Consider the following 68,772-nt stretch of genomic DNA (forward strand, 5'->3'; position numbering starts at 1 on the left):
CAGAAGATTTTTTGCTAAACACCACTCAAAGTGTAAATATGTTCTCAATTCTTGACACTCACTCACGCATAACTGGCAAAAGGATTTAGTCGTGCCACCATCTTTATTTTGTTGGGGAGCTGGCGCTCCCTTAGTGTGTGATTGCAGCCCAAGGACACTCTGTTGTGTAAAAACCTCACCTGACATTTATTCCAGCAACGAACCACGTTGTAGTTGAATGCCACCCAAAAATCAAATGTAAATATGCAGGTGTAATAGCCACCACCTACTTACTCACCACAGTCGTAGTCAGGCACCACCAAAACCACCATCACCACCACCCAATATAGAGCTATTTACTTCCTATTAGACTAAATCACAAACAACGAATAAAGCCAATCAACTACCTATTATGTAATTAGCTTGACACCACTACCGCTAACGTCAGCCTCCTCGATTGCCACGATGATAGCAGCCAGTACTGCGGGAGCGGGGCTGGCCAGCTTGATGAGTGCCACACCACCTCCGGCAGCCAGCGAGCAGGAAGTCAATGCCCAACCAGTCAAAACGAAGGCTGCCAAGCGGCAGGAAAAGCTGGCCGCGGAGAGGGTAAGGCAACAGAAGCTGATACAAAAACTGTTGGAGGAAAAGCGGCCGGGCACCACGGAGTGGGAAAAATATGCGGATATGTTGGCCCTTTTTCGAAAATACAATCCCCATGATGCTTTTCGACGCGGTGGCACTCTAACAAAATTCAATGGCCATGGCACAGCGCCCATACGAGAAAATCCTCTGCATGGCATGGGTGGAGGGGATGATGACAGCAGTGACACCACCTCCGTGTGGGGTCGCAAAAGTCCCACGCGACGTTCAAGTGCACGTCTCGCTGGTCGTTTGCGTCCCACCTCAGCCAGTCAGCGCACAGTTATGGGCAACACGGCCAGAAGGAGCAGCAACTCCATAAGCAGCGGCCGAAAATTCGACTACAATCCCCACCGTTCGAGGGTCAGCGAACGCGGTGGCTCTAGCAGTGTAAGTTCTGGTCACAATCTATCCTATCTTCCCACAAGCAAAGCAAGTGCTTACCGTCTATCGCCCTCCTCTGGCACCCCTATGCCCACGTATGCACAAGAGAGTGTTAAATCTCCCCCAGAAATGAGATCACAACACTCGCTAGGTACAAATTCTTTCCAGCGTGCATTAGAACCTCTGTGGTGGCAACAGCAGACACATCTACCTCAATTGGGGCAGCAACAAGGCAAAGCGGGCCACCATACACCATTCTCACCGTCACGCGGTGGCAGTAGTATGCCATTTGCTGCAAAGTCTGCTCCCTTTTCACCATACTCTGCACTAACTCGTGATTCTTCTGCTAACTCTTTATCTAGTCAAGCCATGTACCCCGGACGCGTACGTTTGTATAAGTCCTCATTGGATTTGAGATTGCCAGCGTTGTTGAGCCCGCTGCGACAACCACACTCCCATCATCATCATCATCATCATAATCACCATCACCATCTTGTAAGACAACACCCACCGGTGCGAAACACCTCGTCTTTCCTGGCCACCCCACGTACCTCGCAGCCATTTAGCATAACGAAATCTTATACGGATCTCTACTTTAGTAGCACCAACAACAATAAGGAGAACGAAACATCCATTGCCCGGGATTTGAGTCCATTTTCGCCGCATCGTCATGCCCGGGACAAGAGTCCGTATAGAATACGCGATCGTTGTGAATATTGTCCCAGAAAATATGTGACCTAATCAGGGGTGTCTGAATAAAGGAATCTTGTGTGCTTCATTAAGTTTAGAGGTGGGGTTGTTTTATTTGAAAAAGAACCGACATCATATTGGGTAAGTTTTGTGCAGGGGAATGTTCGTAGGGGAGTTTTAAGTGGTATCACCGAGGTGCTAAATTCGGCTTTGGCAACCAAAGCCCTGCACAAAACCATTCATTGGTGACTGTTTTTGCTGAACTCATGAACACTACTACTGAACTGATCACACAGATCGTCTGCCCTGCAAGCATTTTTGATCGCCAAACAATCTTCCGCGAATCTTCTTGAAGAAGGTTATGATTACGCGGACGAGCTTGTCCAAAAGTTGTAAACGATTCTTCCGTCGTGAGGAGTTGTGTCTTCAAGAGGAATCTTCTGGAAGAGTGTCCCGCGAATCTTCCATATGAGTTGCTAAAGAGTAAGTCAGAAGAGTTTTGGATGATCTTAGAATCGCGCAAAAACCATTAATGCTGTGCGCCAACTGATACTGCAAGATCGTCATGTGACCTATCTTGAGACTGAGATAACCTTAGGCATTGGTGGGACTAGCATACATATATAAAAGGCAACCCTCGTATAAGGCACCAGCTCTTGCTCAAATACTGAGTGCCTATGATGCTCGATATGACCAGGCGAGTTATTGGCGCCTTTAACCTAAGACCACCCTGTTCTCGCGGCAATCAGACCGGTACGAGCTTGCTCCCCTACATGGGCTTGACAAGGATCGCCAACTCCACATGAAAATGTGGCTACAACAACAACAACCATAGGTTCATAGAACATGTTGCCTTGGCACAGATGGGGCGATGAGAAGACAGTTCTATATCTCTGACCCCTAGAGCTATATAAGAGACTTAAGGCGATGGTAGAGTGAATAAAAAATTGGAGCAGGACATACCATCTCGAAATAATTGAGAGGTCCATATTATACCTGGTTGGGCTGGAAGAGGTAAGGGATCGGTTACCAATGACGACACTTGAGGTCAAGTGCGAGACAGTGTTGTCAGCGGCACAGTCATAGATTGACGGAACTCTGATATTGGCATCTGGTAGCTCATGCTATATGGATTTATAAAAGCTAAAGGACAGAGTGGGCCTGGGCGTCTTGTATTCAGGACTCAGTGACTGACTTTTGTTTCCGGCTGCCTGACCAAATCGAGGCAGGCGGGAATCTTAGCGATAACGGAATGCTTGAGATGGCACGGTCTTAATGCGAATATCGTTACGGCTAGTAAAGCCGATTACTGGCTTAGGGGTATGTCCATAGTGGCCTTAACCTAACCTAACCTACGGCTAGTAAATAGGCCTTGACGTCTATTACAATTAAGTCGGCAAGGCCATGGGGCGGTCTTGGAGTGTTAAAAGGAGATTAACGCCTTCTCTGTGGATGTCGCGATCGTTTGGGCCATAGCAAAGTAAGGGGGAACGAGAGAGCAGATGACTTTGCTGTAAGGGCCAGAAACTGCTAGCAGTGTAAACGCAAATATGAGGCCAGTCATTGTAGATGGCATGCCGAGCAAATTGCTGCTATCGGTACATAGGACGGGGGCTCTTAGGGTTATAGCATCCTATTGAACAGTGAAGGAGCCCACAGCCCTAGCATTAACTGGAATAGAATACAGTCCATGAAGCGGGCCAGCCTCTACACCGTGAGGTGCACCCACAGAAGGGAGAGAAGACATTTCAAACGGACTATACATTTACCATGCGATTGGAGGCTTTCGAGAGATGGCAATGGCCATCTAATATACCTATGGTCAGAGAAGCTGTGGACATCTAAAACTTCCCGGTCCCATATTAGATCTTCCGATACAAAGGTAACATCTGGTATCTCCTGCCTATTTCTGGTAATAAAGGTCGGTTCTTTTCCTTTATTACAAATCGTCCGATTGCAACTTATAAGCAGCTCACCCCTTTCGTTTGTATCCGAACTTCCCCATATCTGGTGGTGTGCATTAGCATCACTTCCAACAATGAGGCTCTTTTTCCCTGCAGAAGCGACTTCCACCGAACAATTTAAGGCTTGAATTATGTGCCATATATAGGGAAGCCAGCTAGTAATGGGGCTTTTTAATTTCAAGGCTGGTGACTACTGAATTCTCAATGCTTAGCGACGAAAGAAGAAAAACATTTAGACTACTCTTTGCAAGAATACAGGCTTCCATTCCCCGTACCCTTGAGGAGTTCAAATCCAAGAATACTTAGTCCTCCTGAATAAAAACCATATTAAATCAGCCTGTCTTCAGAAGGATCTTTAGTGCCGCCGAAGCGGCCTTACAATGGTGGGGATTTATCAGTAGAAACCGGATCATAGTCAAGATTCAGAATTTCCACCACTGTTGCGTTAGCCTCGCCTTCTGAGTCCGCCAGCAGTTCATGCTCACAAGGTTCTTTCGATCTTGTTACGATGAACTTCCGTACGCATGCAGGGGCAGTTGAGAAAGCAGTAGACCCACTCTTCTTCAGGACACTGGACACTTGGGGCGTGGACGATTCCTCCTTAGATGCTGCACTAGCTGCTGCTGTAGGAGTACCTTTTGAGTTCTCTCCTTTCCTAGACAAGTGTTCAGCAACATCTGCTGAGTTATCTCCTGATTCCTTAACCCTACCGCCTCTATAGACCTTCAGCTTAAACATGTTGAATCCATTGAACACAACTCCATCCGTCTTGTAAATGTCTGAGAGTCAGCCGGAGTTTAATACACATACTGCATGTCTCCAGTCGCCATCAGCCTCATCCCGTCTTCCAATCTTCTGAAAGATTGAGATTACAGTTCCTTAGTCTCCCAAGTATGAATTCTGAGGGCATCCTTGGTATCCAAGCGTGTGCCATTGGTCGAGAAGGAATATCTTTCTTCTGGACTAAATCCAGTGCTGCTGCCAGATCTCGCCAATCTTCTTTAGGACGCAACGCTACATCTCAATTGAGCGTTGATCCCCGAAGGCAATTAGTTTGTATCAGCTCCGATGCTAACCTGCATCGTCGCAGACTGGAGGACGCCCAGGTTATTCCGCAAGGATATTGGAGTATACAGATTACACTCCATTGACTATCCCACTCCAATTGTTCCTAGGTATGCAGCCCTGTTCTTCTCCCTTGTCGCCAATAACGATCACCAAGCTGTTCTTAGCGAAAATGCTAAAGGTCCTTGGACCCATCTTACCATTGTTTGCCGCAATCACCGCAGATGTTGGGTCTTTGGAGTCCATTGTAAGCCTACCCCGGGGCTCTAGATCTGCCGCTCCATTGGAAACAAACGCAGAACATCAACCGCCTAATGGGTAACACTATCGTAGCTATTCTTGAGTGATTTAAATAATTTCTCCAAAAATAGCTACCTATAACGAGATGCAGAAAATGCTTGCGGAGCGAAATAAAAATACATCCGCTCCACTCGAAGGTTTTAAACAAGAACCTCTGATAATCTTATTGAATTTATTTCTTGAGGCGTGTGTAATACACATCCCAATAAACATCCGTGATCTGTTATAAAGCCTGTGAACCTCTTACCATGCAAATAAGTTGATAAATGCGATCCAGGATGGAGGTATACTCGTATATGTAAGATTCGGCCCGGCACGCTTTTACTTTTGCGGAAGTTACGTTCCTTTTCTCCCTACACCTCTCCTTCACCTGGCTCCTTTGCTAGAGATACCAGAGTTGCTCTTTATGGCGCATTGTTGGCTTCAGTAGCATGTCGACACTCTTGGTCGTACCATGGATTTCTTGGGGAGGGAGGCTTGTGGTACCCAAGTACGGATTTCGCGGCATTTTCCATAGAGTGGAAATCATCCTCAAGCTGTTGGATCAGTGGAGTGAAATATACCGTTGCCATATTTTGTGTTTGTTATGGTACTCATCGACCTCTCATCGAAAGCCAGAAACTTCCTCGTCCTCCTCCGGTCGATGAGAGGCCGGAGCGCCTTTACAGTCCGTCAACCATTCACCGAGCCCCATTTCGCCAACGACGCCGCGCTGGCCATCTGCTCTATTGTGTTCAGTAGCTCGGTGGCCCGGTCCGCCCGGCGCAGACGAACCCCTCCTGACGCACTCGAACCCATGTCAGCGTCACATCTTGGACCCGGGGCTTATCCAGGGGCTCCAAACAATCCGCCACGCATCTCGACCTCAACATCCCTGATCCCAAGGCCTTGAGCGCCACATAAGGCCTGAGTTTTTTACAGCAATGGCACAGACCTCTGCCTGAAAGACCGTACACTCGTCCGGCAGTCTCAGAGACATACTGATATTGAGTGCATCAGAGTAGATCCCCAAACTAGTCCCTGACGTCATCTTGGAGCCATCGGTGTAGATCGAGGTCTCACTCTCCTCAATAACAACATCCGCTTTCCATTCATCCCACCAGGAAAAAGAATCGTAAATGCCCTCACTCCAGTCGGCAATGGTGCCAGGTAGTCGGAGATCCTCCTCAGTCTATCCTCCGCATCCAAAACACCCAGAATCGAACTGTGGCCGCAACCGTCCTCCTTGAGCATGTAGAGCGCCCTCCCGAATATAGGCCTCAATGGGCTGCATATCCAGCATCGCTTCCAGGCCTGCCTGCCTGTGACCCCGACGCAGGCCCGTCTCTGGACCTTCTCCAACTACCTCGTACGTGTGCTGTGACTCACTTCTTCCGTTGGTATCAGTGCATCCCCAGAGACTGTGGATTGGCGGGCCCGGACTGTGTCCATAGAGGGGTTGTGCACTTCGTAATGTAGGTACATGAAGGACAGGACTAGCAATTGTTTGCAGGGTCTCTCCAAGGCTATTGGCGGGCCCGGACTGTATCCGTAGAGGGGTCGTCCACATCGTAATGTAGGTACATGAAGGACAAGACTAGTAATGGTTTGTGGCGTCTTTCCAAGGCCACTACCGTTAGGTCTTCATCGCTGAAATGAGAAATCAGAGTAAGTTTCAAATCCCTACTGGCTACGATACAATTTCTAATCGTACCTTAAGCTGGGGGGAGTTGAGAGATGAGATCAGAATTCGTGATATGAGTCCACGTAGCTTGTTACCTCGCTACCACGGTTCCTGAACGAGAGCCACATTAGTGCCATTTCTCCCCATAGCTATCAGCAGCTCATTCATGGCTGCCTCTAAGTGGTGTCGGTTTATCTGCCCTAACTTCAGGCAGCCCATGACCATTCTTATTTGATTTAAGCCAAACTTGATCTCTCCCAGCGAGGACTTCAGGGGTGACAAGGATTCTGAACCAATCCTGATCGTGAGATTCTTGCCATTAACTTTATCCCTCTTTCGTCCCCGGAGGAGAGCTGGACAATTGCAACAGCTCTCCGCTAGAAGATTATTATTCTGCCCTTTAAGCATGACTGAGTATGTCTTCTTCCTCCCATGTGGGAGGGGGAATCCGGAATCGTCTAGCCGGGAAACTGATCAATCTTCACCAACTCTATCTTCATGCCAGACCAAAGAGGGTTAAGGATGAAAACCCAAAGCTTTCTTACTACCGCATCTGATAACCTTGACGCCCTTCTGCCACTCGGTGCCATTGAAAACCTCGAGAGACTCATCCTCGCCTTTCCCAAAGGTTTCCGTTGGAGCTCGGTAACATCTTCTCTTCGACTAACAACCCTCTCTCAGTGGATAGTCCGCCTACAGGATTGCTCCGGTCGAGGACAGCCGCTGGTGACAAATGGGTCAATTTCTTGGCTTTTTTGCCATCAGGCGCCTGCGCATCGCTGCCGCTTATTCCCTGGATTGGGCTTGTCATTTGAGTGACGATCCCTTGCCTGGAGGACACTCTCCTTACCACCCTTCCTGGCTCTAGCGGCAGGATCAATGAATGGCCTCGGCTTAACAGTTTTGCCCTTTACTGGGCCTGGTGTTATGCACGCGGTGCTTCCACTGGCGATCTCGTTCGTGTCTGTAGTGTATGTGACATTTCCAGTTTCGGTATCGTCCGATGTAGCAGAGGGCCGCATGCGTTATAGGACAATAGTGCTTACCATAGACTCGTACTTCCTGACGTGGAACCTATGCTTGCGCATCAAACGCTTTTCATGGATCGTCAAAGTGGATGGCTCTAGACAGATCTTCCTCAGATACCGTAACGAGCGTTTGTAGCTTTCTTCGTGTTTCTGCCCGTCCCCCTCCTGTACTTTGCGATGTACCCACCGCTCCACCAGGAGTTGAGGTTCCAGCTGCTGTCTGAGTCTGAGGAAACCATCTGAACGTCCTCTTCATAAGTCTCATAAAGCTGGATCGCTCCAGCTCCCGAGAGTCCATCGCAGGGGCCAAGTCAATGTTTTTATTGTCGGATCAGTATATTTTGTGTAGAGTTTAGGTATGGCGTCTGTTGTGTGTAAGATGAGGTTCTGCAGATATTGTGTCCCTGCCAAAACTACTGGTTCGGGTGGATACACGTTACTGGACCGTTGACCACCTGCAGAGTTACTCTTCGTAATGTTGTGACTCATGCTCATGTATTTTTGGGATAAGCTTTAGTTAAGGTCGACTCCGAAGTCATTGCATTCACCTAGGAAACCATGTCGCCCTAGGGCATTATGATTTCCCAGGTGAATGCACCGACCCTAGATTCAGCCCTTAAGCCCCCGCAACTAAAACCTTGCCTAATCTTAGCTTTAAGTACCCCGTAATATATTCCAACCCTTACATTGACCGTCAACACATAGTTCCACGCTGGTTGTTAGACAAAAATGTGCCTTGGGCAAAGGGGTTTAGAAATTGTTGTGTCATATATGTGTTAGATAAAGATAAATCACTAAAGTTTCTTAACGCTTTAAATAGATGTCGTATTGCAAAATATATTTATATTTATTCAAGACAAATATTTGTGGTTACACTCTGCATTGTATTGTAGATTATTTGCGTCTATTTGCTGCAGCAACAGCCATCGCACAGTGTTGTCAACCGAAAAAATCTTGGAAATAATTCTAGAACTTTTCAACGAATAGAACTTTACACGAAACTAAACATAGTCAATGTTGAGGAGTTTTCCAATAAGTATATTGAAGACCCTAATTGGCTGATCCATAGGGCTTGAAAGTTGAATTTATTCCATACTCCATTAAACAAACGTTGAGGGGAGCGGACGTGCTTTCATTTCGCTTTTCGAAGGAAAAAAAACCCGTATCTCGGAATAGGTACCTATTGAGAAAAATTTTAAAGCCTTTCAGGAATATTCTCAAAATGGACTCCAAAGACCCCAAAGTTGCGGTGGTGGCATCAGACTGTAGCATGTTGTCCTCCTCTGCTATAGGTGCGGGTGCCTTGGCACCTGGAGTCGAGAGTAATGCTTCAAGCGCACAACCAGTCGTCAGACTAACAAATGAGGAATAAACCAGGGGCTCCCCAGCTTTTAGGTAAAGGTGGTGTTTCCGATTCAGACAGCGACAGGGTCAACGTCATCACAGCCGAATTGAGAAATGAGGACAGCGGGATGATGGTAGAAGTGTTCGATGGCTTTGCAAAGCTCATAAGCAGACCAAGAAAGCGATCTGGTGCACGACGAAGGTGGCAGAGGATTATGTACCGGCAGCGCAATCAGGTGAAATCGCGGTATGCTGGAAGCGATCCGGTGCTGGAAGCGGTCCGGTGCTGGAAGCGATCCGGTGCTGGAAGCGATCCGGTGCTGAAAGCATCCAGTGCTGGAAGCGGTCCGGTGCTGGAAGCGTTCCGGTGCTGGAAGCGATCCGGTGCTGAAAGCATCCAGTGCTGGAAGCGATCCGGTGCTGGAAGCGATCCGGTGCTGAAAGCATCCGGTGCTGGAAGCGATCCGGTGCTGGAAGCGGTCCGGTGCTGGAAGCGATCCGGTGCTTGAAGCGATCCGGTGCTGAAAGCATCCAGCGGGATGATGGTAGAAATGTTCGATGGCTTTGCAAAACTCATAAGCAGACCAAGAAAGCGATCTGGTGCACGACGAAGGTGGCAGAGGAGTATGTACCGGCAGCGCAATCAGGTGAAATCGCGGTATGCTGGAAGCGATCCGGTGCTGGAAGCGGTCCGGTGCTGTAAGCGATCCGGTGCTTGAAGCGATCCGGTGCTGAAAGCATCCAGTGCTGGAAGCGGTCCGGTGCTGGAAGCGTTCCGGTGCTGGAAGCGATCCGGTGCTGAAAGCATGCAGTGCTGGAAGCGATCCGGTGCTGGAAGCGATCCGGTGCTGGAAGCGATCCGGTGCTGAAAGCATCCAGTGCTGGAAGCGATCCGGTGCTGGAAGCGATCCGGTGCTGGAAGCAATCCGGTGCTGGAAGCATCCGGTGCTGGAAGCGGTCCGGTGCTGGAAGCGATCCGGTGCTGGAAGCGATCCGGTGCTGGAAGCATCCAGTGCTGAAAGCATCCGGTGCTGGAAGCGATCCGGTGTTGGAAGCGATCCGGTGCTGAAAGCATCCAGTGCTGGAAGCGATCCGGTGCTGGAAGCGATACGGTGCTGGAAGCGATCCGGTGCTGGAAGCGATGCGGTGCTCGATGCGCTTTCGCCCGACAGCGCAATTGGGCGAAAGTGCAGTATGCTGAAAGAGATAAAACTGTCATTCCAGACACTTCTATGGAAGCTGGAAAGAGCTTTAGATCTCCCGAAGAGCATAACACTGCCAACACGCTGAAGAAGAAAAAGAGCTACCCGCTTTCATGTACTTTGGGGAGACCAAGCCTGCATCCCCCGGTATCCTGGAAGTAATCCTTCCAGTATGCTGGAAGTGATCCGGTCCTGGAAGCGATCCGATGCTGGAAGCGATCCGATGCTGGAAGCATCCGGTGCTCTATGCCCTTTCGCCCAACAGCGCAATCGGGCGAAAGCGCAGTATAAAACTGTCATTCCAGACACTTCTAGGGAAGCTGGAAAGAGCATCAAATCTCCCGAAGAGCATAACACTGCCAAGACGCTAAAGAAGAAAAAGAGCTCCCCGCTTTCAAGTACTCTGGGAAAACCAAGCCTGCACCTCTCGGCAATGGAGACTGCAGGCAGTGTCCTACGAAGGTAGACAAAGTCGGAACAGCTACTAAAGAAGCGCGCACGGCCCCTGCGTTTTCATGGAGGAATGTGAATTCCAAAAGCACGCCATAGCCATCATGGAAGGGAAAGATGGTCGGTGAGAAAGGTAAGGAGCCGCCCACTTACGCCAGAGTGGCAAGGAAGCACAACAGAGATGAGATGACTTATGCAGTAGGATTCCACCAGATCGTTGGTCCCAGGTGAGTTATTTGGTAAACGATCGGGTTATCGAACATGCATTGAACTCTGAAGAGGGTCCACCCATACGAATTATGAGCTGTGAGCATAGAGGGGGCATCTTAACGCTGCTGGTTAATGATATCGTCAAAAAGCTCGTTGGAAGTATCTGCCAAGGGCAAAACGCTCGACCTTGTGAGAAAGATGGACATCCGACAGCTCACAAAGGCGATGGTCTTCATCAAGGATGTGGCGGCGAAATTAAGACGGAACGCATGATGGAAGTCTTAAAGAAGCAAAACCCAGATTTGGCCGTGGAGAAATGGGAGGTTTTCCACAGAGAGGAGAAGGAGAAAGCTCTCATTGTGGTGGGCATTGATCAAGTCTTCGTGACAAGTTCTGCTAAGAATAAAGGCATGGCGTACTAGGGGGCAATGGCCGTCTTTTTCAAGATTGGGATGGGCCAGATTATTATCTGCACCCTCCCTTCAACCTAACCTAATCCCTCTGCTTAGATAGAAGCCAACACCATGTTGGCTTCTTCTGAAATGTCAATCGTTTGGCGTACTGGCAAATAGAGTAGGGTCAGTTTATAGACCGATTTGGATCGTACTTGACAAAGTTGTTGGAAGTCATAACAGAACACTACATGCAAAGTTTCAGCCAAATCGAAAAAAATTGCTCCTTGTAGGGGCTCAAGAAGTCAAATCGGGAGATCGGTTTATATGGGAGCTATATCATGTTATAGACCGATTTGGACCGTACTTGACACAGTTGTTGGAAGTCATAACTAAAACCCACATAGAAAATTTCAGCCAAATCGGACAAAAATTACGGTTTCCAGGGGCTTGAGAAGTCAAATCGGGACATCGGTTTATATGGAAGTTATATCTAAATCTCAACCGATATGATCCATTTGTAATCCCCAATGACCTACATCAATACTTAGCGTCTGTGCAAAATTTCAAGCGGCTAGCTTTACGCATTTGACCGCTATCGTGATTTCGACAGACGGACGGGCATGGCTAGATCGACTCAGAGCGTCGAAACGGTCAAGAATTTTTATACTTTATGGGGTCTTAGACGAATATTTCGAGGTGTTACAAACGGAAAGACCAGATGAGTATACCCCTATCCTATGGCGGTCTGTTCCGTATAGAATCAAAAAACGGCTGAACCAATTTTCATGAAAGTTTCACAAAAGGTAGAGTTTGAGCCCCCGGTGAAAAGAGGATATTAAATTTTTTTATAATCCAAGGGGGGCGGACCCTCCCCCTCACCTCTATATTTAAAAACGCCTGATTTCGGAGATGGCTGCACAGATTTAAACAAAATTTTGTACGTCACCTTATAGTACCCCAAAAACAAGAAATTATAGAATTTTGGTGTCATATAACCTAGGGGGACGCCCCACCCTAAAACCCATCCAAGCGGACATGTTTGCCGATTGGGACAATATGGGTATCAAACGAAAGGTATTTAAGAGTAGAGTAAAACTTGATAAAAAATATTTGATACCAAGTGGCGTGGGGAGGCCCCACCCTCAAAGAAACATACCAAAAATTACATATATACCGATTGGGGCAATATGAATATCAAATGAAAGGTAATTGGAAGTAGAGTACGAATCTGAATAAGAATTTGTTGCAGTTTATGTGAGCCTTCTCAGTACGCTCCTGAATGTGACACTTCCAATTAAGCTTCCCACCCAAGATCACTCCTAAGTATTTGACCTTGTCAGATATCGAAATCGTTTTATTGAGGAAACGTGGCGCGTCTGGCATATTTTTGTCTTCTTTGGGTTAACATTGAGACCCCTGGATCTAGCCCAGTCATATGGCGTATGCAAGACCCTTTCAGACCTTCTGCTTAGCTGGTTGGGATAGCAGAAGGGTTCAAATCCCTCCTCAGTCAGCATCCGTATAAGGTTATTTATGGTAGTCACCTAAAGGTCTATCTTTTAAAAAATGAAAAAAAAAAAAAAAAATAAAAATGCGTTAAAAATGGGTACCAAACCACCTTTCGTCAGAATTCGGTGAAAAATGCATACATTATGCCCCATAGCAGCTATATCGAAGTATGTTCCCATTTGGACCAAATACTAATGAGTACAAGTCACTGTATCAAATTTCAGGGAAATCGGATTATGCGCCTTTTATGGGGCCAAGACTTTAGATAGAGATATCGGTCTATGGGGCATCTATATCCGAATCTGGACCAATCTGGGCGAAATCGGACAATAAATGCGCCTTTTATGGCCCCAAAACCTTAAATCGAGAGATCGGTCTATATGGCAGCTATATGCAAGATCGATCTGGGCCAAATTGAAGAAATATGTCGAAGGTCCAAACTCAACTCACTGTCCCAAATTTCGGCGACATCGGACAATAAATGCGCCTTTTATGGGCTCAAAACCTTAAATCGAGAGATCGGTCTATATGGCAGCTATATCAAAATCTGGACCGATCTGGGCCAAATTGAAGAAATATGTCGAAGGTCCAAACTCAAATCACTGTTCCAAATTTCGGCGACATCGGACAATAAATTCGCCTTTTATGGGCGATTTTTTTTCCAAAATTTGTCGATTTCGCAACACTGTGCATCGTTCATGGTTCGAGGCCACAACTTGAAAGCTATCCAATGTTTTTCTTTTTTTTCCTTGGAAATTCCCCTTTACAGAGTGTAATTTTTATCTCTTGAGATGGATATGATGCTACGATAATGAAAAAAGCTTAACTAAAGCGCTTATAAATCGAAATACCTCCAGGCCAAATTAGTCATTGAGAGAGACATTTGCTTGCTTGCGAAAGAGAAGACATCAAACGTTCGTTGGTTTTTGCTTTTCATCAGAAGCGAAGCGATAAACAAACAAGACGGGTGTAAAATGTGAATTATCCTTATAATGGATTCGTGCCAGAGACTAATCCAAAACCACGATATATTGGCAAATATTTTTCAATATCTTAGCCTGGAAGCTCAGGTCGACTGTGCGGCCATCTGTGAATCATTTGAAGCGGCCATAAGCCAAAGGCTGTGGAGTAGGCAACATTGCCATTTGGCCATTCATAAGACGCCCTACATCACCATAGTCACCAATTCGCAAAGAGAACATGAAAAGTGCCCTGGCGAGGGCAGGATGCTGAGAGTTTGCGAGTATAAATCCTCGTTGCCCTACCACAAGAGCAAAAGGTTCAGGGCGCAGGTGGCCCCCTATGTTCGCAATTTGGCCCTGCATTCCGAGTACTACAGCTTTGATAAGAATTTGGGAGTGGCTTTTCAAAACATTGAAAATTTCCAGCACTTGCGTCATTTGTCCTTTCATCAGGCGGTGGTTACGGACCAGCAGCTGCAGTCAATAGGCCAACACTGTGTGCATATACAGAAATTGGAGCTCATTGAATGCACTTGCGATGAATTGGAATCTCTGATACCTGGCTATAATTTGGATATAAGTAGCTTAACCAGTTTCCGTCAACTACAACACTTGGTGGTGCAAAGTGAGGCCCTCGAGAGTTTGCCGCAAATGGGGTGTGATGTGCTGCACGAGATGATATCGAATCTGCCTTTAAGTGCTGTAATTCTGGAAAACATTAAAATCTTTGATAATGGTGACGATGTGGTGGCAAATGTGAACGGTGCCCATGTGGAAATTCTAAATGTGGGCAATATCTCGCAGGAATATTGGCCGAATTTCAGGCACCATCTTAGAGACTTCCGCAACCTCAAGGATCTAACCATCAATGTTTTAAACTGTAACACTCTGGTGGACTCATGGGTGTTTGAGACTCTGGCCAGCCACTGTTGCCAACTACAAAAATTATCTCTGGAAAATTGCGATCTCTGCATTGAGGATTTTGGTGTGATCAAAACACTGCAGCATTTGTCACTGCTGAGTTGTGGTGGTCTCACCGCCGAAAATCTTCAACAGGCACTCTCGGGTCTGCCCCTGAGGTCCTTGTCTTTAATAAAGACCCGCATTTTTGGTACAGTTATACCCTGCCTGGTGTCACCTTATCTGGAGCAGATCAACATCGATTCCATACACTGCGAAAAGTTTTCGGATGTCTTTGAGAATGCCCTCAACAGCATGGACAATTTGCATACCATAAACTGGTATAATGGCAACATCAGATCAGATTGGATTGTGCGTCAGTGTCCGAATTTGCGAAAGCTTTACGTGCCCAACCCCCACTTGCTGCGTCATTGTATTCTGCGAGTGGCATGCCTAACACAACTGTCGTTTTCGTCATGCCAAAAATTCACCTGGTACTTCCTCATAGTTCTCATCAAAAGTCTGCCACTGCAGCGGCTTAATATCTGTTCCAACGATGTGATTTGCGATGACGAAAACACACCTCAAGATGCTGCCGATGTGGAAACCACTTTGCAACGCATCGTCTTACCCTATCGAATTTATGTGGCTGCTGAGAATTTCTGGATGGATCTGCTCTGTGTCAATCCAGGTCTCAAGTTAATCTTCTATGGTGATAGCGGTGATTTGCTTAATCGCAATTGTTTCCACAAATTATTGACCTTTCCCCATGTCCGGCATAGATTGAAAAATATGAGAATGTGCGGATTTTCTGTAGGTAAGATTGAGACAATTTTTCTTTAGCTTTGTTGATATGAAGTTTTTATTATACCCTCCACCATAGGTAAGGGGGTATACCTAATTCGTCATCAAAATATTGATCTCTGGACCCGATCGCGACGATCGATCTAGTCGATCTAGCCATGTCCGTCCGACCTACCGTCTGTCGAAATCACGATAGCGGTTGAACGCGTAAAGCTAACCGTTTGCAATTTTGCACAGATACTTGCTATTGAGGTAGGTCATTCGAGATTGCAAATGGGCCATAACGGTTCAGATTTGGACATAGCCCCCATATAAACCGATCCCTCGATTTGACTTCTTTAGCTCCTTCCATCCGATTTGGCTACAAATTTGCACCTAGCCTTATGACTTCCAACAACTGTGCCAAGAACGGTCCAAATCGGTCTATAACCTGATATAGCTCCCATATAAACCGATCTTCCGATTTGACTCCTGGAGCCCTTACAACCATCAATTTATGTCCGATTTGGCTGAAATTTTGCATGTAGTGTTCCGTTATGACTTCCAACAACTGTGTGGTTCAAATCGGTCTATAATCTGATATAGCTCTCGTATCAACCAAGTCAATCTAGCCATGTCCGTTCCTCCGGCCGTCTGTCGAAAGCACGCTAACGTTCGAAGGAGCAAAGCTAGCCGCTTGAAATTTTGCACAAATACTTGTTATTAGTGTAGGTCGGTTGGAATTGTAAAATGGGCCATATTGGCCCATGTTTTGATGTAGCTGCCACATCCATCGATCTTGGATCTTGACTTATTGAGCCACCAGAGAGCTCAATTCTTATCGCCAAATCGGATACGAATTGCGCCATTTTGTGGCTCAAGAAGTCAAGATCCATGATCGGTTTTGGTGTTTTGTTATGGTTACCAACAATTGTGCTAAGTATGGTTGACATCGTTCTATAACCTGATATAGCTGTCATATAAACAGATCTGGGGTCTTGACTTCTTGAGCCTCTAGAGGGCGCAATTCTTATCCGATTTGACTGACATTTCGCATGCCGTGTTTCATTATGACTTCCAACAACTGTGCTATGTATGGTTGAAATCGGTTCATAACCATATGTAACTGTCATATAAACAGATCTGGGGTCTTGACTTCTTGAGCCTCTAGAGGGCGCAATTCTGTTCCGATTTGACTGAAATTTTGCATGGCGTGTTTCAGTATGACTTCCAACAACTATGGTATGTATGGTTAAAATCGGTCCATGTTTTGATTTAACTGCCATATAAACCGATCTTGAATCTTGACTTCTTGAGCCACTAGGGGGCGCAATTCATATTCGATTTGGCTAGCATTTTGCATGACGTGTTTAATTATGATTCTTAACAACTGTATCAAATATGGTTTAAATCGGTCCATAACCTGATTAAGCTGACGTATAAATCGATCTAGGATCTTGACTTCTTGAGCCTCTAGAGGGCGCAATTGTTATATTATAAATTTTTTACAACAGCTTCTCCCACCGTAGGATAGGGGGTATATACATTTAGTCATTCCATTTGCAACACATCGAAATATCTATTTCCGATCCTACAAAGTAAAGGGTGATTTTTTTGAGGTTAGGATTTTCATGCATTAGTATTTGACAGATCACGTGGGATTTCAGACATGGTGTCAAAGAGAAAGATGCTCAGTATGCTTTGACATTTCATCATGAATAGACTTACTAACGAGCAACGCTTGCAAATCATTGAATTTTATTACCAAAATCAGTGTTCGGTTCGAAATGTGTTCATTCACCGTAACGTTGCGTCCAACAGCATCTTTGAAAAAATACGGTCCAATGATTCCACCAGCGTACAAACCACACCAAACAGTGCATTTTTCGGGATGCATGGGCAGTTCTTGAACGGCTTCTGGTTGCTCTTCACTCCAAATGCGGCAATTTTGCTTATTTACGTAGCCATTCAACCAGAAATGAGCCTCATCGCTGGACAAAATTTGTCAAAATTTGAACACATTTCGAACCGAACACTGATTTTGGTAATAAAATTCAATGATTTGCAAGCGTTGCTCGTTAGTAAGTCTATTCATGATGAAATGTCAAAGCATACTGAGCATCTTTCTCTTTGACACCATGTCTGAAATCCCACGTGATCTGTCAAATACTAATGCATGAAAATCCTAACCTCAAAAAAATCACCCTTTATATATGTTGCGGATCGTCATAAAATTCTAAGACGATTTAACGATGTCCGTGTGTCTGTCCGTCCGTCTGTTGTAATCATTCTACAGCCTTCAAAAATTGGGATATTGAGATGAAATTTGGCACAGATACCTCTTTTTGATGCACGCTGGTTAAGTTCTTGAACGGGCCAAGTCGGATCATATTTGGATATAGCTGCTATATAGACCGATCTGCCCCTTTATCGGCAGATAAATGCTCTTAAATGCTTTATTTTTTATCCGATTTCGCTGAAATTTGAAACAGTGAGTAGTTTAGGGCTTCACGACATCTGACTCAAATATGGTTCAGATCGGACTATATTTAGATACAGCTGCCATATAGACCGGTCTCCAGATAAAGGGTCTAAAGCCCATAAAAGCTTTATTTTATAACCGATTTCGTTGAAATTTGAAACATTGAGTAGTTTTACGCCTCCCAACATAGTACCCAAATATGGTTCAGATTAGACTATATTTAGATATAGCGGCCATATAGACCGATCTGCCGATAAAGGGTCTGAAGCCCATAAAAGCTTTATTTACTAACCGAATTCGTTGAAATTTGAAACAGTGGGTTATCTTAAGCCTCCCAATATCTGACCTAAATATGGATCAAATCGGATTTTATTTAGATATAGCCGCCATATAGACCGATCTGCCGATAAAGGGTCTGAAGCCAATAAAAGCTTTATTTATTACCCGAATTCCCTGAAATTTTAAACAGTGGGCTATGTTAAGCCTCCCGATATCTGACCTAAATATGGATCAAATCGGATTTTATTTAGATATAGCTGCCGATCTTTCGATAAAGCGTCTAAAGCCCATAAAAGCTTTATTTTATAACCGATTTCGCTGAAATTTGAAACAGTGAGTAATTTTAAGCCTCCCAACATAGTACCCAAATATGGTTCAGATTAGACTATATTTAGATATAACGGCCATATAGACCGATCTGCCGATAAAGGGTCTGAAGCCCATAAAAGCTTTTACTACCCGAATTCGCTGAAATTTGAAACAGTGGGTTATCTTAAGCCTCCCAATATCTGACCTAAATATGTATCAAATCGGATTTTATTTAGATATAGCTGCCATATAGACCGATCTCCAGATAAAGGGTCTAAAGCCCATAAAAGCTTTATTTTATAACCGATTTCGCTGAAATTTGAAACAATGAGTAGTTTTACGCCTCCCAATAACGGACCCAAATATGGTTCAGATCTATATTTCGATATAGCTGCCATATAGACCGATCTACCGATAAAGGGTCTGAAGCCTATAAAAGCTCTATTTATTACCCGAATTCGCTGAAATTTGAGATATTGGGTTATCTTAAGCCTCCCGACATCTGATCTAAATATGGATCAAATCGGATTTTATTTCGATATAGCTGCCATATAGACCGATCTTCCGATAAAGCGTCTAAAGCCCATAAAAGCTTTATTTTTTAACCGATTTCGCTGAAATTTGAAACATTGAATAGTTTTACGGCTCCCAATATAAGACCCAAATATGGTTCAGATCGCACCATATATAGATATAGCTGCCATATAGACCGATCTGCCGATAAAGGGTCTGAAGCCCATAAAAGCTCTATTTATTACCCGATTTCGCTGAAATTTAAAACAGCGGATCATTTTTGGTCTCCCGACACCCGTCCCGAATATGGTTCAGATCGGACTATATTTAGATATAGCTACCATATAGACCGATCTGCCGATAAAGGGTCTGAAGCCCATAAAAGCTCTATTTATTACCCGATTTCGCTGAAATTCAAAACAGTGGATCATTTTTGGTCTCCCGACACCCGTCCCAAATATGGTTCAGATCGGACTATATTTAGATATAGCTACCATATAGACCGATCTGCCGATAAAGGGTCTGAAACCCAAAAAAGCTTTATTTATTACCCGATTTAGCTGAAATTCAAAACAGTGGATCATTTTTGGTCTCCCGACACCCGTCCCAAATATGGTTTAGATCGGACTATATTTAGATATAGCTACCATATTGACCGATCTGCCGATAAAGGGTCTGCAGGCTCTAAAAGCTCTATTTATTACCCGATTTCACTGAAATTTGAAGCAGTGAGTAGTTTTACGCCTTCCGACACGAGTCTCAAATATGGTTCGGATGACTATATTTAGATATAGCTGTCAAAATTCAAAATCAAAGTCAAAATTCAACAGTGACTTATCTTTATTAGACCACTCAATGTCCATGCTGAATTTGGGTGCATAAGTTATCAAATTTTCACCCGATTGTGATGAAAGGGGGTTTACGTATATACACGATGTGGCGGGTATCCTGTGGACTATACTCGGATTCAAGCCCCATTTTGAGCCTACGGCCCGTCCTCATAGTGCCCAACATTTGTGAGTCTTCTCAGTACACTCTTGAAAGTGTCACTTCCAATTAAGTTTTCTATCCAAGATCAGCCCTAAGTATTTGACCTTGTCAGATATCGAAATCGTTTTATTGGGGAAACGTGGCGCATCAAATTAGCCCACCTTTGTCTTCCTCGTGAACAGACATATTTCGGTCTTCGAAGGATAAACATTGAGACCTCTTCTCTGGGTTAACATATGCCATATGCAAGACCCTTTCGGCCCTTCTGCATAGCTCGTTCGGATCCTTACCCCTTAGAAGTATTATAACATCGTTTGCGTAGTAGGCGGGTTCAAATCCCTCCATAGTCAGCATCCGTAATTGATTTTTAATGTCGGTCACCCAAAGAAGTGTCAATAAAATGCCCCCCTGTGGCGTGCCCTTTGCCACTTTCTCCCTTATGTTTTTGTCACGGGACCTGCAATTTTACACCTGGTATTGCTTTATCCAGGCTCTATGGATCTGGTCCACCCGGCAGAGGTCTAAGGATTGGATCATTGTGTCGGTCCTCACATTATTAAACGTCCCCTCGATGACAATTGGTAATTATTTCACATTGAAGTAACACCCAAAACATTGGGATTTATTTCATCTTTTATTTGGGCGTTATTTCCAAAAATTTTGGGGTTTTTTCCCAATTTTGATTTGGGGTTTTTTCTCATTCGTGTTGGGTGTTATTTCATTGGGGGTTATTTAATTTCTGATTTGGGTTTTATTTCATTGTTGGTTATTTCGTATTCCCGAGAACGACATCTCGATACTGGGTGTTGAAAATTGGAGAAGAATCACAGAAGACCAAGAGGTTTGGACATCTATTCGACGTTCGGCTAGAGGAATAAATATTCTGCAATGGCCAATTAAAGTAGGTTAGGTTAGGCTTAAGTGGCAGTCTGCCATCAGACTCACTTAGACGTTTTCGTCCATTGTGATACCACAGGAACAGAAGAAGGAAGACGCCTTTTAGTGTCTACAGTCGCCTTAAAAAGCCTAATAACTTGCGAATGCTCATATCCGCAAAATCAGACAGGTTCTCAAAGAAATGAGAACTTAAAGTGAAACTCCTTCTGACTGCCAGAACGGAACACACACACCGAGGGTGTTCTATAGTCTCTTCTTCTTCAATGTCCCTACAGCTTCTGCAAAAGCCATTACTGGCAACCTTCAGTCTGTCAGCACGTTTTCCGATTAAACAGTGACCTGTCATGACTGAGACGCAATGGCTAAAATGAATGTACCAGCCAATGACAGCAAGGCAGTAGACCTCTTCAAGTCTTGAATCGGCCACATAGTTTTGGAATGTTCACAGTCCCCTCTTTGTGACCATCTATCATTCGTTGTCCATCGGGCCTGGTCCTGAAAACTTACCTTACATGTTGGTAAAGGCATACCCACAGATTCCAGCTTCCCTGGAATGTGTTGGGCAGATCTTGTCTCGCAACCTCGTTCGCTTTACAATTTCCTTGGATATTTCTGTGGCCCGGCACCCAGAACAGGTGAATTTTGAACTGTGACAGTCGAAAGCGGTTTTTGTGTTCAGATATACGTTCTCGAGGGATTTAATGGCTGCCTTGCTGTCTGAGAAGATATTGTATGGTAGAAAAGCTCGCTTTGTTTTCGGCGACACTAAAAGACCAACTCCATTTATTCGGTGGATTTAATTGTCTGAAAAAATGAAGTGGTAGCCACCTAGAAGATCCATAGTTCCGGATTTTGTCCATCGTACTTCACTTAAACCGAGGATATCTAGATTGTAGTTTGGCATCTCTTTCTGGACTTGGTATAGTCTCGATGCCTCTGAGAGAGTTCTGACGTTCCATGTTTCAATCAATCCATAAGTGGGATTGTCTTCATATTTTCGACCTACACAAGCGTTTACGGTTAGGCCAATCGAAATCGTAGCAAATGAAGGTGCACCGAAGCGGACTTAGTTCAGCTGCTATCATAGAAATTTTCTGTACATGTCTTAAACATTCCTAATAAAACATTTTGTATTTTCTCTTTTTCAGAAATTGCCGATTTGCAGCACAGGTTTGAGGACACTCTTCAGCAGTTAAACACAAAAACTAGTCATTTTAGGTCAAGAAACTGTAAATTTACCGTCGAATTATAAATAAGAATGAAAAACTTTACGTTTGCCATAGTTTTTTTTATTAATATATGCCCATAATCTCTCTAGTCATGCACATTTTCAATATATTTGTACCCTACATCACAACTTTCTATTCAGCCAGGCTGAATTGAATTTTATTAATATATGCCCATAATCTCTCTAGTCATGAACATTTTCAATATATTTGTACCCTACATCACAACTTTCTATTCAGCCAGGCTGAATTGAAGTTTTCCATAGGAAAACTCTATTCAGCCAGGCTGAATTGAAGTTTTCCATAGGAAAACTCTATTCAGCCAGGCTGAATTTAAGTTTTCCCATGGAAAACTCTATTCAGCCAGGCTGAATTTAAGTTTTCCCATGGAAAACTCTATTCAGCCAGGCTGAATTTAAGTTTTCCCATGGAAAACTCTATTCAGCCAGGCTGAATTTAAGTTTTCCCATGGAAAACTCTATTCAGCCAGGCTGAATTTAAGTTTTCCCATGGAAAACTCTATTCAGCCAGGCTGAATTTAAGTTTTCCCATGGAAAACTTTATCAGCCAGGCTGAATTTAAGTTTTCCCATGGAAAACTCTATTCAGCCAGGCTGAATTGAATTGAAGTTTTCCCATGGAAAACTCTATTCAGCCAGGCTGAATTGAAATGAAGTTTTCCCATGGAAAACTCTATTCAGCCAGGCTCAATTGAAGTTTTCCCATGGAAAACTCTATTCAGCCAGGCTGAATTGAAGTTTTCCCATGGAAAACTCTATTCAGCCAGGCTGAATTGAAGTTTTCCCATGGAAAACTCTATTCAGCCAGGCTGAATTGATGTTTTCCCATGGAAAACTCTATTCAGCCAGGCTGAATTGATGTTTTCCCATGGAAAACTCTATTCAGCCAGGCTGAATTGATGTTTTCCCATGGAAAACTCTATTCAGCCAGGCTGAATTGATGTTTTCCCATGGAAAACTCTATTCAGCCAGGCTGAATTGATGTTTTCCCATGGAAAACTCTTTTCAGCCAGGCTGAATTGATGTTTTCCCATGGAAAACTCTATTCAGCCAGGCTGAATTGAAGTTTTCCCATGGAAAACTCTATTCAGCCAGGCTGAATTGAAGTTTTCCCATGGAAAACTCTATTCAGCCAGGCTGAATTGAAGTTTTCCCATGGAAAACTCTATTCAGCCAGGCTGAATTGATGTTTTCTTATGGAAAACTCTATTCAGCCAGGCTGAATTGATGTTTTCTTATGGAAAACTCTATTCAGCCAGGCTGAATTGATGTTTTCCCATGGAAAAATTTTTTCAGCCAGGCTGAATTGAAGTTTTCCCATGGAAAACTCTATTCAGCCAGCCATGTTGTTGTGTGAGCTGTGAGGATATGTTATTACTCTTTCTTGGCTGAAACATTCATTGCTACTTTGATGGTTGTTTTTTATATGCAGTGGTCTATATTTAGCCTATATTGTGGTAAGATCTCTTAAGCTTCTCAAAAGCTTCAAGCAAATATTCTCCGAGTGTTTGATAAGTGTTGGCCACAAAAACCACCTAAGTATTATTGGCACACTGTAGCATATTTTGTTGAATAACTGCATGGTTAAATCACTTTAATTCGAATAGCGTGGTGTAAAGATCTACATCGATGATGAGTAAGGCTAATAAAGAATCTACTGATGCCGTAAATAACAGATTTTCTGTACTCAACTCAACAATAAGCATGGATGTTTATCAAAAATTGCTGCGAAATAGTCGAATATTGGAAAAGATCTTGGGTTATCTTAGTCTGGAGGAGCAATTGGAGTGCTTACGTGTCTGCAATGAATTTCATGCGGTTATAACAAAAGTGTTGTGGAGGAAATATTGTCAAGATTTGAATATTTACAAAACGCCATATGTTAGCCTCATCACCGATACCAGGCAAGTTGAGAATGTCTGGCCAGCTGCCGGTGCTGCTCAGCTGAAGGAGATGTCGGAGCCCAAAACCTGTCTGACCTTTGAGCAATGTAATACCTTTCTAATGCAAATTGGTGCTAAGGTACGCCATTTGGGTGTGTTCTCGGAGTATGCTAACTTTGAACGCAAATTGGGTGTAGCCTTTCGCTACATACAAGTTTTCCAAAATCTACGAGTGCTAAGTTATCATCGCATAGTAGTATCTGACAATCAGTTGGCGCTAATGGCCCGCCATTGTAGAAAATTGCAAAAACTGAAGTTCATCGAGTGTACTTGTGGAGCGTTAAAGACCTTGGTGCCGGGCCGAAATTTTAATGCAAGCCATTTCATCAAAATGCCGCAATTGCGGGAGCTCATGCTGCAGTGCAAATTGACTTCACCTTTGGTTGAGGTGGAAAGCCATGTGCTGCATGAAATGCTTTCCAAACTGAAGCTGAGATCTTTGATAATGAAGAATTTCAAAGTGGTAGATGGAGGCCAGGATACGGTGCGCATTGGCAATGGCGAAAGTTTGGAAGTTTTTAATGCTGGCATTATTTCGCTGGGATTCTGGCCTGATTTCAAGCATCACCTGAAAGATTTTGGTAATCTGCGAAAGCTAACCATCAATGTTAGGAACTGTTATACTTTGGTTAACTCTTCGGTTTTGGAATTGCTGACCACCAGTTGCCGCAAGTTGCGCAACTTATCGCTGGAGAACTGTGATCTGTATATAGAGGACTTTGGCATTGTCAGCTCGCTGGAGCATTTGACACTTTTATCCTGTGGTGGCTTCACCGCTGCTAATCTGCAACAGGTATTGCAGGATCTTCCCCTGCGTTCATTGTCATTGACCAATACCCGTGTCTTGGGCACCATAACAAGGGCTCGCATATCGCCTGCATTGAATGTTCTGCTGGTGGATACCATATATTTTCGCCCCATTTCGGAGGTGTTTCAGCTCAATCCAAACACCATTACCAGCCTGCACACCATTAAATGGGCCAATGGAGACATAAAGGACTCTTGGCTGCTTGACAAATGCCCACAGCTGAAAAAACTGCACATACCCAATCCCTATTTGATTCGCCACAATCTATTGAAGATGACATCCTTAGAGGAATTGTCTTTTACCTCATGCAAAGGATGCTCTTGGTGTTTCCTGCTGCTGCTGATAAAGAACCTCAAGCTAAGGCGCCTTCATGCACAGACCTCGGAGGGCATAGATGAGCAGAAAGAGGTGCCACAAAATGCCTGCGAGGTGAAAACTTCGTTGAAGGAAATTCTGATGCCCTTTCACATGTTCAGGGCAGCTCAGGATTTCTGGTTGGATTTGTTAAGCCTAAATCGTCAAATGCGACTTATCTTCTTTGGCGACTATGATGATATGATAAACATTAATTTTTTACGGGATTTCGTAAGATCCCCATATGTCTGCAATAACCTCAAACAGATGCGCATATGTGGTCTGGTCATGGGTAAGACACGAATGCAACGCAAGAACTCTTTACCATGTTTATTATTTTTCTCTCCCCTTCCTTTTTTAGATACCGATTATATGCGAAATTATTTCGCCTGTACTCTACAGGAGCTTGGTACAAATCTCAGCCACTATAGAGTAGCCAATTTAAAGATAACTATTGAAATATAATAAAACAGATACTTGTGCAGTGATTAGCAAGAGTCTTGGGTTACTCAATTCAATTGGTTGCCATAGGTGAGGAGAGTTTTAATTTATTAGTTTCTTATGATTATGATTGGTTTTTTCGGTTCTATCCCACTGTGCAATGTCTGACCACCTTCCGCACATGCCCTACACACGCTATTATTCGCCGCACCGATTTTGCATAACTAAACTCGTAGTCCTATGTGTCCCGTTATGATACCGAAAGCTATCCTTCTTAATTCTCTCGCTGAGCCGAAAGACTTCGGGCTAAGCAAGTTTTTTTGACGGCAGTTCTCTAGCCTTCACTGCCAAATCGTCTGCTTTTTCATTCCCCTCACTCCGCTATCACCCGGCTCCCAAACGATGCGGATCGTGCCATCCTCAGAGAAGGCGTTAATCTCCTTCTTACACTCTGAGACTGTTCGTGACCTTACCGTCCTGGTTGTTATTGGCCTGATGACATTATCGTGTGAACATCACACCACTTCACGAATTCCGTGATTGCCCGGATCTCCGCATGCAGGACCGTATTACGGCCAGGTAGTCGAAAACAGATCTCAGTTTTTGGGTTCTCATGTAGACCCTCAGGCCCACTCTGTCCTCTAGCTTTCATCCATCTGTGTAGCATGAATCTCTAGATGGCAGTACGGGATTCAATTAACCCACGACTGCGCCTCTGGCAGCAGTGCCTCGCAATCGACCTCAAGTGTCGGCTAATGTACCGTCCTGGTTGTTATTGTTCTGATGACTAGTTTACTGTCCGTAAACTAGCCACGACTTTCTCGCGTGTACACCACACCACTTCACGCATTCCGGGATTGCCCGGTTCTCCGCCTGCAGGACCGTATTACGGTCTGGCAGTCGAAAACAGATCTCAGTCCCTGGGTTCTCAATGTAGGACCCTAGGCCCACCCTGCCCTCTAGCTTTGATCCATCTGTGTAGTAGATGGCAGTACTGGATTTCCATTAACCAACGACTGTGCCTCTGGCAGCAGTGCCTCGCACTCGACCTTAAGTGTCGTCTAATGTATCCGATCCGAAACCTCTTCCATTCCTTACAGGTTTCCCCCCATCGTCGCCTGGATTATACCGCGATGGTATGAACTGCTCCTATCCTCAATCCATTCTCCCAACGCTTTAAGTCTCATAGCTGCAGTGGCTGCCTCGCACTTAATCTGTATGACTATGGGTCGGATATCTAGAATAGTCTCCAGTACCCTAGTGGGTGTGGTCCTCATTGCTCTGCCTATACCAAGACATCAAGTTCTCTGAACCTGTTTTATTATCCTTATGTTGCACTTTTTCTTCATAGCAATCCACCAAACTACTGCGGCGAAAGTAAGTTTTGGTCTAATCACGCTCCTGTAGAGCCAGATTCGGGCCCCATTTTGAACCTACTGCCCGTCTACATAGTACTGCCCGTACAATGTCTGTGAGCCTTCTCGGTACGCTCCTGAATGTGACAGTTTCCTCACTTCACTACGGGAGTATAGTCATACTGGATAAGTTGCAAGGTGCTGTGCGAACATAGCCAGCACTGGGTCACAAACGTCGTCGTCGTCGCCTTCTGCGTCCTCATCGTCGCCTTCCTCGTCCTCATCGTCGCCTTCCGCATCCTCATCGTCGCCTTCCGTGTCCTCATCGTCGCCTTCCGCGTCCTCATCGCCGGACTATGTGACCCCCCGACCTCTCCCGTATGGCAATATACGCAACGGCAGTATCCCAGCCCCAATATTGCCAGGCCAGTGCCGGGAAGTGTATCATTTTTGCAACTAAACTGCAACGGTCTCCATGGCAAGATCGATGAGAAGAGTCGGAAGAAAATATTGATTTAAGCGATCCAGGAGACAAAACTGACCAACACCTGCAGCTTGCACAGTTATCATGGATACAATGTGATACATATAGATCGCTTAAGGAATCGTGATACACGATTCCGTGCAGTACAGACCCATCTCGCCTGCGCCTGGCGCTGGTGACCGCTACATGGAGTGCATGGGGTAGCAGTCAGGTCCGCTGCTGCCGAGATAGAGTTATACAACGTGTACATACCGCCGGTTGGTAGCTGTGTCCCATTCAATGGCCAGGCCGACATAAGTGGACTACTATCTGGCCATAATCGTCTGGTACTAGGGGACATTAATGCGCATCACACTTCATGGCATTCTCCCCTAGGTAACGACCATCGTGGCATGACTTTGGCAAAGCAGATTGAAGGCTCCATGTTTTGCACGGCGAATGAGGATGCCCCCGATTTATCAATCAGAAGAAGGCCGATTGGACTGACTTCAGAGAGTATATCAATCGCTGTTTCAGTGAACTGTCACCCCCCTCGGATGTGCTAGTTGCTGAGATGAAATTCCGAGACATCATTAACGCAGCAGCCTTTCGCTTTATACCAGCCTGTCGAATACCCCAAGTGCGGGCCAATTTCCCGGCACAGGCACAGGTACTTGCAGACGAAGGTTATTGGATTCGTGCTATGGACCCCGCTAACCCCAGAATCAGTGAGCTAAATCTGAAAATAAACAGGGTAGTCAACGAACATAAGCGGAATTTGTGTCTGAAACACATGGAGCAATGTAACTTAGGCACCGGTTTAGGCAAGCTGTGGTTTGCTGTTAAGTCACTCTTGATCCCCGGTAGACGAGATGACGGGACATCAGTCACTTTCGACGAAGTAACCGTGACTGATCCGAAGAGATGCGCCAGGTTGTTCAACCTTCAATGTATTGTGCATCTCGAGAGTGACCGGGCAAGGAGGAGAGCCATTCGCCGTATTCGTTGTCTCCGAGCCTATGGATAGCCACCACAATTTACCGTGGGCGAAGTTACGAATGTCATCCGTGGCGCCAAATCATCCAAGGCGTTGGGAATCTCTACATTGATGCTGAAGAATCTGAATTTACCGGGAGTTGAGTACCTTACTACTGTCCTCAACCTATCTGTGAACACTCTTATGGTTCCCGATGTTTGGCAAATGGACAGATTAATCTCGCCTCTAAAGCCTGGAAAGGACCCGAGTTTGGAGAAGTCGTACAGACCGATCTGCCTTCTCCCACCAGTAGCAAAGACGCTTGAGGCATTACTCCTCCCGAGCTTCGTAGGAGAATTTACACTCGCCGAGCATCAGCATGAATTTCGAAGACTGCATAGCACAACAACAGCTTTGCACGCCATCACCGCACACATTTGCCGTGGCTTCAAACAGCCCAGACCATGTGATAAGATGGTCCTTGTGACACTGGACCTATCGAATGCATTCGACACGGTCAGCCATGTCAAACTACTTGAGGACATCGCCAATACGTCCCTGCTACCAGGCCTGAAACGCTGTGTAGCGAACTATCTGTGTGGTCGCCAGACTGCATACTAACGTCCTCAACCTGTCTTTGAACACTCTTAAAGTTCCCGATGTCTGGAAAATGGGCAGAAAATGGGTGATCCCGCCTCTGAAGCCTGGAAAGGATTTGAGTTTGGGGAAGTTGTACAGACTGATCTCCCTTCTCTCACCAGTAGCAAAGACACTTAAGGCATTACTCCTCCCGAGCCTTATAGGAAAATTTCCATTCGCCGAGCATCAACATGGATTTCGAAGACTGCATAGCACAACAACAGCTTTGCATGCCATCACCGCACACATTTGCCGCGGCTTCAATCAGCCCAGGCCAGGTGATAAGACGGTCCTCGTGGCACTGAACCTATCGAAGCCATTTGACGGTCAGCCATGCCAAACTATTTGAGGACATCCCCAATACGTCCCTCCAGCCAATCTTGAAACGGTGGGTCGCGAATTGTCTGTTCGGTCGCCAGTCTTTTGTAGAATTTAGGGATAAGAAGTCGAAGCACCGTAGGGTGAAACAGCGAATTCCCCAAGGTGGAGTGATATTCCGGTACTGTTTAATCTCTACCTATCCTCCATTTCACCCCCTCCAGATGTCATCGAGATCGTATAATATGCGGACGATTTTACGATCATGGCATCAGGCCCCCCACCCGTTGTAGACATCTGCCATAGGTTGAACGTCACCCTCAATGAACTTGCCTCATATTTCGGTGCAAGAAATCTGAAGATGCAAACGAAAATTTTGCCCATGAACATTCCACTATGCAAGAGAGGCAAACTTCTCACATATCAACGAGTGCAGTCTGATTCAAGTTTAAGCTCAATGATAAGGGGCCTCCTTTTTATATCCGAGTCCGAGCAGCGTGCCGCAGTTCGACATCTTTTTGGAGAGAAGTTTTACATGGCATAGTGCCTCACAAATGTTGCCAGCATTAGAAGGGGAAAACCATCGCTGAAAATTTTTTCTGATTGTCTCGCCAGGATTCGAACCCAGGCGTTCAGCGTCATAGGCGGACATGCTAACCTCTTCAGCCACATTGTTCACTACTAATACGCGTGAGGTGAATACTGAGCTGACTGTGATGGTTGATGGACAAATGATTCCGACCATCAAGTGTCCCAAAATACTTGGCGTCACATTTGACAGCTCTTACACATTCTCCTCACATGCCACAGCAATTTGGGATAAAGTCAAAAGTAGAAATAAGGTCCTCAAGTCACTTGCTGGCAGCACTTGGGGTACAGACAAAGAAACCTTGTTGACCATGTACAAAGCAATTGGCCGGTCTGTGGTAAGTTATGCAGCGCCAGTGTGGTCTCGTCAAATCTGTGACATGCAGTGAAATAATTTTCAAATCTGTCACAATGCCGCCCTCCGAACTGCGTTCGGCTGTATCCTCAGTCTCAAGTGGACCACCTCCGTCAGGAGACAAAGATCCTACAAATGCAAAGACATGCTGTCTAAGCAATACCTTTTGGGCTGTTATCGCAGAAACCATCCAAATCATCATCTTGTGGATAGATACCCACCGCCCAGAAGCCTTAAGATCTACATGATCTAGAGCGTGAGGTTCAGCGCTACCAGAGAGAGAACCTCTAGATCAAGCGTCATATCAAGCAGGTCTAGACAAGATTCATGCGGACACGGTAGCAGATGCGGTAAATAGCTACCGGGTGTATGTAGTCAGAACGGCCGCCACCCATTGCACCCGAAGAAATCGACCTCCCCCGGCAAACCAGAGTGGTTCTGGCTCAATTACGTTCCGGCAGATGCAGCCGCCTCAATTCCCACAGAGCTAGGAGTGATGCCGACGTGCAAAATGTATGTCCCGATTGTGACCAGGGTCCACATGATACACGTCACCTGTTTAACTGCCCAGCCAGACCCAGATCCCTGTGGACGCCCCCCATCTTAGTCGCAGAGTCCCTGGATCTTAACACTCAACAGAATCAAGCAGACGAAAGATAGAACACAACAAACTGCTACAACAACAATAACGATGAAGTCGCCAAAACCCATAACGATCGACCCCATATAAGAGAAATTGTTAAGATGGTAACCTTTTAGGTTGTGTTTTAAGTAATAAGTGATCCGCATAGTAGCCTAGAAAAAAAATACAAATTTTAATCAATAATAAATGTTAGATGGACATTCAATGCTTGCTCTAAATGAAAATATAAATTTTGACACATCACCTCTAATTGCTTATCTTAATTAACCAAAACACAACTTTATTGGAAAAAAGGCTAATAAATTGCCAAAAAGTGTCTTATCATATGCCAATCAACTAGTAAAGTTCCCTTAATGGCTTTGACAACAAGGTGGCAACGTTATTTTTTCTCCTTCCCACTCCATTTACCACCTGTTGCTCAGCCAGACCTCTGCTCAGTTTCGTTTTAACACCACTTCAATCGGTCGCAGTGGCTTTCATATGCCAATCAACTAGTAAAGTTCCCTTAATGGCATTGACAACAAGGTGGCAACGTTATTTTTTCTCCTTCCCACTCCATTTACCACCTGTTGCTCAGCCAGACCTCTGCACAGTTTCGCTTTAACACTTCAGTCGGTCACATGCATAATAAAATCCTCATGAAATTTGTAGTTAAAAAGTAATAAAGATCAGTGAAACCCATTCGAAAAAAATTAAAGATCAAAAGAAAAGTGAATTTCAGTTAATATATTATTTGATTAATGTGAAAACTCATTTTAAATGTATTAAAATTTGCAAAGTAACAATCGAAAAGCAATGAAATCGAGAAAAAAACAAATAAAGTGATTGTCTGCGGTTTTCGTGTTAGTGCATCGCCGTGTGTGTATCCATTAGCCATTGTTGTTGTTGTATTTATTGTGCATAGAGGGTGCTAGAGAGAATGAGTGAGTTGAAAATGTCATGTTCTCAGATTGATTAATTGTTTTGCTTTGTTGTTATATTTTTTGTGCATAGAGGGTGCTAGAGAGAATGAGTGAGTTGAAAATGTCATGTTCTCAGATTGATTAAGTGTTTTGCTTTGTTGTTTGTCCAAGATGAAGAAGTTATAAAGCTCCTCACCAAAGAAAAAAATTAATAGAGTTTAGAAGTATTAGCACAAAAGTGTTTTAATGAACTATTAAAAAAAGGTAATGAAGTCAATTTTTGGATATTATGAACAAAATCCTTTCTATCTTAGGATCACCAATCAACAAATTTGCAGCCCTACATTTTGCAGGTAAGTTTATGCAAACAAAGCCATATTTTTATGTATTTTATGAATAGTTTTGTATAGAATTGCATAAACTTTGTTGTGTATTGTTTGTTTATCCTTCTAAATACAATAGTAGGCGAAGTCCATTAAAATTGTATCATATATATTACTAGCTGAACCGGGCTCGCTCCGCTGCGCCGTCTTTAACACTCAAATATATCTTATTAGGGTGGGGACACTTCGCCCTGAATGCGGATATCGAATTCGTGACAATGTACCGTATGACGCTGAACGCATTCGAATCCTGGCAAGAACATCGAACAAAGCGGTGTTTATCCCCTCTTAATGTTGGCGACATTTGCGAGGTACAATGCCAAGCATGGCCAGTTAAAAAATTTTTCACAAAGTGGTGTCGCACTGCGGGACGCCGTTCGGACTCGACTATAAAAAAAGCTCCCTTATCACTGAGTTTAAACTTGAAACGGAAAGCACTCATTGATGAATGAAAATTGATTCCTGGTGGTAATGATTTTCCTTAGGGAAATGTTCTCATTAGGGGAGGGATGGCACCTCAGACATTTCGACTCAAATATGGATATCAAATTGGTGCTGCACTTCCAAATCCCTTTAATTTGAGCCCCATATTCCCATGGCCGGTAAATAGGAACCGGCACTTTGCACTGAAATTAGATATCAAATTCGTTCTTAATTCCCAACGGAAATGAAGTTCAGTTTAGGGGGTGCTTTAGGGCGTACCCCAAAACACTTGGCTTCAAAATTGGATATCAAATTCGTTTTCTACTCTCAAATAGCTTTTATTTGAGTCCCATATTGTCATAATGGGTCAAATAACGCATTTGACGTATCTTTAGGTGGAATAGCGCCACCTAGACTTAAACGCAAATTTTAATCTCATATACGTAATCTACTCCCAAATAGCCATTGTCGGCTAATATGCCTATTTGGGGTGGGCGATCTCCCATTACTTGAACCTAATGTTTTATGCCACATTTGTAATCTACTACCTAATACTTTAAATTTGAGTCCCATATTGATATGAACTTCGAAAACATCTGATTAAAGGAGTTTTGGGGGTCCCCGCTGGATACTTGGACCCAAATTTTAATACCATATTCGTTTTATAGTCCCCAATACCTTTCATTTGATACCCTTATTGTGCCCATCGGACCACTTTCGGATATGGGTGGCGTTTTTGGGGTAAGGGGGAGGGTCAGTCTCCAACCGATATCAAAAAACTATATAGCCTACGTTTCCTTCTAGACAAACATAAACAATCTATGAAAATTTTAAGAAAACCGCTTCAGCCAAATAACATATAGTCATAATGGGTCTAATGGCGTTTTTGTGGGGTGGCGTGAACCCCTATACTACATTCATTTAAGCCCCATATTGAAATGAACGTCCAATATGTGTGTTTGGGGGAGTTTTGGGTTTGGGGCGGTCCGACGAGTACTTAGACTACAATTTTAATACCATATTCGTATTCTATTCTCCAATTCCTTTCATTTGAAAACTATATTGTCCCGATCGGTCCACTTTTGATTTTGGGTTGTGTGAGGGGGAGGGTCCGTCCCCCTTCCGATACCGAAAAATTATATAGCCTATGTTTCCTTCCAGACCAACCTACACAATATGAGAAAATTTCGAGAAAATCGGTTCAGCCGTTTTTCAGTCTATACGGTACAAACATACCGAGACGCATACATCCGTGATTGGCTAATGTGCCTATTTTGGACGTTTTTGTGAGGGTGGGGTGACCCACTATACTTCGACATAAATTTGTATGCCAGATTTGTTAACCACTTCCGCATACTTTTCATTTGATACCCATATTGTCCTTATCGGTTCACTTTTGATTCCGTTATCAAAAAATTATAAATCCTATTCCTATTGTACTTCCTGACCATATCCGTTATCTACTCCCGAATATCTTCCATTTGAGTCCCATATTGTCATGATCGTCAAATAAACCTATTTTATGGTGTGTTTTTGGGTCTAGGACATGGACCAGGTACATGGACCCAACTTTTATTATGAAAGTCGTACTCTACTCTTGAATATCTTTCATTTGAATCCCATTTTGTCCCGATCGGTCGACTTTTATTTTTGGGTAGTATGGGGGAGGGTCCGCCCCCTCCCGATATCAATCAATTATATAGCCTTTGTTTCCCTTCAGACCAACCTACACAATCTGTGAAAATTTGAAGGTAATCGGTTCAGCCGTTTTGAGTCTATACGGAACAAACAAAGAAACCGACAAACAAACAAACAAGTTGATTACAAATTTTATATATAAGAAAAAAACGGGCAAGGGGCTTATAAAGGCGATTTTGTGGTACATATTACGGTCATACGGCTGAATAGATTTTAATGAAATAGGCATCAATCGAACGATTTTTTATCCAGAGAGATGACGAATATACATAAAAAGTAATTTTTCGAAAGGAAAAGGCACGAAAATGAGGAATTCAAGAAGAAGAAGTATAAACACATCCAATTGTTATTGGTTTTTTTCTAAAGCTTTCGTTATAGGTGTGAATGCAACGCCATAGGTGGGAGTATTAATGGTGAAAGTAAGAGAAACAACAGGTGGAGAAATAGTATCTCAATTTATAGTTGATGAGGATGTTGTGGGGCTGTGATGTGCGTGGCCCTACTAGGCATGTTGGTCAGCCAATTTCTAAAGACTCGGATTTGTGTGGATTTTGCAATTTTGTTCTTGTTTGTAGTATATATATCTATTGGAAGCCTAAAAAATGAAACAAAATATTTTGTTACTACAGTACAGATCATATGCAGTATATGGGTGGATGTCACCTATTTTATTAAAACTATAGCTGGACAGTGCCCGCTCCGCTGCGCCTTATTTCATTCTCTTATTTTATCGAACCCTATACGTTCACGTCAGGAAATAAGTCCTGTTTGGGGGAATTGGTACGGCCTTTCAGATATTTCGCGCCAATGTGGATATTATATTGGTGCTCTCCTTTCATTGGAGTCGTATATTGCTATGGTCGGTAAATATGTCCGGTATGGGGGTGTTTTTGAGAGTGAGGCGGATCCCCATATATCAGATGCGTGCTCTGATCTCAAATACCATTCATTTGAGTCGCATATTGTCATTATTGGTTTATATTCCATTTTGCTGGTGGCTTTGGAGGTAGGGCGGTTCCCTAGATATCCCAATGTGAGTGAAGATAAATTCCGAATTTGACTAGTGGAGACACAAACCACAGACTTAACAGTCCTCTGTTATTGGTATTAGCAGAACACTGTTAAGCAACTTTGTAAGCAATTAATTAATTAAAAAAATAAATATTTGTTCATAAAAAGTTAATTTCAAACAACACAAAAAAAAAAAGATCTAGAAAATAATAAGGTGATCCAACATTAAAATTTAGTTCCCTCAATATCCGCAAGGTGTACTAACAAGATAAAGAAGATTGTAAAGTTGATTGATCCACTGTGCAAAAATAGAAAATAGTTAGGCGATGAGACTGGTCTCAAACGACAGCTAGGTAAGCCTGGTTTTTTGGCAAAAACTTGAAAAAATTATCCAAAGGACTTAAAAAGTAAAGCTTGTGTGAACCACTGTGCGAAAACGGAAAATAGTAAGCCTATGAGACCGGTCTCAAACCACAGCTAGAGAAGCCTAGTTTCTTATACATATGCCCACATTTTCTTAATAAATAATAAGTACCGAATTTTTGCAAAAATTCGACAAAATTACTCAAAAGACTCGAAAAGTCACGTTTGCGTGAACGATTGTGCAAAAATGGAAAATAGTTGGGCGAAGAGACTGCTGTCAAACGACAGCTAGGGACCACGTTTTCCAAATAATCGTCTAACTATCGAATTTTTGACAAAAACTCAACAAAATTACTCAAAAGACTCCAAAAGTCAAGTTTGCGTGAACCACTGTGTGAAAATGGAAAATAGTAAGGCAATGAGACCGGCATCAAACGACAGCTAGGGAAGCCTAGTCTCTTGTACATATGCCCACATTTTCCAAATAATCGTCTAACTATCGGATTTTAGGCAAAAACTTGAAAATTGGCCAATATCTTGGTTTCTTTAATACTTAGGACTCCAAATTGAATAGATTCGAAAAGAGCGTGCTCCATATTATATTTCCTGTAAACGGTTTTAGCCCACTATTTCCCAGTTGGCCACAGTGGGCCATTAACTCTGAAAAATGGGGCATTATGTATAAAAATTACCAAAATTTGCCAAAAATGGCCAATATCTTGGTTTCTTTAATACTTAGGGCTCCGAATTGAATAGATTCGGAAAGAGCGTGGTCCATGTCATGTTTCCTGTAAACGGTTTCAGCCCACTAGTTCCCAGTGGGCCATTAACTCTGAAAAATGGTGCATTATGTATAAAAATGACCAAAATTTGCCAAAAATGGCCAATATCTTGGTTTCTTTAATACTTAGGGCTCCGAATTGAATAGATTCGTAAAGAGCGTGCGGTTTCAGCCCACTAGTTTCCAGTTGGCCACAGTGGACCATTTACTCTGAAAAATGGGGCATCATATGAAAAATGACCAAAATTTGCCAAAAATGGCCAATATCTTGGTTTCTTTAATACTTAGGGCTCCAAATTGAATAGATTCGAAAAGAGCGTGCTCCATATTATATTTCCTGTAAACGGTTTTCGCCCACTATTTCTCAGTTGGCCACAGTGGGCCATTAACTCTGAAAAATGGGGCATCATATAAAAAATTACCAAATTTTGCCAAAAATGGCCAATATCTTGGTTTCTTTAATACTTAGGGCTCCGAATTGAATAGATTCGGAAAGAGCGTGGTCCATATTATGTTTTCTGTAAACGCTTTCAGCCCACTAGTTCCCAGTTGGCCACAGTGGACCATTATCTCTGAAAAATGAGGCATCATATGAAAAATGGCCGAATTTTGCCAAAAATGCCCACTATCTTGGCTTATTTAATACTTAGGGCTCCAAATTGAATAGATTCGCAAAGAGCGTGGTCCATACTATATTTTCTGTAAACGGGTTCAGCGGTTTCTGTAAACGGTTTCACGTACTTAGCCCTGAAAAATATCAGCATCGTGCTCTACTCTCAAATTTCTTTAATTTGAGCCCCAATTGCCATTGGTTTAGGGGAGGTTTATGGGTTGGCACGACCCCCAAACATTAAGCCTCAAAATTGGATATGAAATTCGCTGTCTACTATCAAACACCTATTATTTATCGCCATAGTAGGCAATCATGATCGCTGTGAAGTGAGTTTAGAGGCGGACCCTGAAGTTATATCAGCATCGTGCTAGAGCACGTTTCTGTTTTGAGCCCCATAATGTCAAGCATTTTGAAGGAGGCTATGGGGTCTTGTTCAGATTCACACTAATTAATTTTTTTGTATTGGTTATCTACATTCAAAATCATATTTCAAAGCGACCACTTGGGATACCACATTCTTAAAGATCCGCAGGTCCTCCTGGGTCCATCCCAATTTGAGGGTTAAAAGTGTACACTTCTACCAAAGACCTTTTATTTCTGTTCTATGCTATCCTGATCGGCCTTCATATATTATTTCATATTACTCATATAATTTTCTTTAATTCCTTTTTTTAAGTAGGATAGGGGGGAGGGGGATTGTCCTCTGACATGTCCTCTCATTTGAGTACTATATATTCTCGTTCATCCTACATGGCAGTTTGGCGTTGCATTTATTGGGAGGAGAGGGTCGGTCCCCCCGACGCTCAACGCCAAACGACATTTTTTATACCCACCACCGAAGGATGGGGGTATATTCATTTTGTCATTCCGTTTGCAACACATCGAAATATCCATTTCCGACCCTATAAAGTATATATATTCTTGATCAGCGTAAAAATCTAAGACGATCTAGACATGTCCGTCCGTCTGTCCGTCTGTCTGTTGAAATCACGCTACAGTCTTTAAAAATAGAGATATTGAGCTGAAATTTTGCATAGATTCTTTTTTTATCCATAAGCAGGTTAAGTTCGAAGATGGGCTATATCGGACTATATCTTGATATAGCCCCCATATAGACCGATCCGCCGATTTAGGGTCTTAGGCCCATAAAAGCCACATTTATCATCCGATTTTGCTGAAATTTGGGACAGTGAGTTGTGTTAGGCCCATCGACATTCTTCGTCAATTTGGACCAGATCGGTACAGATTTGGATATAGCTGCCATATAGACCGATCCTCCGATTTAGGGTCTTAGGCCCACAAAAGCTAAATTTATTATCCGATTTTGATGAAATTCGGGACAGTGAATTGTGTTAGGCCCATCGACATCCTTCGTCAATTTGGCTCAGATCGGTCCAGATTTGGATATAGCTGCCATATAGACGATCCTCCGATTTAGGGTCTTAGGCCCACAAAATCTAAATTTATTATCCGATTTTGATGAAATGCGGGAATGTGAATTGTGTTAGGCCCATCGACATCCTTCGTCAATTTGGCTCAGATCGGTCCAGATTTGGATATAGCTGCCATATAGACCGATCCTCCGGTTTAGGGTCTTTGGCCCACAAAAGCTAAATTTATTATCCGATTTTGATGAAATTCGGGACAGTGAATTGTGTTACGCCCTTCGACATTCTTCGTCAATTTGGACCAGATCGGTACAGATTTGGATATAGCTGCCATATAGACCGATCCTCCGATTTAGGGTCTAAGGCCCATAAAAGCCACATTTATTATCCGATTTCGCTGAAATTTGGGACAGGGATTTGTGTTAGGCCCTTCAACTTCCTTCGTTAATTAGGACCAGATCGGTACAGATTTGGAAATAGCTGCCATATAGACCGATCCTTCGATTTAGGGTCTTAGGCCCACAAAAGCTAAATTTATTATCCGATTTTGATGAAATTCGGGATAGTGAATTGTGTTAGGCCCATCGACATCCTTCGTCAATTTGGCTCAGATCGGTTCAGATTTGGATATAGCTGCCATATAGACCGATCCTCCGATTTAGAGTCTTAAGCCCATAAAAGCCACATACATTATCCGATTTTGCTGAAATTTGGGACAGGGAGTTATGTTAGGCCTTTCAACTTCCTTTGTTAATTTTGCCTAGATTGGTCCAGATTTGGATATAGCTGCCATATAGACCGATCCTCCGATTTCGGGTCTTAGGCCTACAAAAGCCATATTTATTATCCGAATTTTATGAAATTCCAGACAGTGAATTGTGTTAGGCCCATCGACACCCTTCGTCAATTTGGCCCAGATCGGTTCAGATTTGGATATAGCTGCCATATAGACCGATCCTCCGATTTAGGGTCTTAAGCCCATAAAAGCCACATTTATTATCCGATTTTGCTGAAGTTTGGGACAGTGAGTTGTCTTAGGCCCTTCGATATCTGTCTTCAATTTGGCCCAGACCGGTTCAGATTTGGATATAGCTGCCATATAGACCGATTTCCTGATTTAAGGTTTTTGGCCCATAAAATGCTCATTTATTGTCCGATGTCGCTGAAATTCGGGACAGTGAGTTAAATTAAGCCCCTAAAATTACTTTTGCAATATCGCATAGATCGGTCCAGACTTGGATATAGCTGTCATATAGACCGATATCTAGGTTTTAGGTTTTGGGGCCATAAAAGGCGCATTTATTGTCTGATGTCGCTGAAATTTGAGACAGTGAGTTTAGTTAGGCTCTTCGACGCCCTTCTTCAATTTTGCCCAGATCGGTCTCGATTTGAATATAGCTGCCATATAGACCGATCTCTCGATTTAAGGTTTTAAGCCCATAAAAGAGGCATTTATTGTCCGATTTCGCTCAAATTTGGGACAGTGCTTTAAGTTTGCCTCTTCGATATTTTTATGCAACTTGGCCCAAATCGGTCCAGATTTGGATATAGCTGCCATGTAAACCGATATCTCGATTTAAAGTCTTGGCCCCATAAAATTCGCATTTATAATCCGATATCACTGAAATTTGACAAAGTCTTATGTTAGGCTTTTCGACATCCGTGTCGTATATGGTTCAGATCGGTTTATTTTTAGATATATCTACTGTACTTATTAGTATTTGGTCCAAATCGGAACATATTTTAATATAACTGATATGGGACATAAGTTATGAATTTTTCACCGAATTTTGATGAAATGCGGTTTACATATATACCCGAGGTGGTGGGTATCCAAAGTTCGGCCCGGCCGAACTTAATGCCTTTTTACTTGTTTTAGTCTTTTATTGTCGCGATTTACTGTCCTGCGGAACGGTAGGACGTGACTTAGATACTTGAATCCTTATACCAACATTAGATTCGAAATATACTTTCAGCGACCTTTCTTTTAATTGGAGGGTATTTAGTGGGTGGGCCGGTCCCAGACTCTGTCCTAATTGTGTATGGCAGATTCGTAGTCAAGTCATAAAGACCTTTCATTCGATACCCATTTTGGACATTTGTGCCCGTTTTGGGAGTTTATTGGATTGGGGAGGCCCCCTAGACACCTTGGTCCAAATTCTTATAACAAATTTCAAATATCTTTCGTTTGATACCCATATTGTCGCAATCGGTAAACATGTCCTGTTGAGGGGTTTTGGGGGGTGGGGAGGCGCCTAAGACATCAAGCAATAAGTTTTTATATCTGCATTGAACTCTACCATTAAATAGCTTTTATTTGATACATTTATTTTCCCAATCGGTAAATTTGTTCTGCTAGGGGGTTTTGGGTGGTGGAGAGGGCCCTCAGACACCAAAAAATAATTTTTTGTCTCAGATTTGTGTTCTGCTTTTAAATACCTTTTATTTGATACTCATATTGCCCAAAGGAGTAAAAGTGTCCTGTTGGGTGGTGTTTTTGGGGCTGAGCCCCACCTGACACTTATATAATATTTTAATGCCAAGTTCTTACTCTACTCTCAAATACCTTTCATTTGGTACCCACATTGCCCAAAGCGGTGAAAGTGCCCTCTTGGGGCTTTTTTGGGGGTAGGGGACCTCCCACCCCTAAACTTAAGAATGAAATTTATGTATCAAATGCGTATTCTACTCTTAAATACCTTTCATTTGATACCCATATTACCCCAATCAGTGCACATGTCCGTTCGGGTGGGTTTTGGGATGGGGCGTCCCCCCAGATTATACAAATATGCAGAATTGTCGATATGGAGTGAAGATCAGCCAGAAGCATTGCAAGAGCTTAAAATGCATCCAGAAAAAGTCACAATTTGGTGTGGTTTATGGGCTGGTGGCATCATTGGACCGTATTTCTTCAAAGATGATGGAATGGGTACCATCGATTCAAATAAAAATTTCATACATTTTTGTGTTTTTTTTTTTTTTGAAAAACTTTCCTTTAACTCTTAAATCATCCTTTACATGCAAAATTCAGCCAAATAATCGTAACAGAATTCTACATAACCCGATCGGTAGATTGGTTTATATGGGAACTATATCGAAATTTGCACCGATACTGCACCTACTTCAAAGAGAAGTATCTGGGCAAAATTTCAACCGGCTGGCTTAACGCGTTCGACTATCTTGATTTCGACAGGCGGGCGGATAGTCATGGCTAGATCGACTCAGAATACCGAGGCGATCAAACGGAATGACTAGATTAGTATACCCCCATCCTGTTAGGGTGAGTATAACAACATTTTACAGCTTGAAGCCATCACCGTAGCAGCTGGATCCAATCCATTCCAAACCATAGAATACCTTACCTGGTATGGCACTAGAGGCTAAAAATGGGTTGGTAAGGCTTTGAGTGCTAGATTTGCCTCATGTAAGCAGCAATAACCTACGCCCCAGTAGTGCTGTAGGTTAGGTCTGTCATTTGCTGGCATGTTGTCATACTTCTCTGCAGCATCGCACGCCATTGATGTAGTCCCCTGCGAGCTGTGGCCATGCAAAAATGATATTCTGAGAATGCCTGACTACAAAGCTTTATTTTAAGAATTTGATTTATTGCGATCTTTTAAATAGAGTTTTCTGTTGTACTCGTATTCAGCGGATTTCGAAGCAGCTCATTCTCATTAATTTTCTGAACCACAATGACTAAGATTATGCCTCTTTAGCTATAGTCGTTGTTTACGCGTTATATAAAGAAGGAGCTTTGCACAAAATCCCAATATTCAGTAGGTAAAGTGATGAAGACTAGATAAGGCATAATCTCCTCAAAATGGATGCTGCCCAGAAGTTGATCAACAATCTGGTGATATTGTCTAAGATCTTGGAGTATTTAAGTCTAGAGGAACAGGTCAAATGTCTGGAGATTTCAAAGTCATTTCGCCATGCCATCACAACAGTGTTGTGGAAGAAGCATTACCGCGAATTAAACCTGTATAAGACACCCTACATTAGTATTATAACCAAAAAATCGCAAGATAGCGGCGAGGATCTGGTGACATTGCAAGAAATCCAAGAACTGAAAACCTCTTTGAAATATGACAAATGCAATGTGTTCCTAAGAAGTTTGGCGCCCCATGTTCACAAATTGAGTGTCTTTTCGGAGTATTTCATTTTTCGTCACAACATGGGGGTGGCTTTCCGCAATATACAAAAGTTTATCAATCTGCGACAATTGAACTTCACCCAAATGGTGGTGACCAGTGACCATATGGAGTTGATTGCCGCAAAATGTCGAAGATTGCGAAGGTTGGAGTTTATCGAGTGCTTCAGTGAAACCTGGAATCCTTTGCTACCCGGCTACAATTTGGATATTGCCACACTAGGCCAGTTAAGATATTTGAGCGATTTGACCTTGCAGTGTCAATTGATGGAAAACCCGCCTACACTGGAGTGTAACATTGTGCATGAACTGCTATCCAAACTCCGCTTGAAGCGTTTGGTTATGAGAAACCTCAACATTGTGGATTTTGGTTCAGACACTGTACAGCACATCATGCATGGCGGCTGTGTGGAGGTATTGCATGTGGGCAATATCTCCCTGGAGTTTTGGCCCCATTTCAAGCATCATCTGAAGGAGTTCCATAACCTCAGCGATCTCTTCATAAACGTTGTGGATTGTAACACCTTGTTGAGTTCACCCGATTTGGAGCTATTGGCCAACCACTGTCCAAAGCTCTTGAAGTTGACTTTGGAGAATTGCGATCTTGAAGTGGCAGATTTTGGTTTGCTAAAGAGCGTGCAACATTTAGCGCTGAATTCCTGTGGGGGTTTTCGTGCCGCTAATCTCAAGCAGGTGCTGAGTAGGTTGCCCTTAGTCTCTCTAAGTCTAGTCAACACTAGAGTGCTGGGCAATATCATGGGCATATCGGTGGGTGCCCAGCTGGAGACCATTAAAGTGGACACCATCCATTTCCATCCCATTACAGAGGCATTTCAAAGATGCCAAAACGAAATGCCTGCGGTGCATACGATCAAATGGCTGAATGGTGATATAAGCGATAGTTGGATTATGGACAAATGCCCGAATCTAAAAATTCTTCATATTCCAAATCCGTATCTCATGCGACATGGTCTCCTGAAAATGACTTCGTTGCAGGAGTTGTCCTTTAGTTCTTGCAAAGGTTTCTCTTGGTGTTTTCTAGTGCTGCTAATCAAGAATCTCAAGCTGCAGCGTTTAAACATCTTCACTACTGAGGGTATCGATGATGTGAAGGAAAAACCCGAAAATGCCTGTGACGTAAGGACAACTGTACGGCGCGTGCTATTGCCATATCGCATTTACAAGATGGCTCAGGATTTCTGGATGGATTTGCTGGTGCTGAATAGAAAACTGAAATTGAGTTTCTATGGCGAGCATGAAGATTTGCTCTGTACGAATTTTCTACGTGGCCTCTTGAGATTCCTGCATGTGCGAGACAATTTGAAGTGTTTGAAAGTATGCGGTTTTGTTGTAGGTAAGTTTTTAAACCAATGGTCCATAAGCGAAGTAAGTTCATTGGTTGATAATAATTCGATGCTACAGAAAGTTGAAAATCTAACAAGGATTCCTTTTTTGTTCGAAAAAAAAAACAAGTGAAAGCGAGCTAAGTTTTGCCGGGCCGAATCTTATAAACCCTCCACCATGGATCGCCGAATTTGTGTGCATTGGTCCAATTCGTACCATAGAAGAAGTCATTGTGTAAAATTTCATCAAATTCGATTAAGAATTGAGCCCTTTAGGGGCTCAGGAAGTAAAATAGGGAGATCGGTTGATATGGGAGCTGTATTAGGCTATAAACACATTCAAACCATATTTGACACGTTGAAGGTCAGGGGAGAAGCCGTTGTACAAAATTTCAGCTAAATCGGATGATAATTGCGCCCTCTAGAGGCTCAAGAAGTCAAAATCCCAGATCGGTTTACATGGCAGCTATATCAGGTTATAGACTGATTAAAACCGTATTTGACACAGTCGTTGGAAGTCATAATAAAACAAGTCATGCAAAATTTCAGCCAAATCGGATAGGAATTGCGCCTTCTAGAGGCTTTAGAAGTCTACATCCCATATCGGTTTATATGACAGCTATATCAGGTTATTGACCGATTTCAACCATACATAGCACAGTTGTTGGGCGCCCTGGTAGCCTCGTTGGTAGCGTGCTTGGATTATCAGGGCAGTGATCGTGGGTTCGATTCCCACCAGAAGCCCTGGTCTATCGCTACTGTGTTATCACAATGGACTTAAAATTGTCTAAGTGAGTCTATGAAGGACTGCCACTCTTACCTAACCTAGCACAGTTGTTGGAAATCATAAAACCTTATGCATAATTTCATCCAAATCGGATAATAATTGCGCCCTCTAGTGGCTCAAGAAGTCGATACCAAAAATCGGAGCATTTTTTATCCGATTTGGATGAAATTTGAATGGATATAGCTGTCATATAAACCAATCTTGGGTCTTGACTTCTTGAGCTTCTAGAGGGCGCAATTCTTATCCAAAATTTGCAAATTTGCCCATGAACATTCCATTTAGGAACAGGGGTAAACTTCTCACATATCAATGAGTGCTGTCCGATTCAAGATTTAAGCTCAATGATGAGGGACTTCCATTATATAGCCTAGTCCGAACGGTGTGCCGCAGTGCGACACCTATTTGTGCAAAAGTTTTTACATGGCTGCCAGACCAAATGGTACAGTACCTCCCGAATTTCGCCAGCAATAGGAGGGGAAAACCACCGCTGAAAATTTTCATAATGTTCTCGCCAGGATTCGAACCCAGGCGTTCAGCGTCATAGGCGGTCATGCTAACCCCTGCGCTACGGTGGCCAATTCTTATTCGATTTGGCTAAAATTTTTAATTTGACTTCCAATAACTGTGCCAAGTACGGTCTAAATTAGTCCTTAACCTGGTACAGTCGCCATATAAGTCATGATAAGTCATTTAAAGAACATGAAAAATGTGATCCATGGTGGAGGGTATAAAGACTTCCGCCTGCTCGAACTAAGCGCGCTTTTACTTGTTACAATATAAACTTTCTTCGTAGGCTGGGGATTAGTCTTTTGGCCGCTGGATTTCGTTGCTGGACCACTGTGCAGCATTTTAATTCCATTGATTTGTTTTTAAATTTGCAATGTTTTTGTTTTCAGATATTCGCGATCTGCAGGAGAATTTCGATAAAACTATGCATAAATTAAATTCCAAAACTAGTCATTATAGAGCGAAAAATTCAAAGTTTACCATTGAAATATGAGCAAATAAAAATTCGTAAATTTTCTTATATATAAAAATCAATTTGTATTTGTTTTTCGGTTTGTTTGCTTGTGTGATCCTTATAGGCTCAAAAACGGCTGAACCGATTGTCATGATTGACATGATATTCACTGATGGTGTCATTATGCACCATCAGTGAAAATTTCATCTAGTGGTAAAAATAGCGTACTAAATTTTTTGATATCTGAAGGGGAGCGGACCCTCCCCTTACCCTATTTTTGGGAAACGCCAGATATTGCTGATGGGTGGTGCGATTTAAGCGAAATTTTGTGTGCTCTCTTATTGTAGCCTAAAAATAAAAATTTGGAATCCTAATTTCGGATCGGGCACCTAGGGGGCCGCCCCACCCCCAAAACCTACCAAATATATATTTAGACCAATCATGACAATATGGGACTCAAATGAAAGGTATTTAAGGTTAGAAAACGTATCCGATATCCAATTGTCTGACCAAGTGTTAGAAGGACCACCCCAACCCCCAAAACACCCCTAAATCGGACATATTTACCGACCATTGCAATATGGGACTCAAATAAAAGGTATTTGCGAGAAGAATACGAATCTCATATCCAAATGTAGGAGCAAGTTTCTGGGGGTCCACACCTTCCCCAAAACGTCCCCCAAACAGGAGTTTTTTACTGACCATGGCAATATGGGTCTTATAGACTCAAAAACGGCTGAACCGATTTTCATGAAATTTTCACTGAAGGTGCATAATTATCTGAAGGGGAGCGGACCCTCCCCCTTACCATATTTTTCGGAAACGCCAGTTCTCTGTGATGGGTGGTGTGATTTAAGCGAAATTTTGTGTGCTCTCTTATTGTAGCCTAAAAATAAAAATTTGGAATCCTAATTTCGGATCGGGCTCCTAGGGGGGCCGCCCCACCCCCCAAATCTAACAAATAAACATATACACCATTTACGGCAACATGGGACTTAAATTAAAGGTATTCAAGATTAGAAAACGTAACCGATATCCAATTGTCGGACAAAGTGTTAGGAGGACCACCCCAACCCCCAAAATCGGACATATTTACCGACCATGGCAATATTGGACTCACATAAAAGGTATTTGCGAGAAGAATACGAATCTCATATCCAAATGTAGGAGCAAGTTTCTGGGGTTCCACCCCTTCCCGAAAACACCCCCCAAACAGGACTTACCCATATAGGACATATTTGCTGACCATTGCAATATGGGGCTAAATTAAGAGGTATTTTAGGGTAGAACACGAATCTGATATATATCTTCAGGGCCAATTCACTGTGTGGCCGCCCCATCCCCCAAAACACCCCCCAAATCGAACATGTTTGCCGACGTTGGAAACATGGGACTCAAATAAAAGTTTTATGGAAGTAGATAACGAATGGGCCCTACGGTCTCAGTGACGTCTCACCCTATAACAAGCCCCAAATTGACAATTTGGGTATTAAAGAGAGTGAGGATCGATATTGATAGTTTTTAGGGTCCATAACCCAAACCGAACATATTTCCTGACTTTTTCCATAAGGGGTTTTAATAAAAGGTATTTGATATTAGCAAACGATTGTGATATCCAATTTTGAGACCAATGGAAATATGGGGTTCTAATAAATGATATTTAAGAGTAGAGCAAGATGCTGATATATTTTCAGGGCTAAAAGTTTGGGCGGCCATCCCACTCCCCAAAATACCCCAACATCGGACATATTTACCGACTATGTCATGTCAATGTGGGGCCCAAAGGTATTCAGAGATCGGTCTATATGGCAGCTATATTCAAATCTGGACCGATCTGGACCAAATTAAAGAGGAATGACAAAGGGCTTAGCAGAACTCACTGAATTTCGGCGACATCGGACAATAAATGCGCCATTTATGGTCCCAAAACCTTAAATCGAGAGATCGGTCTATATGGCAGCTATATCCAAATCTGGACCGATTTGAGAACACACAACTCACTGTCCCAAATTTTGGCAAAATCGGATAATAAATGTGATTTTTATGAGCCTAAGACCCTAAATCGGCGGATCGGTCTATATGGCAGCTATATCCAAATAAGGACCGATCTGGGCCAAATTGCAGAAAAATGTCAAAGAGCCCAGCACAACTCACTGTCCCAAATATTAGCGAAATCGGATAATAAATGTGATTTTTATGGGCCTAAGACCCTAAATCGGCGGATCGGTCTATATGGCAGCTATATCCAAATCTGGACCGATCTGGACCAAATTGAAGAAAGATGTCGAGGGGCCTAACTTAACTCACTGTCCCAAATTTCAGCAAAATCGGACAATACAAGTGTATTTTATGAGCCTAAGATCCTAAATCGGCGGATCGGTCTATATGGGGGCTATATCGAGATATAGTCCGATATAGTCCATCTTCGAACTTAACCTGCTTATGGACAAAAAAGGAATCTGTGCAAAGTTTCAGCTCAATATCTCTGGTTTTAAAGACTGTAGCGTGATTTCAACAGACCGACGGACGGACATGGCTAGATCGTCTTAGATTTTTACGCTGATCAAGAATATATACACCTTATAGGGTCGGAAATGGATATTTCGATGTGTTGCAAACGGAATGACACAATGAATATACCCCCATCCTTCGGTGTTGGGTATAAAAATAAATATTCAAAGTATAATTTTTTTCCATATAAAGTAAAATAAGGCCCAGAGGTGCGGGCCCGTTCAGCTAGTACTCCATTAACAAAGGGTACCCACCACCATGGATACCCTTATTAACTCAGTTTGTAGTCGAATTATTTTGACTAAGGCTTACATTTTCTTAAGAAATCACATAGGGGTATTGGTTTTGCAGCGACCTATATCTATTTTTCTATTCCATTGGATGGGGGTATACTAATCTAGTCATTCTGTCTGTAACACCTCGAAATATTAATCTAGGACCCCATAGAGTATATATATATTCATGATCGTCCCGACGTTCTGAATCGATTTAGTCATGTGCGTCCGTGCGTCGACCGTCTGTCTGTCGAAATCACAATAGCGGTCGAAATATAGGGGGTCACCCCACCCCCACAAAAACGCCCAAAATGGACACATTTGCCAATCACGGATATATGGGACTCGGTTTGTATGTTCCGTATAGACTGCAAAACAGCAGAACCGATTTTCTCGAAATTTTCACAGATTGTGTAGGTTGGTCTGGAAGGAAACATAGGCTATATAATTTTTCGGTACCGGAAGGGGGGACGGACCCTCCTCCTTATACCAAAAACACAATCCAAAATAAATGTGGACCGATCGGGACAATATAGGTATCAAATGAAAGGTAATGGGGAGTAGAATACGTACATGTTATTAAAATTTGAGTCTAAGTACCCATCGGGCCGGCCCAACCACAAAACTCCCCCAAACAGACATATAGGACGTTCACTTCAATATGGGGCTCAAATGAAAGGTATTCGGGAGTAGATTTCGAATCTGGCATACAAAATCAGATCGAAGTATAGGGGGTCATGCCACCCCTTAAGAACGCCATTAAACCCATTATGACTATATTTTTTTTAGCACCATCCATGGTGGTGGGTTCCCAAGATTCGGCCCGGCCGTATTTAGCACGCCTTTACTTGTTATAATGCGTCACCATTGAATCTGCCATCGACACTAATTGAAGGCATATTTATAGCAATGATGACTGCGGTCATCTGTAATGTAAAATTACAATTATCATAGTGGTATAATCATTAGTTAGATATATCATGCAGTTATCTTCTGTAGTGTAGTGTCATTTGTATATTCTGCCGACAGTTGTCAAAGTGATCTTCAACGCTGTTAGTGAAAGTAAAAAATAAAAAAAAGAAATTCCATACAGTTGCCGTTCAATATGAGTGGTACTCAAACTATGGTTAGCGGTGTCAAAATCTTTCAGGACAATTACATAATCAAGAAGATCCTGGAATGTTTGAGCCTGAGTGAGCAACTACGCCTGCTGGATGTTAGTGAATCATTTCGCTATGTTATAGTCAATCTGATATGGCTTGTCAAATATCGCACTTTGCATTTGCACCAAACACTCTATGAGACGTTGATAGATGAGCCTGCTATGCCATTGGCCCCTGGAGACGCAGTTGATATGGCCAAGCATGACTATCTGGGTCTAAACAGAATCAAACAATCGAAGGTCGCCTTAAAGGTGCAACTTTGTAAACGCTTCCTGCGGTCACATGCCCCCAATGTGAAAATTCTCAAAGTGTATTCGGAGTATTACGATTTTAAAGGTTTCCAGGGTGTCACCCTTAATAGCATTGACATTTTCAAAAATATTCTGCACTTGAGCTACCACAAGCTGGTGGTTACCAATGAACAGTTGGCCCTTTTGTCTCAGCATTGTCGTCAACTGCGAAGAGTTGAGTTTATCGAGTGTTTTTGTGAGGAACTCGCCACCCTCATACCGGGCGATAACTTAAAAATTGAAAATTTGGTGAATATGCCACGCCTGGAGGCTCTTATCATTCAAGCGGATCCCTCGCTGACAGCTCCACGCAATGAGATGGAATGCAACATTTTGTGGCAACTGCTCAATGAACTACAGCTAAAATGCCTTCAGCTGAGGAACATCACCATAGTCGACAGCCAATGGACCGAGGGCAATGGCGCAGGCGATTTTCAAGACATAGACTCGAGCTGCTTGCAGTGCCTGGATGTTGGCTACATATCCGATGAGTTCTGGCATACTTTCACAGGTTTCTTGAAGAAGTTGCCCGAATTGCGTGAACTATTCATAAAGGTGGCCAATTGCAATACTGCCATCAAGCTTGCTACGGTGGAGATATTGTCTGCGACCTGCCAGCATTTGCAGCGTTTATCCATAGAGAATTGCGATTTGCATGTGGAGAATTTTTGCGTTTTTAAAAAACTGAAAGAGCTCTCATTGACCGGCTGTGGTGGCTTTACATTTGCCAATTTGCAACAGGTTATGGGAGGCCTGGAATTGGAGCGTTTCACCTTAATCAACACTCGTGTGCTGGGAGTCATTTATCACATCTATGTCTCGCCCTCCCTGCAGTCCATTACGGTGGACACCATACTGTTTACCACCATTTCGGAGGCATTCCAAAAGTCCCTTAACAAGTTTGAGAATTTGCATTCGCTGAATTGGCTAAATGGTGACATCAATGACAATTGGATCATTGACAAGTGTCCAAACCTGAGGGTGCTGAACATACCAAATGTCTATTTGCTGCGCAGAGTGGTCTTTACCATGAAATCATTGCAGCACTTAACCTTCACCTCCTGCAAAGGACTTTCGTGGCGTTTCATATGGATTTTGATAAAAAATTTAACGCTGAAATGTTTGAATTTACAGACTCACGATCTCATGAACGACCACAAGGAAATTCCTCAGAGCACTAAAACTACGCTCCGCATGATTATCATACCATTTGGTATTTTTCAAGAGGCCGAAACATTTTGGCTGGATTTATTGAACTTAAATGAACGCCTTAAAATTCTCTTTTATGGTAGTCATGAGAATTTGCTGCACATAAATTTTATTCACAATTTGCTGAGACACCAGCACCTGCCACAGAGACTACGATACCTCAAAATTTGTGGATTTTCAATAGGTAAGCAATAAATAAGCAACAAGTAGAAGCATGTACGAATTTTATATACCCTCCACCATGAATTGCTTTTGTCAAGTTCTTTGGCCGATATCTCTTTATAAGCAAATTTATGGACCAATTCGGACCATACTCGGTAAAGATATGTTGGAGAACGTACTAGAGGTCATTGGGCAAAACTTCAATCGAATTGAATAACAATAGCGCGCTATAGGGGCTCAAGAATTAAAATCGGGAGGTCAGTTTAAATGGGAGATTTATAAGGTAATGGACCGATTCAGACCCTATTTGGCAAGTATGGTGAAGGACATACAAGAAGAAGTCGTTGCACAAAATTTAGCCAAGTCAGATGCTAATTGCGGCCTCTATAGGCTTAAAAAGTTAAATCGAGTGTTTTGCGGAAGGGGTGGACCCCCAGACACTTGATTCCGAATGTGGGTATCAATTTCGTGCTGTACACCCAATTATCTTTCATTTGAACCCCGTGTTTCCATAGTCGACAAACATGTCCGGTTTGGGGGTTGGGGAGTGACTTGGCCCACATTCGTGCTCTACTCTAAAATACCCCCTATTTGGGGGTGATATGGGGGTGAGGAGGCCCCATAGACACTTTTACCCGAATCTTGATATCAGATTTGTGCTCTACTCCCAAATACCTTTTATTTGAGCCCCATATTGCTATGGTCGGTTAATTTGTCCTTTTTGGAGGGTGTTTTGGTGGAGGGGCGGCCCCCAAACCTTTGGTCAAAAATTTAGATATCAGATTCGTAGTCTACTCTCAAATACCTTTTATTTGTCTATGTCTAATATGTCCGATTGAGGGGTGTTTTGGGGTCTAAGGTAGTTCCCTAAAACATTTGGTCCTAAAAGTGGATATCGGATACGTTTTCTACTCATAAATACCTTTCATGGGTCTATTTATATAAATGTGGATACCACATTTTTGTTTTTAGATAACTAAGATGGCACATAAAATGTCGCTTAAATCGCACCACCCATCACCACGCGATCTCGCGTTTTTGAAAATTTGGGTAAGGGGGAAGGTCCGCCTCCCCTTCCGATATCAAATAATGTAGTATCCTATTTTCACCACAGGATTATGTGTCATATGTGAAAATTTCAAGAAAATCCGTTCAGCCGTTTTTGAGTCTATGCGGAGCAGACAAACAAACAAACACAAATTGACATTTATATATACAAGAACCAGCAGGACAGGGCCCGCTCCGCTGCGCCTTCTTTCACTCTCTTATTTTATCTGAGCCCTATACGGTCACGTCAGGAAATAAGTCCCCTTTGGGGGTGCTGGTACGGCCTTTCAGATATTTCGCGCCAATGTGGATATTATATTGGTGCTCTCCTCCCAAATACCTTTCATTGGAGCCGTATATTGCCATGGTTGGTCATCTGCCATTACGGTTTGAAGGGAGTTTAAAGGCGGACCCTGAAATAATATCAGCATCGTGCTAGACCTCCATTTTGTTTGAGCCCCATAATGTGAAGCATTTTGAAGGAGGCTATCAAGATATTCAGGGCTAGGGGGTCTCGTTCAAATTCACACTAATTAATATTTTTGTATTGGTTATCTAGATTCAAAATCATATTTCAAAGCGACCACTTGGAATACCACATTCTTAAAGATCCGCAGGTCCTCCTGTGTCCATCCCAATTTGAGGGTAAAAAGTGTGCTCTACTACCAAAGACCTTTTATTTTTGTCCTATTCTATCCTGATCGGCCTTCATAAATTATTTCATATTACTCATATATTATTTTTAATTCCTATTATTGGTAGGTTAGGGGGAGGGGGCCGGTCCCAGACTCTGTCCTAATTGTGCTTGCCAGATTCTTAGTCCAGCCCCAAAGACCTTTTATTCGAAATCCATTTTTTGACGTTGGACATTTATGCTTGTTTTGGGTTTTTTTTTTTTTTTTTTGATTTGGAGAGGCCCCCTAGACACCTTGGACCAAATTCTTATAGCAGATGTGTACTCAGCTTCCAAATATTTTTCGTTTGATATCCATATTGTCCCAATCGGTACACATGTCCTGTTGAGGGGTTTTGGGGGGTGCGGAGGCGCCTAGGCACCCAGGAATAAAGCTATCTTTAAATAGCTTTCATTTCATACCCATTTTTTCCCAATTGGTAAATTTGTCCCGCTGGGGAGTTTTGGGTGATGGAGAGGGCCCTTAGACACCAAAAAAATACAGGTCCTATTGAAGGGGTATTTAGTGGGTGGGCCGGTCCCAGACTCTGCCCTAATTGTGTATGCCAGATTCATTGTCAAGTCGCAAAAACATGTCATTCAATACCCTTTTTGTGACGTTGGACATTTGTGCCTGTTTTGGGGGTTCATTGGATTGGGGAGGTCTCCTAGACACCTTGGATCAAATTCTTATAACAGCTGTGTACTCAGCTTCCAAATATCTTTCGTTTGATACCCATATTGTTTCAATTGGTAAACATGTCCAGTTGAGATGTTTTGGGGGGTGGGGAGGCGCCTCAGACACCAAGGTATAAATTTTTATATAAGCATTGGACTATACCTTTAAATAGCTTTCATTTCATATCCATATTTTTCCAATCGGTAAATATGTCCTGCTGGGGGGTTTTGAGTGGTGGAAAGGGCCCTCAGATACCAAAAAATTATTTTTTGTCTCAGATTTGAATTCTACTTTTAAATACCTGTTTTTTGATACTCATATTACTCAAAGCGGTTTAAGTGTCCTGTTGGGTGGTGTTTTTGGGAGTGGGAGCCCCCCCGATACTAAGGGTAACATTTTAATGCCAAGTTCGTACTCTACTCTCAATTACCTTTCATTTGATACTCATATTGCCCAAAGCGGTGAAAGTGTCCTTTTGGTGCTTTTTTGGGGGTGGGAACCCCCCCAAAAACTTAAGTGTGAAATTTGTATACCAAATTCGTACTCTACTCTTAAATACCTTTCATTTGATACCCATATTGTCCCAATCGGAAAACATGTCCGTTCAGGTAGGTTTTGGGATGGGGCGTCCCCCCAGGTTGTTGGGGTACCATAAGGTGGCATGCAAAATTTCGTTTAATCAGTGCACCCATCTCCGAGATCTGGCGTTTTCGAATATTGTGGTAAGGGGGAGGGTCAGATACTGCACAAATACTTAATATTGATGTAGGTCGTTGGGTATTGCAAATGGGCCAAATTGGTTCAGATTTAGATATAGCTCCCATGTAAACCGATCTCCCGTTTTACTTCTTAAGCCCCTGGAAGCCGCAGCTTTCGCCCGATTTGGCCGCAATTTTGCATAAAGTGTTTTGTTGAGACTTGCAACAACTGTGCCAAGTACGGTCTAAATCGGTCTATAACCTGATATAGCTCCCATGTAAACCGATCTTCCGTTTTTACTTCTTGAGCCCCTGGAAGCCACAATTTTTATCCGATTTGGCTGAAATTTTGCACATAGTGTTCTGTTAAGACTTTCAACAACTGTCTGAAGTACGGTCCAAATCGGTCTATGACCTGATATAGCTTCCATATAAACTGATCGCCCGATTTGATTTCTTGAGCCCCTGGAAGCCGCATTTATTGTCAGATTTGGCCGAAATTTTGCACAAAGTGTTCTGTTTAGACTTCCAACAACTGTGCCAAGTACGGTCTAAATCGGTCTATAACCTGATATAGCTCCCATGTAAACCGATCTTCCGTTTTTACTTCTTGAGCCCCTGGGAGCCGCATTTATTGTCAGATTTAGCTGAAATTTAGCATAAAGTGTTCTGTTGAGACTTGCAACAACTGTGCCAAGTACGGTCTAAATCGGTATATAACCTTCTATAGCTCCCATATAAGCCGACCTCCCGATTTGGCTACTTGGGCCCCTAGAAGGAGCAATTTTGGTCCGATTTGTCTGAAATTTTGCATGCAGTATTATACCAGTCTATAACCTGATATAGCTCTCATGTAGACTGGTCTCTCGACCATCCATGTTCGGTTCCTAAAAGCTTTAATTTTTGTTGGTTTGGCAGAGTTTTGGTATGTAGAATAAAATTATGCCCTTCAACTAAATTTATTTTGAAAATTTTTTTAGCAAAATCCATGGTGGTGAGTTCCCAAGATTCGTCCCGGCCGAACACAGCACGCCTTTATTTGCTATATAATAGAGAATATATTTTCTTTCCAGATATATGCGACTTGCAGAATAAACTGATGGATACAATGCAGCAAATAAATGGAAATACTAGTCACTATCGATCCAGGAATATGCCATTTACAATTGAAATATAATGAAGTTGAAATTAGTCCATATTTGTAAACACTGCAACAGGTTGGGGGTGTATTCAATTAAACGTACCACTAAAATCACAAAGTATTGATAATGCTTAAACCATAACAAAAGGATCTGGACCAAATAAATAGCAAACAACCTTTAAAAGAAAGATATACGAGTATATGTTAATACTAAAGAGAAGTCTCGAGAAAAATCTTAGATGCAAAAGTGATGAAACAGGGAGACGGTGGATCATACTTGGCATCAAAGCGCCTCAATCATTTGTGCTCCTTCTATAATCTATGACACTAAGTTTCGTGAAGTCTGCCAACACTTGATCTTTCCATCGGGATTTTGGTCTTCCCGATTTGCGTGTACCACCGTGTTTGCCTTCAAAAGACTTCTCTGCTGGAGTTTTTTCTCCATTCATTCCGATAACATGACCTAGCCAACGCAGCCGTTGTATTTTGATATGTGTAACTATGCTATCGTCTTCATACAGCTCATACAGTTCGAGGTTCATACGATGTCTTTATTCTCCATAAATTGGTCCATATATTTTACGAAGAATCTTTCTCTCAAATACTCCAAGCACTGCCTCAATGTCTTTCACAAGTGCCCATGTCTCAGAACCATATAACAACACGGGTAGTATCAGTGTTTTGTGTGGTGTAATCTTCGTCTGTCGAGAGGTGGCCTTGTTTCTAAACTGCTTTACTTAGTCCAAAGTAGCATCTGTTTGCCAGTATTATTCTTCGCTTTATCTCAAAACTGGTGTCATTCGTTTCGGTTACGGCGGTGCCGAGGTAGATAAAGTTGCTGACTGTCTCAAAGTTGTGGTTCCCAACTTTCTCCATTTTCTTTATCTGGTCGGTTGAGTAAGGCTTTTTGGGAGTGGAAACCATCCATTTTGTCTTATCTCCATTTACTGCCAGACCCATTTTCAATGACTCTTTTTCGATTCTTTCAAAAGCTGCAGTTACTACTCCTGGTGACCGACCAATGATGTCGATGTCGTCGGCATGGGGAAGTAGCATGTGTTCTCTTGTGATTAGGGTGCCACATCTCGTCTCGTATGATCTTCTCCAGCAGGATATTGAAGAGATCACCCGATATGCTGTCTCCTTGTCTGATACCTCGTCCCCACCTAAGTACCGGTGTCTGTTAACTGCGAAAGCCGGGCAATGACAGAGGAAATGCTTCTGGCCCCACACATGCTATCATTTACCGCACCGATTTTACACAAGTGAGCTCGTAGTCCTATGTGTCCCGTTATGACACCAAAAGCTTTACTAACCTCCTTCTTACTTCCTTTCAGTAAAAGCCTTGTCCTCTCACTATCCCGTTCTCCCCATTGGAGTTTTTCCTTCCAACCGACTGTTTCGCTGTTCCACAATGTTTGTCGCCCACGTCCTTAAATCTGTCTGTGTCAACCCGAAAGGCTTCGGATTAACCAAATTTATCGACGGCAGTCCTCTGGACTTCACTGTCAAACCGTCTGCCCTTTCATTCTCCCTACCTCCGTTATGGCTCGGCACCCAAACGATGCGGATTGTGCCATCCTCAGAGAAGGTGTTAATCTCCTTCTTACACTGCAAAACTGTTCGCGACCTTACCCTCCTGGTTGTTACTGCCCCCATGGCCATTTTACTGTCCATTAAGATGTTCACACTCGACGTCCTCACGTTATCACCACTCCACCTCACGTATTCCGTGATCGCTCGGGTCACGGTCCCTGCTGGACCGTGTTATGGTCAGACAGTCTACAATAGGTCTCAGTCCCTGGGTTCTCAATGTAGACCACCAGGCCCACTCTATCCTCTAGCTTTGACACATTCGTGTAACAGGATCTTCCAGATGGCAATATTGGGGTTCCGTCAGTCCAAGCAGCAGTGCCTCGCACTCGACCTCAAGTTTCGTCTCAGATATCCCATCAGAAACCTCTTCCCTTCCTTCCAGGTTTCCTATCGTATCCTCGATTATACGGCGATGGTATGAGCTGCTCCCATTCTCAATCCATTCTCCCATCGCCTTAAGTTTCATAGCCGCAGTGGCTGCCTCACACTTAATCTGTATGTCAATGGGTCGGATATCTAGAATAGTGAGCGTGGTCTTCATCGATCCGCCCATGCCAAGACCATATGTTTTCTGAACCTATTGTATGGTCCTTATGTTGCACTTTTTCTCCATAGTAGTCCACCAAACTACTGAGGTGTAAGTAAGTATTGGACTAATCACTTTTCTCCGGCCAGTGGACCATCCTCGGATTTAGGCCCCATTTCGGGCCAACGGCCTGTTTACATAGTGCCCAACATCTGTGAGCCTTCCCAGTACGCTACTAAATGCGACACTTCTAATTAAGTTTCCTATCCAAGACTATACCTAAGTATTTGACCTTGTCCTTTTATTGAGGAAAACGAGGTACCTCAAATTGGTCCACCTTCGTCTTCCGCGTGAACAGGCATTTTTCAGTCTTCTCTGGGTTAACACTGAAACCCCTGGGTCTAGCCAAGTCATATGCCATATGCAAGACCCTTTAGGCCCTTCTGCGTAGCTGGTTCGGATCCCTACCCCTTAGAAGTATTACAACAACGTCTGCATAGCAGACAGGTTCAAATCCTTCCTCAGTCAGCATCCGTCATAGATTATATATGGTGGTCACCCAAAGAAGTGGCGATAAAATGCCCCCCTGTGGCATGCCCTGTGCCACTTTCTCCCTTATATTTATTTCATAGGACCCGCAATTTATCCACCTGGTTATGGTTTATTTAGTCTCTAAGGATCCGGTCCACCCGATACTGGTCTTAGGATTGGATCAATGTGTCGGTCCGCACATTATTAAACGCACCCTCGATGACAATTGGGGATTATTTCACAATGAAGTAAGACCCAAAACTTTGGAAATGAGACCCAAATTAGGAAATGAACCCCAAATTATTTCTAAAAATTTGGGGTTTATTTCATTTGTGTTGGGTGTTATTTCATTGGGGGTTATTTAATTTTTGATTTGGGTTTTATTTCATTGTGGGTTATTTCGTATTGCCGAGAGCGACATCTCGAAACTGGATGTTAGAGATTGAAGAAGGAGCACAGATGATCAAGGCGTTTGGCTATTTAGTCGACGTTCGGCTTGAGGAATACATTTTCTGCAATGGCCAATTAAAGTATGTTAGGTTAGGTTTAAGTGGCAATCTGCCATCAGACTCACTTAGACGTTTTCGTCCATTGTGATACCACAGAAACAGAAGAAGAAAGATGCCTTCTAGTGTCTACAGTCACCTTAAAAAGCCCAAAAACTTGTGAATGCTTACATCCGCTAAATCAGACAGGTTCTCAATGAAATGAGAACTTAAAGTGGAATTCCTTTCAATTGCTATTGCGGGACATACGCACAGAAGGTGTTTTATAGTCTCTTCTTCTTCTTTGATGTCCTCACAGCTTCTGCACAAGTCGTTGCTGGCAACCTTCAGTCTGGCAGCATGTTTTCCGATTAGACAGTGCCCTGTCATGACGGACACAAAGACTGAGACATCTGTTCTAGCCAATGATAGCAAAGCAGTAGACCTCTTCAAGCCTTTGTGACCATCTTAGGGCCTAAACCTGAAAACTTATCTTACATGTCGCCAGAGGCATACCCACAGATTCCAGTACCCCTGGAATGTGTAGGGCAGTTTCTAGTCTCGCAAGCTCATCCGCTTTACAATTTCCTGGAATATCTCTTTGGCCCGGCACCCAGAACAGGTTAATTTTTGAACTGTTCAGCCATCTCGTTGAGAGATCTGCGAAAGTCGAGGACGGTTTTTGTGTTCAGAAATACGTTCTCCAGGGATTTAATGGCTGCCTGGCTGTGTAAGAAGATATTAATGCCAATCGTCGTAATGACATTATATCTTAGCTATACCACCAATTTCTTAATTGCAAGGATCTCCGCCTGATACACACATCAGTGATCGGGTAAATTCTTCAACATGACCAGTTCTAGATCTTTAGAGTACACCCCAAAGCCCAACCGGTCGTTTGGTCTGGAACCATCCGTATAGAAGTCTATGTAACTTCTGTTACCAGGGATATCGCAGTTCCGATCGATTCTATCAGGAATAGTGGCACAGTACTTTTTATCGAAAAGCTGCTCAGGTAGGGTGTAATCCACACTGCCTGGAACATCGGATATTGTATCAAGGATAACACAGTGTCCGTAGCCGGCACATGACCAATGAGAAAGCTTCCTTAACCTCACGGCAGTGGTCACTGCGATTTGCCACAATGTCCAGAGGCATACGATGTAGCATTTAATTCAATGCATCAACTGAACATTTAGTGCGATATTTATACAACTACTAGCTGAACGGGGCCCGCTTCGATGCGCCTTCTTTTACTTTATATAGAAAAAAATTTTCCTTGCAATTTTTATTTTCGACAATTCGTCGCGCTGTTCGGTCCATATATGGTGGTCTATTTGTTGCTTGCGCAACTTACGTACAGTCTTAGGACGAAAGAAGATCCTCTCTTGTCAGAGGGTGGCAATGCTGGCTTGCTTGCCTGTGTGTAGGACTGTTTCGACAGATGCTTTACAGTTATTGCTTGGCTCGCCCCCGCTTGATTTACGTGACGTGAGTTACATGGCCCTTCTGTATAGTGTGAAAAAGGGAATTCCATAAGTGCGTGAGAATTGGCTCACCGCTTCTGAGCTTGCAGATGGGGATGTTAGGCGGCTCAAGGCACTCCTTTTGGAGCCTCTTGATGATAGGTGGAGAACTAGATGGACGAACAGTGGCATGGGTCGGGTGATGTACGAATTTATTCGTGACGCGACGTTCGTACGAGACCGCCCGGACTTTGGCTTCGGCCTAAGTCACGGTTTCATACCGACGGGACATGGTTTTGTATCAGAGGAATTTGTCCGCGACTGATTTGTGCGACTGTGGGAGATCTGAGGACTGTAGGCATGTACTGACGGAATGCCCATACTATGCAGACATTAGAGATTTAGGTGCGATGGGAATTAGCGAGGCGGTGTGGGATTTCAGTAGGGCCCTTGAAGACGAGTCGACTGTTGCAAGGCTGGCCACCTTTTCCCGGGAAGTATTTCTTAGGAGGCGAACGAGTGATTTGGTGCTGCGCATATCATGGCCTGGCACCTGCCTTGCCCATGTTAATGTAGCGGCGTTTGCCCATTGTTGATTCCCGTAGCCGTTGTGGTTGTGTTCGGTCACTCGTGAGGGTGGCCGTGTTGATTGTGAGTCCCATGTTGATGCAGATATGTGTGGCGTATCCCGTGAGGGCTGCCGTGACCTGTTTGAGTTTGTGTATATCGTCCCGTTGCATGTTTGATGCATACTTTGGTATGCTGGCGATTCTTCTCATCCAGGTGACCATTCCGGAACTGTTTGGGGTTCAACTGGTAGTAGTCTTTTAAGGCTACGAAGTCTGACCGGAGACTTTAATCTGGTACCACGGGTGTCAGGAGCCCTCTGGAACTTCGGTTCCAGACTGACAATGGTAAGGCCCCAGTGGGGAGCAACGTGTTGCCTGTGGTTTGAACCCAAATCCCGGTAGAGAATAAGCTCGGCGTGAAGTTGCGTTTTCAACCGGGTGCCGTGACCCATAGATTGGAAGAAGTTTTAGATAGTGATCCGCTCCTAACTAAGGAGGTGAACACGTCGAAATACGTGGACTCAAATTGGTACTCATGTGTGGGTTACCACATGTGGGGGCGTTGGTAGACGCATTGTATTCACCCTTGGGCCTCGCAGGTTTGGGCCGTGATGGCAGGTATCTGCGTTAAACTCGACATTCGTGGTACGAAAATATTGGGTTGCCCAAAAAGTAATTGCGGATTTTTTAAAAGAAAGTAAATGCATTTTTAATAAAGCTTAGAATGAACTTTAATCAAATATACTTTTTTTACACTTTTTTTCTAAAGCAAGCTTAAAGTAACAGCTGATAACTGACAGAAGAAAGAATGCAATTACAGAGTCACAAGCTGTGAAAAAATTTGTCAACGCCGACTATAGGAAAAATCCGCAATTACTTTTTGGGCAACCCAATAGTATATCGCTTGACAAACAGTTTAACAATATAAGTGCCTTTATCTGAATCCCATATGATCTTTATAGGTCTACGAATTTAAGTTTAGATGTTAGGTGTACTCCATTCTTAAAATACTTTATTTCAGCCCGATATTCTCGTGATATCTGATTTAGGGCTGTTTTCGGGGGTGAGGTGGTCCCCCAGACACTTGGCCCTGAAAAAATATCAGCATCGTGCTCTTCTTTCAAACACCATTTACTTAAACCCCATATTGCCATTGGTTTAGGGGAGTTTACAAACAAGGTTATCAAATTCGTTTTCTAATCTCAAATTCCTTTCATAAGAGCCACATATTGGTATGGTCGAAAAATTTTTACCTTTTGGGGGGAATTTGGGGGAAGGGGTGATGCCCTAAATATATTAACCTACATTTGGATATGAAATTCGTATTCTACTCCCAAATACCTTTATTTGAGCCACATATTGCGATGGTCAGTAAAAAATTGCTGTTTGTGTGGTATTTTGGGAAAGAGGGTAGACCTCCACAAAATTGGTCTCGAAAATGGCTAAGAATTCTTGCTCTACCCCCCAATACCTTTTATTTAAGCTCCACATTGACATGGTCGGTAAATATGCCCGATTTAGGGGTGTTTTGGGGATTGGGGTGGTCCCCCAAACACTAAGCCCGGAAACTATCTCAACAACGTGCTCTATTCTCATATATCTTTATATCATTTATTTGAACCCCATATTGCCATTGGCCTCAAAATTGGATGTCAAATTCGTTTTCTAATCTCATTTAAACTCCTTATTGCAAAAGTCTGCAAATATGTCCGGTTTGGGGTATTGGCCCAAAGAACTATGAATATTTAGTTCCACTGTCTTTAAGACCCAAATTATCTTGGTGAGCAAATACGTCCTATTTGGGGGTTGTTATGGTGGTGGGACGTCCCCTAAACAGTTGGTCCCTAATGTAGATATCAGATACGTGGTCTACTCCCAATTACCTTTAATTTGAACCCCATTTTTCCATAGTCGGCAAACATGACCGGCTTGGTGGGGTGTTCATGGGGGATGGGCGGCCACTCAGTGAGTTGGCCTTGAAAATATATATCGGATTCATGTTTTACTCTTAAAATCTTCTTATTTGAGCCTCATATTGCAATAGTCAGAAAATACTTACTATTTGGGTGGTGTTGTGGGGGTGGGGTGGAATATTGTAATAATCGAATATTGATATCAGATTCGTGCTTTACTCCCTAAAACCTTTCATTTGAGCCCCATATTGCTATGGTCGTAAATTTCTCCCCTTTTGGGGGATGTTTTTGAGAAGAAGCGGCCCCCCAAACACTTGGTCCTATATTTGGATAAAAGATTCGAATTCTACACTCAAGTACTTCTTATTTAAGCCCCACATTCCCATGGTCAGTAAATAAGTCCTGTTTGGGGGGTGTTTTGGGGAAGGGGTGGACCCCCAGAAACGTGGTCCCACATTTGGATATCAGGTTCGTATTCTACTCGCAAATACCTTTCATGTGAGTCCCATATTGCCATGATCGGTAAATATGTCCGATTTAGGGGTGTTTTGGGGGTTGAGTGGTGTTGTGGGGGTTGGGAGGCCCCACAAAACTGATCCCGAATATTGAGATCAATTTTGTGCTTTACTCCAAAAGACCTTTCATTTGAGCCCCATGAGGCTATGGTCGTAAATGTGTCCCCTTTGGGGGAGGTTTTTGGGGAGAGGCGGCCCCCCAAACACTTGGTCTCATATTTGGATATCAGATTCTAATTCTACGCTCAAATACCTTTTATTTAAGCCCCATATTCCCATGGTCAGTAAATAAGTCCTGTTTGGGGGGTGTTTTGGCGAAGGGATGGACCCCCAAAAACGTGGTCCCACATATGGATATCAGATTCGTATTCTACTCGCAAATACCTTTCATTTGACTCCCATATTGCCATGGTCGGTAAATATGTCCGATTTAGGGGTGTTTTGGGGGTTGGGGTGGTCCCCCTAGCACTTGGTCCGACAATTGGATATTAGATACGTTTTCTTATCCTAAATACCTTTCATTTGAGACCCATATTGTCGTGATTGGTCTAAATATATGTTTGGTAGGTTTTAGGGTGGGGCAGCCCCCCTAGGTACCCCATCCGAAATTTGGAAACCAAATTTTTATTTTTAGGGTACTATATGAGAGCACACAAAATTTCGCTTAAATCACACCACCCATCTTCGAGATCTGGCGTTTCTGAAAATTAGGGCAAGGGGGAGGGTCCGCCCCCCTTCAGATATCAAAAAATGTAGTGCGCTATTTTCACCACGGGACCATTATGCACCATCTGTGAAAATTTCAAGAAAATCGGTTCAGCCGTTTCTGAGTCTATAAGGAACACACAAACAAACAAACACAGATTGATTTTTATATATAAGACTAGCTGGACAGGGCCCGCTCCGCTGCGCCTTCTTTCACTCTTTTATTTTATCTGAGTCCTGTTTGGGGGTGCTGGTATGGCCTTTCAGATATTTCGCGCTAATGTGGATATTTTATTGGTGCTCTTCTCCCAAGTACGTTTCATTGGAGCCGTATATTGCTATGGTCGGTATATATTTCCGGTATGGGGGTGTTTTCGAAAGTGAGGCGTCATATATCAGATTCCTGCTCTGGTCTCAAATGCCTTTCATTTGAGTCCTATATTGTCGTTACTGGTTCATATTCCATTTGGCTGGTGGCTTTGGAGGTGGGGCGGCCCCTAGATTTCCGACTCATATCCGAGATCTGGTGTTTTTGGAAATAGGATAAACGGATCTAAAAGCATTACTCTACTACCAAAGACCTTTTATTTCTGTCCTATTCTATCCGGATCGGCCTTCATATATGATTTTATATTACTCATATATTATTTTTAATTCGTTGTTTGTGAAGGATAGGGGGAGGGGGATTGTCCTCTGGCACGTCCTTTCATTTGAGTACAATATATTCTCGTTCATCCTACATGACAGTTTGGCGTTGTATTTATTGGATGGAGTGGATTGGTCCCCCCGACGCTAGAAACTAAACTACAATTAATTTGAGTCTTTTATTGTCTACTGTCCTGCGGAACGGTAGGATGTGACCCAAATACTTGAATCTTTATATCAACATTAGATTCAAAATATACTGTCGTAGACCTATCTTTTAGTTGAGATATTATCCCGGTCGAATTACACGTCCTATTGAAGGCTATTTAGTGGGTGGTTCGGTCCCATACTCTGTACATACCAGATTCGTAGTCAACTCCCAAAGACCTTTCATTCCATACCCATTTTGTGACGTTGGACATTTATGCCCGTTTTGGGGGTTTTTGGGGTTGGGGAGGCCCTGTAGGCCATCTTGAACCAAATTCCTATAACAAATTCTAAATATCTTTCTTTTCATATCCATATTGTCTCAATCGGTAAATATGTCCTGTTGAGGGGTTTTGGGGGGGTGGGGAGGCGCCTTCGACTTCTTTAAATAGCTTTCATTCGATATCCATATTGTCCGAATCGGTGAATTTGCCCTGCTGGGGAGTTTTGGGGCGTGGGGAAGGCTCTCAGACACCAAAAAATTAATTTTTTTTATCAGGTTTGTACTCTACTCTTAAATACCTTTCATTTGATACCCATGTTGCCCAAAGCGGTGATGGTGTCCTTTTGGGGCTTTTTTGTGGGTGACGGACCCCCCGAAAATTAAAAGTGAAATTTGTATTATCAAATTCGTACTCTACTCTTAAATACCTTTCATTTGATATCCATAGTGTCCCAATCGGTACACATGTCCGTTCGGTTGGGTTTTGTGATGGGGCGTCCTCCCAGGTTATTAGACCCCAAAATTTTTTAACAATTTCGTGTTTTTGGGGTACCATAAGGTGGCATACAAAATTTCGCTTAAATCGGTGCACGCATCTCCGAGATCTGGCGTTTTTGAAAATTGTGGTATGGGGGAGGGTCCGCCCCCCCCCCCCTTCGCATATCAAAAAATGTAGTACCCTATTTTCACCGGGGGGTCGAACTTTACCTGTGAAAATTTCATGAAAATCGTTTCAGCCGTTTTTGAGTCTATACGGAACTGACAAACGAACTAACAAACAAACAAACAGGGCGCACCAATTTCATTTTTATGTAATAGATTGGGGCGTTATTTCTAAAAATTTGGGGTTTATTTCATTTGTGATGGGTGTTATTTCGTTGGGGGTTATTTAATTTTTGATTTGGGTTTTATTTCATTGGGGGTTATTTCGTATTGCCGAGAGCGACATCTCGAAACTGGGTGTTAGAGATTGGAGAAGAAGCACAGATGATCAAGGCGTTTAAACATCTAGTCGACGTTCAGCTAGAGGAATACATTTTCTGCTATGGCCAATTACAGAAACTAAAGTATTGGGTTGCCCAATAAGTAATTGCGGATTTTGTAAAAGAAAGTAAATGCATTTTTAATAAAGCTTAGAATGAACTTTAATCAAGTATACTTTTTTTACACTTTTTTTCTAAAGCAAGCCAAATGTAACAGCTGATAACTGGCAGAAGAAAGAATGCAATTACAGAGTCACAAGCTGTGAAAAAATTTGTCAACGCCGACTATATGAAAAATCCGCAATTACTTTTTGGGCAATAATATGTTACAGTGCTGTTTACCTTTAAGCTACTGTGGATTTAAACTGAGTTTTAATCTAAAACCACGTACTTACCTTAATGGGATGTGAATATGATATAAAAAATTTATTTTTTTTAACACACAAAGTTTTTTTTTTTAATTGTTTTTGCTTTCTTATCTTTACATTTGTTACTGTTTGCAATAAAATAACGCTCCCATTGTTTTGGGGTTCTTTGCTTTTGCTTTTTCCTGTTTTGAGCTTATCTAAATACATTCTGTGGTTTCGTTTTCGCTTTGGGAATATATTTTTATTATTAAGTTTTATTTATAATTTCCCTCTGAAATAAAACACATATAAAAATGCACATTTATACACATCTAATAATTATGAACAATTAAAGATCTGTTCTATACTTTTGTAATCTCTCAATTACTGTGGTACTTATTCAAGTCGTTTGTTTTTCTTATTGTTGCTTTTGTATATTAAAGATTTACATATAAACATTTGCACCTATTTCCATAAAACATTTAACAGAATTCAGAATTTATTTATTATTATTCATTGGTTTTTGTACCAAGTACAAGTTTTAGTTGTTTCTGTCATGGGTTCATTTTATCATAAGCACATCATTGTTTATAAAGTTTTTTGGTTTTTTTGCAAAAATCTCATTTGTTGCTTATGTGGGATTTAGTTACTCCTTAACGGTTAATATGAGCTAACACAAATTCTTCAATAAATGAGCCATAACGATACCATAACGATTAAATACTAGGGAGGATCGTGAATTGCGAGAAAACTTTTAAAAATAATTATAATTAAGGCCCCTGAAGTTGGTTACCTTGGCATTTCGAAAACTACATCGGGCTGTTAAAACTTTATTTGTGGTCCGGTTTCCAAAAGACTTGTTTTTGGTGGAGGGTGCTCAAAAATCACAATAAAAAGGTCTACAATGTGTATTCTGGCCTTAAGGATTTTCGACATTTAAATTTTTATACCCACCAACATAGTATACCCTCGTACAAAGCTAGTCACTCCCTTTGTAACACCTCGCAATATTGATCTGCGACCCCATAAAGTATATCTGGATCGTCTCGACATTCTGATTCGATTTAGCTATGTCCGTCCGTCAGTCCGTCTGTTGAAATCATGATAGTGGTCGAACGCGTAAAGATATATATGCACAGATACTTCTAATTGATGTGGGTCTTTGGAGATTGTCAATGGGACATATCGGTTCAGATTTCGATATAGCCCCCTTATAAACCGATCCCTCGATTTGACTTCCACTTTGGCGAACTATGAATAAAAACTTGTTTTATTACTTCCAATATCCGTGAATGATCCGCATCGGTTTATAAACAAATCCCCGGTTTAGATTTCTTGAACCTCTAGAAACCTAAATTTTCATCGAAAAATGCAAATTTGTCCATGAACATTGCATTAAGGAACTCTGGCAAACTTCCTACAAATCAATGAGTGCTGTCCGATTCAATTTGAAGCTCAATAATAAGGGACCTCCTTTTTATAGCCGAGTCCGAACGGCGTGCCGCAGAGCGACACCTCTTTGGGCAGAAGTTTTTACATGGCAAAGTATCTCACAAATGTCGCCAGCATTAGCAGCGGATAACCACCGCTGAAAAATTTTCTAATGCTCCTGCCAGGATTCGAACCTAGGTGGCGCTACGGTGGCCTCCGAAATCCGATTTGGCTAAAATTTGGAGCAAAGACTTGAGTTATGAGTTTCAACACCGTTGCCCAAAGATGGGCGATGGGTAAGTACCCAAAAGGTATATACCCAGTAAATTGAGTAAATACCCGGTTATTTACCCATTTATACCCAAAACCTGGGTATTTATAATTTTGCGGAAATCCTGGGTATAAAAATATTTTCCAAAAATTTTTTGATGAAAGGCGTACCGCAGAGCGACACCTCTTTGGGCAAAAGTTTTTACATGGCAAAGTATCTCACAAATGTCGCCAGCATTAGCAGCGGATAACCACCGCTGAAAAAATTTCTAATGTTCCTGCCAGGATTCGATCTCAGGCGTTTAGCGTCATAGGCGGACATGCTAACCTATGCGCAACGGTGGCCTCCGAAATCCGATTTGGCTAAAATTTGGAGCAAAGACTTGAGTTATGAGTTTCTACACCGCTGTCTAGAGATGGGCGATGGGTAAATACCCAAAAGGTATATACCCAGTAAATTGGGTAAATACCCGGTTTTTTACCCATTTATACCCAAAACCTGGGTATTTATAATTTTGCGGATGTCTTGGGTATAAAAACCTTTTTTTCAAAAATTTTTTGATGGATTCGTATTCTTTGTATTTATATAAACCTGACCATCTGATCTCACAAAATCGGATTTTAGTTATATATAGCCGCTG

The 68,772-nt window shown here is 42.8% G+C and overlaps 5 protein-coding genes across 5 annotated transcripts in view; all 5 read left to right on the forward strand.

Annotated features, from left to right (window-relative positions):
- Window positions 1–1,746, forward strand: part of LOC106093691 (uncharacterized) — a 33,392-nt gene extending 31,646 nt beyond the window's left edge. Inside the window, exon 3 of the mRNA XM_059368375.1 lies at window positions 402–1,746. Within this exon, the coding sequence (XP_059224358.1) occupies window positions 402–1,746 (1,345 nt within the window). The remainder of the gene's footprint in view (window positions 1–401) is intronic.
- An 11,889-nt stretch (window positions 1,747–13,635) lies between these two features.
- Window positions 13,636–22,211, forward strand: LOC106093693 (uncharacterized). Its single transcript, XM_013260813.2, has 2 exons — window positions 13,636–15,504; window positions 22,089–22,211. Exons 1-2 carry the CDS (start codon window positions 13,818–13,820, stop codon window positions 22,190–22,192), a joined length of 1,791 nt encoding a protein of 596 aa, XP_013116267.2. The 5' UTR covers window positions 13,636–13,817; the 3' UTR covers window positions 22,193–22,211.
- A 1,584-nt stretch (window positions 22,212–23,795) lies between these two features.
- Window positions 23,796–25,787, forward strand: LOC106093694 (uncharacterized). Its single transcript, XM_013260814.2, has 2 exons — window positions 23,796–25,582; window positions 25,652–25,787. The coding sequence occupies exons 1-2, from the start codon at window positions 23,815–23,817 to the stop codon at window positions 25,753–25,755; spliced, it is 1,872 nt and encodes a 623-aa protein (XP_013116268.2). The 5' UTR covers window positions 23,796–23,814; the 3' UTR covers window positions 25,756–25,787.
- Window positions 25,788–42,381: 16,594 nt separating this feature from the next.
- LOC106094614 (uncharacterized) lies at window positions 42,382–45,910 on the forward strand. The gene is made up of 2 exons (XM_013261843.2): window positions 42,382–44,134; window positions 45,807–45,910. The coding sequence occupies exons 1-2, from the start codon at window positions 42,451–42,453 to the stop codon at window positions 45,908–45,910; spliced, it is 1,788 nt and encodes a 595-aa protein (XP_013117297.2). The 5' UTR covers window positions 42,382–42,450.
- A 3,765-nt stretch (window positions 45,911–49,675) lies between these two features.
- On the forward strand, window positions 49,676–55,907 carry LOC106094613 (uncharacterized). Its single transcript, XM_013261842.2, has 2 exons — window positions 49,676–51,503; window positions 55,652–55,907. Exons 1-2 carry the CDS (start codon window positions 49,763–49,765, stop codon window positions 55,753–55,755), a joined length of 1,845 nt encoding a protein of 614 aa, XP_013117296.2. The 5' UTR covers window positions 49,676–49,762; the 3' UTR covers window positions 55,756–55,907.
- The last annotated feature ends 12,865 nt before the right edge of the window (window positions 55,908–68,772 follow it).

Source organism: Stomoxys calcitrans, chromosome 1, assembly GCF_963082655.1.
Source record: "Stomoxys calcitrans chromosome 1, idStoCalc2.1, whole genome shotgun sequence".
Taxonomy (NCBI): domain Eukaryota; kingdom Metazoa; phylum Arthropoda; class Insecta; order Diptera; family Muscidae; genus Stomoxys; species Stomoxys calcitrans.

Bases quoted from the DNA above. Each gene is read 5' to 3' on its own strand.
- LOC106093693 (XM_013260813.2), top strand. From the start codon at position 13,818: ATGGATTCGTGCCAGAGACTAATCCAAAACCACGATATATTGGCAAAT. The intron at 15,505-22,088 runs GTAAGATTGAGA...TCTCTTTTTCAG, and splicing joins AATGTGCGGATTTTCTGTAG to AAATTGCCGATTTGCAGCAC.
- LOC106093694 (XM_013260814.2), top strand. From the start codon at position 23,815: ATGATGAGTAAGGCTAATAAAGAATCTACTGATGCCGTAAATAACAGA. The intron at 25,583-25,651 runs GTAAGACACGAA...TTCCTTTTTTAG, and splicing joins CATATGTGGTCTGGTCATGG to ATACCGATTATATGCGAAAT.
- LOC106094614 (XM_013261843.2), top strand. From the start codon at position 42,451: ATGGATGCTGCCCAGAAGTTGATCAACAATCTGGTGATATTGTCTAAG. The intron at 44,135-45,806 runs GTAAGTTTTTAA...TTTTGTTTTCAG, and splicing joins AGTATGCGGTTTTGTTGTAG to ATATTCGCGATCTGCAGGAG.
- LOC106094613 (XM_013261842.2), top strand. From the start codon at position 49,763: ATGAGTGGTACTCAAACTATGGTTAGCGGTGTCAAAATCTTTCAGGAC. The intron at 51,504-55,651 runs GTAAGCAATAAA...TTTTCTTTCCAG, and splicing joins AATTTGTGGATTTTCAATAG to ATATATGCGACTTGCAGAAT.